Here is a 72,089-nt window from a genome sequence, read left to right as displayed (position 1 = left end):
CGTTCCTCTTTGATGCCTGCTCATGTTGGTGGCAGGATACAGGACCAGGCGGTCTACATAACTGCAACAGCGACTCAGCCTGCTAAATAGTACTCAAGCGACTCACAATTCCTGAGAAACTCTACAAATGTCCTAACATTAAATTTTTGAGGCATTGGAACCAGTTTTGTGGTAGGTGTGACCTATACAAAAGGGACGGTCTACACCTGTGCAGAGATGGAACTGATGTTCTCGGGGTAATTTTTGATAAAGCAGTTCGGGAGCATTTAAACTAGTATGGCAGGGGGCTAGAAACCTATGTAGTGAAATAGAGGAAAGTGAAAGGCAGACAGAAATAAATGGTAAAAGGGTGAGGAACAAAAAACGAAGGGCCAAACTAATTCATAAAAATTGTGAGCATAAAAAAAGCCTGAGGGTTTTATACCTTAATGCGAGAAGCATCAGGAACAAGGTAGATGAATTAGCTGTGGAAATAGAGGTTAATAATTATGATCTAATTGGGATTACGGAAACATGGTTGCAGGGTGAGCAGGGCTGGGAGCTTAACATACAGGGGTATTCAGTATTTAGGAAGGATCGACAAAAAAGAAAGGGAGGAGGGGTAGCATTGCTAGTAAAAGAGGGGATAAATGCAATTGAAAGGAAGGATATTAACTCAGTTAATACAGAATCTATATGGGTGGAGCTAAGAAATAGCGAGGGGCGAAAAACATTAATAGGAGTGGTATATAGGCCTCCAAATAGTAAAATAGAGGTTAGGGAGGGCATCACGAGGGAAATTAGAGAAGCGTGCAATAAGAGCACAGCTGTCATCATAGGTGACTTTAACTTACATATAGATTGGACTAGCCTAATCAGTAAAAATAATGAGGAGGAGGAATTCCTCGAGTGTTTGAGGGATGGTTATCTGGATCAATATGTCGAGGAACCAACTCGGGAACAGGCTATATTGGACTGGGTACTGTGCAATGAGAAGGGACTAATCAGTAATCTTGTTGTACGGGGACCCTTGGGTCAGAGCGATCATAACATGATCGATTTCTCACTCGAAATGGAGAGCGAAGAAATTGACTCAGAGACTAAGGTCCTGAATTTAAACAAGGGGAATTATGATGCCATGAGACGGGAACTGAGTAGGTCTGATTGGACAACGTTCCTGGGAGGACTGGAGGTAGATAAACAATGGCAAACATTTAAAGATAGAATGACAAAATTGCAAAAATTGTTTATACCAATCTGGCATAAAAGGAAATCTAAAAAGGTGACTCAACCGTGGATAACAGGGGAAATTAGAGACAGCATAAAATCCAAAGATAGGGCGTATAAAATAGCCAAAAAAAGCGCCAGAGCGGAAGATTGGGAACAGTTTAAGATAGAGCAAAGGAGGGCAAAGGGCATAATCAAGAGGGGCAAAATAGCTTACGAAAACAAGCTGGCGGAAAATATAAAAACTAACTCCAAAAGCTTTTATAAGTATATCAAAAGGAAAAGACTGGTGAAAACCAAAGTTGGTCCATTGCAGTCAGATACGGGGGAATATATAATGGGAAATAAGGAAATGGCAGATCAACTAAATGCATACTTTGGGTCAGTCTTTACGAAGGAAGACACAAAAAACCTCCCTGGGATATCGGGAAAAATAGGGACATTGGCAAAGGAGGAACTGACGCAAATCAATATCTCTAAGGATATGGTGTTAAGGAAGCTAAAGGGATTGAAGGTGGACAAATCCCCAGGGCCTGATAACATGCATCCTAGGGTACTGAAGGAGGTGGCCCTAGAGATAGCGGATGCACTAAGGATGATTTTTCAGAATTCATTAGACTCGGGAACAGTGCCGATGGATTGGAGGGTAGCTAACGTTACCCCACTATTCAAAAAGGGGGGTAGGGAAAAAGCAGGTAATTACAGACCTGTAAGCCTTACATCAGTTGTGGGCAAAATGCTGGAGTCCATCATTAAGGATGAAATAGCGGAGCACTTAGCAAATGGGGACAGGATAGGACAGAGTCAACATGGATTTACAAAGGGTAAATCGTGCTTGACTAATCTATTGGAATTTTTTGAGGGAGTAACTGGTAGAATAGATGGGGGAGAGCCAGTAGATGTGGTGTACCTGGACTTCCAAAAGGCCTTCGATAAGGTCCCACATAAAAGATTAGCATGGAAAATTGAGGCTCATGGGATAAAGGGGAAAGTTTTGGCGTGGATAGGGAACTGGCTGTCAGATAGAAAACAGAGAGTTGGAATAAACGGCTCATTTTCTGAATGGCAGGCAGTAACAAGTGGGGTACCACAGGGATCTGTCCTGGGCCCCCAGCTGTTCACAATTTACATTAATGACCTGGATCAGGGAGTCGGATGCAGCATTTCCAAATTTGCAGACGACACTAAACTAGGAGGGGGGGTGGGCTCAGAGGAAGAGACCAGGAAGCTCCAGAGCGATTTGGACAGACTGGGCGATTGGGCGGATAAATGGCAGATGCACTATAATGTGGACAAGTGCGAAGTTATCCACCTTGGGTGCAGGAACGGGAGGGCAAATTATTATTTAAATGGCAATAGATTGGGAGAGGGGGAAGTACAGAGAGACCTGGGTGTTCTTGTACACCAGTCACTGAAGGCGAGCATGCAGGTGCAACAGGCGGTCAAGAAGGCAAACGGTATGCTGGCCTTCATAGCAAAAGGGTTAGAATACAGGAACAGGGATACCTTGCTGCAGCTGTACAGGGCACTGGTGAGACCACACCTCGAGTACTGTGTACAGTTTTGGTCGCCTCATCTGAGGAAGGATGTTCTTGCCATGGAGGGGGTGCAGCGGCGATTCACCAGGCTGATACCAGGAATGGCGGGAATGACCTATGAGGAGAGACTATGTAGTTTAGGGATGTACACACTGGAGTTTAGAAGATTGAGAGGGGACCTCATAGAAGTGTATAAAATTCTGACAGGTCTAGACAGACTGGATGCAGAAGGAATGTTTCCCTTGGCGGGTGAGAACAGAACTAGAGGACATAATTTAAGGATAAGGGCTAAACCATTTAGGACAGAGATGAGGGGGAATTTCTTCACTCAGAGAGTGGTGAACCTGTGGAACTCATTGCCACAGAGGGCAGTGTATGCCAGCTCATTAAATATATTTAAGAGGGAATTAGATATATTTCTACGGGCAAAAGGGGTTAAGGGTTACGGAGAGAAGGCGGGGACGGGATACTGAATTAAAGGATCAGCCATGATCTCATTAAATGGCGGAGCAGGCACGAAGGGCCGAATGGCCTACTCCTGCTCCTATCTTCTATGTATTACTCTACACAACATGCTGGAGATCCAGTGATTCACAGGCATAGCATAGCTAAGCCAATTATTATCTTAAAATTTTAAACTATAATATTGTAGACACTGATATGAACAGGAGGTGCATGTCAGTATAAGTGAGTCCTTTTACACCTCACTAAATGATATCTCTAAATTATTTGAGCAATGACTTTTGGATGATGTTTTCTCAGAAAGAGCGCCTTAGTGGCCAACTTTCAACAGATAATAGAGTTTCACAACACGGTGACACACGATGCACATAAATGCACTGCTGGCTCAATAAATGATGCATGATGTTCATGCTTTCCTGAACAAACAGAGCTGTACCAGTTATTAAAAAGTATGTGATGTCTGTTTGCCAAATTGCCATTAAACAAATACCTGGGACATGTTTAGACAAGTGCTGTTGAGTCAGTTAGGTCATAACAGAGGCGACTTCCCATTCCCAGTAACTAAAACGACTGCAAATCCAAGTAAATCAGCAATTAAGAAAAGAACAGTACCATTGTCTTCAGCCCATCACATAGAACAGACCTGATTGGAATCAATGACGTTCTATTATATAGTGATAATAAAAGCATGTTGGTATAGCTGCACATTTTTAAATGCCCTGCTGAAATACAGAATGAGTTGTCAAGAATTTTATCTGACAAGCATAAATTATGACAACCTTGAACTGTAGCTTTACAATCTTATTTTACAAGCATTTCCTGATGATTTTAATCACTGTACCAAGTCATTTATATTTGCAGTGCACGATAGAAAAAAATCAGGCTCTAATATAAAAAAGTATAAATGTCATAATGATTTATAATATGTTGGGTAAAATGAGTAACATTTGTACACAAATGTTTAACATGTTGATATGAAATTCCTTTGTTCACTATTTTAACAAAGGTGTTAAAATTAACAAGTTAACCCCTGTTAAAATAGTAGACAAAGGAAATCCATAAGTGTATGTTAAGCATTTTTACATCAATATTTGTACAACACGATTTAACCCTCACTGGTGTTTTGTATTGCGGACTAAGAAATACAATAACCATGGTGTTTACTGCCCTGTGATAGTAGGTACCCTGCGATACAAATGTGCCACCAATATCTACCATGATAAGCTGATGCTATTTAAAAGAGGAACTGAGTAGTACAGTGGATTAATACATTATCCTCTTAATTATGGAATGAGAGTTCAAACCAAGCCTAGATTGATGGGCTGAAAGTCTTTCTTTGCCAGCCTATGTGAAATGTATTTGGGATTCCTCAGCCCAGTTTCTACTTTGCATAAGGCCACAACACACATGCCCACAAATTGGCACTGAAATTGGCACCTTCGCTCACAATGGCCAGAAGGATGATGGATATGGGGATTTTTTTTTAATTACGCAAAAGCAACAGATGGTTTCTTCTGAGGTTTAATTTAAGTCATATCTGGGAAAGTATTCCTCTAGTGAGTATGTGTAGCCATATTGTGAACAAACACAAGGTGGTTTTCTCTAGCTGGTACTTTTAGTGAAACTATAAATGTATTTTCTTTTGACAAGAGGAAGTCATTCTTAAATGTAGGGATGGAGTAAAATGAAAGAAAGAAAGACTGGCATTTATATAGCAGTTTTCATGACCTCTGGAGATTCCAAAGTGCTTTACAGCCAATGAAGTACTTTTGAAGTGTAGTCATTGTTGTAATGTAGGAAACACGGCAGCCAATTTGCACACAGCAAACTCCTATGAACAGCAATGTGATAATGACCAGATAATCTGTTTTTAGGTGTTGTTTGAGGAGTAAATATTGGCCAGGACACTGTGGAGAACTCCCCTGCTCTTCATTGAAATAGTGTCTTGTGATCTGAGAGATCAGGCAGGGCAACTCCAACAGTGCAGTGATCCCTCAGTACTGCACTGGAGCGTCATTTAGCATGGTTGTAGTGCCGCACAACATGATGGACGGTGTCCTCAGTGTGAAGACGGGACTTTGTCTCCACAGTGACTGTGCGGTGGTCACTGCTACCAATGCTATCATGGACAGATGTATCTGCGACAGGTAGATTGGTGAGGACGAGGTCAAATAGGTTTTTCCCTCGTGTTGGTTCTCTCACCACCTGTCGCAGGCCCAGACTGGCAGCTATATCCTTCAGGACTCGACCAGATCAGTCAGTAGTGGTGTTACCGAGCCACTCTTGGTGATGTACATTGAAGTCCCCCACCCAGAGTACATTCTGTGCTCTTGCTGCTTTCAGTGCTTCTTCCAAGTGGTGTTCAACATGGAGGAGTGCTGATTTATGAGCTGAGGGAGGGCGGTAGGTGGTAATCAGCAGGAGGTTTCCTTGCCCATGCTTGACTTGAAGCCATTAGACTTCATGGGGTCCGGAGTCAATGTTGAGGACTCCCAGGGCCACTCCGTCCTGACCACTGTGCCACCACCCCTAGTGCATGTGGAGGCTCCTATTCTGAAAGGAGGCTGGGTCAGCAGATCCAATGGTACAAATAAGATACATGAATATCTGAATAATTATAATGCTGAATGCATCTTTGGAAGCACCAAATCATGATATGCCATGCTTTTAATGATACTGCATGAAAGGTGGCATTCTAGGGTGATCAACAGCCAGTAATGCAATAAGATTAAAAATTCACGTTGTTGGTGCCCTTGGAACAATACTCCTGCATGAATCACCACCTTCAAGAGAGGGGACTGAAGACAGAGAATTGGGTTTGACTGCACCGATCAGGATGTCACTAGCCATTATCTACAGGCATTGTCACGCCTACCTGGCAATGATCTTGAGGAACTTCCTTCACCGGTTTCACATCAGCAAAGAGGCAGGTGCAGAGCTGTGCCATCTGCTGGTATAAAATCTACAAATAACATACAGCCAGTAGTGGTGGCTTCTAAGTTGCCTCCATCTTCTTCTCCTTCCAGACATGTTGCAATGTTGATCTATGAAGACAGTACCCTAGTTTGGCAAATGGGGCCATTTCAACCTTCTCATGCAGCATCAATGCCATTTAAGCAGTTGTCAAATGAGAACTGGTATTGGGTCACTCCATCACTTCCCTACAGACTTATGCCTGCACATTGGGTTACTTTTCCTTTCGTTATTTTCCATCACTTCTTAGCCCTCTCCTCTTCAACCTTGGGAATTGCTGCCAATGGACGACAATGCCTTTTGAGCCTTTTCCCATAATCTGCCACTTCCCTTTAATTTACAACTCACCTACACAAAACTTTCCACTCCCACCACTATTGTGCTCCTTGCACATATCCAACTCTCTGCCTGCGGCTGTGAATAATTATACAAATGCCATGGCCCAAGAGGATTGAGTCCTATTAGCACATTACCATTCTGGTGAGATTTGGCCCACGTTTCTTATATTGTGGAGTTTGCAACACTAAATCATGGCTGGATACCTTAATATGACTATCACTGACCCCAAATAATCTGCCTGTTAAATATCCTTGATTGCAGTTGCTTTTCTGCACTGCTGCTCAAAAACAGACAAGGTTTTATTTTTAATACAATCATCATGGTGAAAGAGGGTACTAATTTTTGAAGATACTTGTGTGGTGGTGAGATTTTTGAAAAAAATTAGTTATTGAAACATTTTTTTTAGCATACATCCCTGAAGCTCCATTTAGATTCTCCCTTTTAGAGAGTGTTGTCCTGAACTAAATGCCATCTCCCAACACTTATAATGACAGTAGCCCCAATTGACACACATGGGGAGTTAATTCTGTGAGTTGAGTTTTGAATTTTACAGTGGAATTGGGATATGACTTACATTAACTATTTACACTGTAGGATTCGCAAAATCCATGAAATACAGTATATTGGTAAAACCCCTGAAATGGCCACATTGTGAGAACACAAGATGGAGTTGGCAGTTCCCATGGCTCAGTTCAAAAGGACACACCAGCAGTATCTTACAGCAGCCTGAGTCATCACCGATTAGAAGATTCCAGAACTTACTGCTATTGATATGATAATATGGTTACAGTAGTAACAAAGTCAAAACAAAAGTATTTACACCTCAAGGTGTGTTAATTGCTAGCAAAACGCAACCCATCACAGAGCAAAGACAAAACCTATTATCTGTACCAAACTCAGAGGGACACAGGACTGATCCCATTAGTTTCATTTACAAGACATTAAAATAAAGTCCTACTCGGGTCCCCTCCCTCACCTCTTTTTCCGATACATTGATGACTGTATCGGTGCCGTTTCCTGCTCTCGCCCCGAACTTGACAATTTCATTCACTTTGCCTCCAATTTCCACCCTTCCCTCACCTTCACATGGTCCATCTCTGACTCTTCCCTTCCCTTCCTCGACTTCTCCGTCTCCATCTCTGGGGATAGGTTATCGACCAATATTTACTACAAGCCCACTGACTCCCACAGCTACCTGGACTACACTTCCTCCCACCCCGCTTCCTGTAAGGACTCTATTCCATTCTCCCAGTTTCTCCGCCTCCGCCGTATCTGCTCCGACGATGCCACCTTCCACACCAGTGCTTCAGACATGTCTTCCTTTTTCCGCAACCGAGGATTCCCCTCTACCGTGGTGGACACTGCCCTCGACCGTGTCAGTTCTATCTCCCGCACCTCTGCCCTCACCCCTGCCCCTCCCTCCCGGAACCACGATAGGGTTCCCCTTGTCCTCACCTTTCACCCCACCAGCCTCCACATTCAACGGATCATCCTCCGGCATTTCCGCTACCTCCAAAGTGATCCCACCACCAAACGTATCTTCCCCTCCCCTCCCCTTTCAGCATTCCGCAGGGACCGCTCTCTCCGAGACACCCTAGTCCACTCCTCTATCACCCCAAACAGCCCTTCCCCTTCGCCTGGCACCTTCCCGTGCAAGCGGAGGAGGTGTAACACCTGTCCCTATACCTCCCCCCTCCCCACTGTCCAGGGCCCCAAACACCCCTTCCAGGTGAAACAGCGATTTACTTGTACTTCTCGCAATCTAGTATACTGTATTCGCTGCTCACGATGCGGTCTCCTCTACATTGGGGAGACCAAACGCAGATTGGGTGACCGCTTTGCGGAACACCTCCGTTCAGTCCGTAAGGGTGACCCCGAGCTTCCGGTCGCCTGTCATTTCAATTCACCGCTCCATTCCCACTCGGACCTCACCGTCCTTGGCCTCTTGTACTGTTCCACGGAAGCTCAACGTAAACTCGAGGAACAGCACCTCATCTTCCGATTAGGCACTCTGCAGCCTTCCGGTCTCAATATCGAGTTCAACAATTTCAGATCATAACCTCGGCCCCTATTTCATTTTTACTTATATTTTTCCACTCCTTTCCTCCCCCCCCCCTTTCCTTTTGTTTCTCTCTCACACCTGGCAGCTATCTTTTGCCCTGCCATTACACTTTACACCTAATCCCAGCCTATTACCATCTCGTCTAGCTTCTAATCTCTTTTACTTCTTTTGGTTCTTTTATTCTTTTGTCCGATCGCAGCCCTGCCTTCGATCTAGTTCCTTTTCTCTCCAGTTTTGAAGAAGAGTCAAACCCGAAACGTCAACTCAAATTTCTCTCCACGGATGTTGCCTGACCTGCTGAGTTTTTCCAGCATTTTCTGTTGTTATTAAAATAAAGTACTTGCTTTTGTCAAAGCAGCCTGTCCATTACCTTGACAAAAGAAAACCCCTGATTTGGTGCCAAGATAAGTGCAAGGGAACAGTATAACTGTGGAGGGAAATTCGACAGCAGGGCTTCCTCTCTTTCATTCAGTGAGATTCAATCAGATCCATCACAGATTCACACAGACACGAGGTCAAGGACAGAGCGGGGAGGACCCACAAGATTGTGCAGGAGAGGAGATTCAGAAGTTCAGTCCAGATCCAAGACCATCAGGAGTTCGAAGGCTGAGTGGAGAGGAGACGGTTCGAGGAGTTCGGAGAACTTTCAAGATTGTGCAGGAGAGAGATTCAGCCAGACTCAGACAGATTCACCAGAAGCAGTGAAGTCCAAGTCCAGATACCATCAGGAGTTCGAAGACCGTGCGGAAGAGGAGACGGCTCGAGGAGTTCGGAGGACTTCCAAGTTTGTGCAGGAGAGCGGGTCCAGGAGCCGGTCCCATGAGGAAGATTGGAGATCCCAGACGTAACAAGGAGTACCAAGGTCCAGGAGGGTTTTAAAATTCTGGTGAGCATAAAGGCCCAACTCTACCTAACTGACATAGTTGAGGTATATTTTAGCAATGGGAGGGTTTGTAACATTAAGGGTTTTGTAATTCAGGAGTGTGATTTATCCCTCGATGTGTTCGTGCGCTTCCCTCACCCCCGCTTTTAGCTTATTGCTATTTTAGAACTGTTTATATGCTTTAAAGTTATTTTTCTCAGTGTATAATTTAGTCCTCTGTGAGAAACGTTATTTTTCGTCTGCATTTATTCTTGCCATTTTCTCTGTGTACATTCTCTTTCAAAAATAAAGATCATTTTGATTTAAAACTCAATCTGTCTCATCTGACCATTTGTCTTCCGAGTCACGAGTTGGGCCACACATCAAGGTTGTCTGGCAATAAGCTCAGTCTCTAGAACTGGTGAGGGGGGAGCGCTTCGGAACCGCTCACGAGCAGTGCGAAATCAAAACCGATCTAGCACACCATAAGCTCGTTAAAACGACCCCTTACACACTTCCCTTACATAATTCCCTGTGGATTATGCAGGTCTTTTGTCGGTGTGACATGGTTTATCGTACTTCTCTGATGTCCCTGGCGAATTAGGTTAAAATTGCGCCAAATGTGTTTAACCAATGAGTTACCGAGACATGCAGATTAAGCAGTTCCCAGGTTTCATCCCTTGTCTGTGCTGATTTAACTGATCTCAACCAGAACAACAGGATGGGTGCTACAATTGCCATCAAATTCAAACGGACTGCATAATTAAAACATGGTCTTGGCCATAATAGATTCTGTGTGTTTATTGGTAAGAGTACCAAATGCAATTGAGTTTTGAGCAATATTCTAAGCATAAGATTTTTATTGAAAAAAGATACTAGTTTTCCTTTGGGTTCTAAGAGCGAGCTCAGTGTATTCTTTAAATAGCTTATACAGAAGAAAGGAGCTTAGAGAAAGTCCAGCACATCAAACAAATGTATTTACCTGTACAAATGGTAAGTATTAATAGGAGTAAATATGTGAATCAGCAGCCAAAAATATTAGTCTTTGCACACTAATGTTAATTATCAGGGGAGTAAAGGAATGTTACAGCTTCATTCAATGTAATTCCACAGTGTTCTGTAAAACCCATTAAAAATTAAGCGCTTAAAATGTTATAGCAACAGTGAGCGAAGGTCAGTTACCTGGAGAGTTTGCTTTTGATGCAACATTTAAATTTGGGTGAAATAGTCACAAGGGATGCAATTTGATGGCAAAATGGTTTGTGGCAGGATGTCTAACGATAACCTAAGTTAAATGACCTTTAGTCATAAGTCAATTAACTCCTTTGATGCCAGCTCTCCTGAGGATTTAATGCATGTGAAACAAACAGTTTCATCATCAGTGTCCCTGTATAACTGAGCAATAGATAAAAAGATCTGGACTATATATAATCTATATTTTATATATATATATTAGAATTTGTAATTAAAATGGAGAGTAACAAATAGCTCGGAGTGATTACTGCCTTGAATTTCTCTAGCGCATCTGTTATTTCTTTATAATATGTACTGTTCTTTCTGTGGGAAGTTTTATTGTCTTGGGTCTGTTATAATGTCGACAGTGCCTGTTGGCACTGATGGTGATGGCTACATGACAATAATATACTGAGAGATTAATAACTGGTATAATTACTACAACTTTATTGAAACATGTTGTGAGAAGTATATATATATCTAAATTACTAATTACTTTGCAAAAATGTTGCGAGAAGTATCTATATATCTAAATTACTAAATACTTTGCAAAAACCTAGAAATTATGAGGGGGCTTAAAATAAAACAACTGCTATTTTTAATGGCTGTTACAGTACCTCATTTTATGGAATGTATTATTCTTAATGATAAGATCTTGCAAAAATATCAGCTACATGTTTCTGAGACTATATTACAGAAAGTGTTTAAAACACCCCAACTCAGTACACTTAACAAATCAAACTCCTACTCTATCTTCAACAAATGGGTGTTAAAATACGTGTTTATATGTGTGTGAACATAACAGTTGTAAAAGGGAGGAAAATGCATCCAGTAAAATACTTAAAAAGAGAACTGGCAATGTGATTTATTCACAATAAAAGAATTGGTGAAAGAAGAAATGCTTATGTATGAAAACATATCTGGTTAGTAGTTTACGGTGCTATGAAAATAACTCGATACTCCTGTGAATTGCTGCAGATCTGACTAAATTCTCTTTTGTGGTCACCAAACTACAACTTGATTTATCCAGAAATCAAGTATCAATTTACCCAGGACTTTTCCTCTCTGTTTAACTTTTTGCCCCATAATTTCAGCAGATGTCAGTCAAAATGTTTTTGAAAATCATATTTTCATCATATGTGTTAACAATGTGATAAAACAGTAAAAACACTATTGGTTGTATTCTGTCAAAAGTTGTAATTTTCTTGCTAATGTGTATAAATCAAATTTGGAAATACACAATACCATAAATCATGTTAAACATGTAATCGTTTCACTGTGTGCATTATCAATGTAACTAAAAATGAAGTCTAGCTCTTATGGTTGCTCTCTATAATTAAACAATGAGGTTTGTCAAACATTTGGGGGTACAAATTTGTCTTTGGTGGTTCCGCAGAACAGGCGGTACCGCTTTGGCTGCTTGTTAAACACTCCATCAGATATTCAGCTCCATTGAAGTAAACTGAGCTGAATATCCGGCAAGGCGTAGAACAGGCGGCCAATATAACACGACCATTTTGACAGTGCCCAAGACGGATTTCTATCCCTCGTTTTTTCATAATAACAATGTCCCTTTAAAATCTACTTGTTGTTCCTGATACAATCCATCAATGTTTCTCGAACACAGGAAAACTGCTTTTTCAAACAATATGTAAAATCTGTTTCTGATTTTGCACAAAAAGCATAGTATAAAACAAGGCCAGTTGCTCAGGTATGCCAGATCACATGCCACCTCATGGGAAATGAAATGAAAATTACTGAATGACAGATCTTAAATTGTGCTTTCTGAAGTAAAATAGTTTCTGGCAGGTATTCTTACTGACTGCTGCCAGTAGGACATCTGGAGAGGATTTCTACCCTCTGTTTTACATTTTTTTTTCTTTCCCATCCTTCCAGCAAATGTCATTCAAAAATTTCTGAAGATCATACTTCTATCATACCTGTTAAGAGTTTGATATACCAGATGCCTCATGGGATACATGCCAATGGCTCAGAAATGTTTCTTCTCTGACATGGCTAAACTTCCCCAGATGTCACAAAACAGCATGTTTTTTGTTTTCAGTTTTCAGTAGTAGAGATGTTACCATTCATCATGTTTATTTAAAATGATCGCAATCCATGCCGGCAGTTTAATCAAACAAACCCTCATTTTGTCTCTATATGTGATTCAGAGATATTAGCAAGAGAACGTTAGCTTTTTTTGGAGGAACAAGTTTAAAGCCGGAAGAAAATGTTTCAATCTGGCATGGGACTGAGAGTTATCCTGATCCACATATATGAAATCTCATTGGCAATGTAAATCGAATTCAGACTGTGAAATGCTGTTTCCTGGAACTGCATTTTATTGGTTACCGTACTGGATAGCCACTTACAAAAGCCTCATATTTCAATGAAGAGAGTAACACAATATAAAAAAAAACCTGAGAGATGCATATAATTCTATCCATATGGATAAAAATTAGATTGCATTCAGATTTACTAAACAGGGTTCTTATGACTGGTAAAATGTACTTAAAGGAATTCAATTCATGAGCAAATGTTGCTTCTGGCTGTGCAATGTTACCAGTGCCAGATATATTAGGGATAACCAAAGAACTAAAATATGACAGGCCATTTAAGAAGGCTTTTTGCGTTATTCAGTTTTTATGCCAGTTTCAACATACCAAAGGATGATTGGGTGGCATAGTTGGTATAATGTTGTCCTTTGCCATCTGATAGCTGGATTTCAGTTCCAACAAAGATCAAAAAGATGAAAATCTCCTCTCATGTGACAGTAAGGGTGTAAAAGGAAACAAAGTTGAGGGTTCTCAACCCCACAATCCTGTATCTTTTCCCACAGAACTAAGCTGTCTGAAAATCTTCAAACATTGGTACTAATGTAACAACATTATTTAGGGGCTGTGACATTAGACAGTTTAGGAATTTTGAATGTTCATTCTCAAGATGTGAGATTTGCTGGTAAGGCTGGCATGTATTGCCCATCCTTAGTTGCTGTGAAAAGGTGGTGGTGGGCTTTTTTCTTCAACCACTGCAGTCCATGTAGTGAAGATATCCCACAATACTGTTAGGTAGGGAGTTCCAGGGTTTTGACCCAGCAACGATGAAGGAATGGGGATATTTGTCTAAATCAGGATGGTGTGTGACTTCGAGGGGAGCTTGGAGGTGATGGTGTTCTCATGCCCTTCAAGGTGGTGAAGGCCGTGGATTTGGGAGGTACTACCAAGAAACCTTGGCAAGTTGCTGCAGTGCATCCTGTAGATAGCACACACTGCAGCCACAGCATGCCGTGGTGGAGGTGGTGGATGTCCAACTAGTAGATGAGATGCTTTGTCCTGGATGGTGTTAAGACTCTTGAATGTTGTTGCAGCTGCACCCATCCAAGCAAGTCACACTCCTAACTTGTGCCTTGTAGGTGGTGGCGAGGCTTTGGGAGTCATGAGGTAAGCCACTCACTGCAGAATACCCAACCACTAATCTACCAACCATGACATTTATGTGGCTGATCCAGTTGTGCTTCTGGTAAAAGGCAACACTCAGGATGGTGAGAGACTTGGTGATGGTAATGCCACTGAATGTTAAGGGAGGTGGTTAGGCTATCTCTTGTTAAAGATGGCCATTGCCTGACACTCGTGTAATGCAAATGTTACTTGCCACTTATGTACTGAAGCATGGATGTTGTCCGGATCTTGCTGCATGCGTGCATGGATTGCTTTATTATCTGAGGAACTGTGAATGGAACTGAACACTGTGCCATCAACTGCAAAAAGCCCCACTTCTGATCATATGATGGATGGAAGGTCATTGATGAAGCAGCTGATGATGGTTGGACCTAGGTCGCTGCCCTGAAGAACTCCTGGCAGCAATGTCCTGGGGCTGAGATGATTGGCCTCCAACAACCACAACCATCTTCCTTTGTGTTAGGTATGACACCAGCCGATGGAGTATTTCTCCCCCAATCCCTACTGACTCAATTTTACTAAAACGACTTGTTGCCACACTCAGTCGAAAGCTGCCTTATTGTCAAATGCAGTTACTCTCACTTCCCTTTTGGAATTCAGCTCGTGTGTCCATGTTTGGACCAAGGCTATAATGAGGTCTGGGGCGGAGTGATCCTGGCGGAACCCAATCTGAGCATCAGTGAGCAGGTTATAGGTTAGTAAATGCCTCTTGATGGCACTGTTGATGACTCCATTCATCACTTGTCGTTATGGAGGGTGCTTTTCCAAGGCTGTTTTCATAGGGCATTTTTGGGTTAACATTTCTGCAGGCAATAAATTGTTCCTAGAGGTTTTGAAAATTGGGTAGCTGTACATTTAATTTTACTTACACTGGGTCAAAATCCTGGAACACCCTCCCTAACAGCACTGTAGGAGTACCTTCACCACACGGGCTGCAGCGGTTCAAGAAGGCGGCTCACCACCACCTTCTCAAGGGCAACTAGGGATGGGCAATAAATACTGGCATTGCCAGCGACGCCCACATCCCATGAACGAATAAAAAAAAATGATTCTATATATGGTCTGTCAATGTTTTTTTTATTTGTTCATGGGATGCGGGCGTCACTGGCAATGGCAGCATTTATTGCCCATCCCTAATGCCCTTGAAAGGTGGTGGTGAGCTGCCTTCTTGAACCGCTGCAGTCCACGTGGTGAAGGTACTCCCACAGTGCTGTTAGGGAGGGAGTTCCAGGATTTTGATATTGTCAGGGCAGCATAAAGGCAGACGACCTATGAAATCATGCTACACTGAATCTGATGTCACAGGATACAAGATTATTTTTTTCCCCTTTGTTTAGTACAATTGACCAATACATTGAGAGCAAATACATGCACACAGCTCACATCCCACTTCTTGTAATATAAACTTTCAAAGGAAATTCTTCATTGCTATTCTGGACTAATTTCAAATAAACATTTGGATTATGCGACGATTGATAGTTTCAGAAAATATTTGTGGCATTTGCATTTTTCATCCTTTACTACTCAATGGGAAATAAAAACAATCTGTTGGTTGAACTGATGGCTTTGCCAACATTCCTCAAGCAGCGCGCAACCCACCTCACTTTCAGCATGACTGTTTGTATGATAAACATAATAGACATTAAACTCTTGATGGGTGAATCTATCTGAGAGCTAATATGAGACTGTAATATACACCACAGTGTCATCTTCATAATTACATTACAGGAAAGATGTGATTGCACTTGAGCGGGTACAGAGGAGATTTATGAGGATGTTGCCAGGACTGGAGAATTTTAGCTGTGAGGAATGATTGGATAGGCTGGGGTTGTTTTCTTTGGAACAGAGGAAGCTGAGGGGAGACTTGGATATGCACTTGAAGTGCTGTAACCTACAAGGCTATGGACCAAGAGCTGGAAAATGGGATTAGGCTGGATAGCTTTTTCGGCTGGCACAGACACGATGGGTTAAATGACTTCCTTCTGTGCTGTAAATTTCTATGATTCTATGATCTATTGTTCACATTTATGGAGGTGATATTACAACTAAGGGCAGATGGCACTGTGAAAAATAACATGGCACAATAATTTCACTGAAACCATTTCAAAATCTCTTGTATGTTCATTTAGTTACAGTCTAAAATTAACATTTGCATTTAACCTTTATCACTTTCATTCTAATTACTAACTTGAATGGTGCTAGAAATATGATACACACTGCAGAGCTATTACAACAGTGATGACGAAACCCCAGTGACTGACTGTTACTTGCAAACTATCAGGTCTGCCCACCTGTGGGACACAAGTCATATCTATGGTTTCTCATCACATGTTCTATGAATAGACTACCAGAACTGAAAAAAATCTAGCAACTGCAACAGTCTACTGTTTTAATTGCTCAATTGTTAATTCCGAAGATTTGGTGATTTTTTTTCTGTACAACCTACTGAAGGATTCCCCTACCCAAGACCCTGTATTCTAACACTGTTTTCAAAGTCACACAAAGTCTTCCACCTCTTCTGTACTGTTGCTCTTTTTCAGCGCTCCATCCTCTTGGTTGGATCCTTCCTTTTAACAACTTCTAACTGATTTATCAAAGTGATTTTTAATACATTTTGAGTGGATTCAAATCAATGCAATACATATCCTGATAAACCGTACTATGCCAGCTTTTTGATTCAGTTCTTCAGTAATGATAAAATAATGACTTAACTAGTAAAGCATCAGTCAATGTATGGGTCATTGCACTTTTACCATATTCCTTGTATTTAAAAACACAGCTTGCATTTAAGGGGCATTGTGCAATCCATCACTTTGTTAGGAGTGTACTTCAGGAAACTGTGGACATGTAATCTGTGATTTTCTATTTGCCGAGATGTCCTCCTTATGAGTGCTGTTCCTTGCTGGGAGCGTCGACTCGCAGATCACCCCTTAATGCAAACAATATACTTCATACATTCCCTGCAGCATGAACCAACTGTGGCCAAGTGGGCTACAGCAGCCAATACTTCCCACCATATCCTTTCTGGGCTCTGTTGCTTTGAACTGCATAAAATAATTCTGGGGATAACTCTCCCTCTGATTTTTCTCTTCCCTCCTTCCCTTCCTGTGGGAAAACACCTGGCTTCTGTTCGGTGCCTCTCTACGAAGAAGAGGTTAAAATATGTAATTCCATAATGTGAGGGATATAATATCCAGATCCCATCACTCCATGGAACTGTGCAATGTTTGTGTAGCACCACTGTCCTGCTTATCCTTTAAGCTTAAAAACAACAAAGATTTTGTGCAACCTTACCCTTTTACTTCCTTAATGTGTAAATAGTGTTTACTGTGGTTAGTAACTAGGCTACCACATGATTTTATGAAACAGTATTAGAGATAATAAAACTGAACGTTCAAGTTTGGCATCATACTCGTAACTAATGCTGCACAAAAGAAATCTGTTGGGGGAGTGGAAGGTTAATCCTTGGTGAAATAAAAACATTGATGTGGTGTGCTTTGCATCAGAGTTACATTATATTTGTGATACCCACAAATTCACTAAAACTGTGGCACTCCATTATATTTTATAAGCAAAACATAACATAAGTTGTATTTTTGAAGGATTTTTTGCAATAATCAAGATGGCAACCAAAATTGGAGATGAAAAACACTAGATATAATTAGTTAGCCCATAGTAAAATAATGCCTCATGTCAGTGAAATAGTTGACTTGCAAGCAAATAAAAAGTATACGGAACATTGCTTTGCCACCTACCGTACACTTGTTTGGCTTTTCTCCTGAGTGCACCCTCATGTGGATCAACAGTTTGTAGCGAGCATTAAATGGCTTGTATCTGCGTGGGCAACCAGCCCAGAAGCATGTAAAGTCCTCTCCTTTACGCTGGTCTATATGTGCCTTTTCAATGTGTCGCACAAGCTCCTCCTGTTCGTCATACACTGCACTGCAGTCTATCCATCGGCAGCAATGCTTTCCATTGACTCTTGATGGCTCACCGTCCTCATCCAGCTGTGTCCCTTGTGGTGATGGCTGCCCATGTGTATGGGAATGGGTCATGAGGTGCTGGTGGGCATGGTAAGGTGGTGGAGGACCCTGGGGCAGTGTAGGTATTTCCATGCCTGAGGAGAATTCATCCAGTTGCTCATTTTTAAATGCATCATACTGCTGATTACCGATCACTGAGATGCCCTGCTGAACAACCATGTTGTTCATCACCATGGGGTGCAGGGAAGACTGCTCCAGCTGCTGCATCCTCTGGTACACGCCATTGCTGGCTTCAAGGTCAGTGAGTGTAAAGAGATTACGCTCTTTACCTGCTGCATTGTAGGCCTGAGGGATGCAACTACCCCTCACTCCCAGGAAATGCCCACACACTTCAGGCTGAGGGGAAACATTAGCCGGAGACCCCCTGGACCCATTGATGTATGCGACTAATGATGTTGGAGATGTACGGATAATGAGGTCGATTCCAACTCCGTCTGAAAAGGGTGAGGTGGAAAGACCTCTTTTTCTTGAGCGAGCAGAATTAGATCGGGCAGAATTGCGAGAGCTGTTCTCATTCCCAAACAGGTAAGAAGGCAAAGAGTTTGAGGTGCTGTTATTTGACATGGCAGTTCCAGGTGGTATACTCAGCATTTCCCCTAGTTCACTGCCATTCTGGGAACCTTGGTTCGATGGGAGGGATGGAAGGATTGGGTAACCATGAGGCCACTCTTGCTTCACATTCAAGGTTGTCTGGCTTTCTATAAGGCTTAGTGCAGTTGAGCCCAGTGATCCACCTGAGGTAATGGATCTAAAAAGTAAAAATAAAAATAAAAAGACAATGAAAAAAATTCAAAGTTGTCACAACTTCTTTTCACAGGTGACAAAACATCAGCTGTCACTTGAAATATCTGTTTCAGTGGAAAATGATGCTTTGAAGTTGCCTTAATCTAACCTAATTATACAATTTCCTTTTCAGTGGGAAGGAGCATAATTGCTGCAGACTGGAAGTTCAAGTTTCATAAAGCAAAGCAAAGTTCAATGACCTTTGATGTAATCAAAAAGAGCTTATCCATTGTATTGTGTGTCATCCTTTAGATTTGCACAGGGATAAAACACAGCTGATAAAACTGCAAGATTTATCCATTCTGAAGACAGGCCAGTTCTTGACAATCTAAATTTTTAAACAATTACATTATAAGAGGAGAGATATACAAAGTGACTCAAAAAAACAAGTGATTTTGTTCTTTTACAATGTAAGACACCGAGGCCTAGAAATTCGGTGGGGTTAGCGCCCAATTAGAGGCGTTAGAGGGCCTTGCGCCGGAATTATAGCCGCGATCGAAATTGCGTTGGGCCCTACCATCGGCGTTAGCCGGTAGCGCTGCGCCGGCACCGATGACGTCATCGGTGTGCGCAGCGTCCCGGTTGCCGTGGTAACGCGGCCGGACGCCCAAATTCAGTTGCGGCCGCCTCGCCCGTGGCAGCCGCAACCAACAATTGTTCAACGGGATGTTGCAGCACGTAGCGCCGGCGCATTAAGGTGGAGCGGCGGCCGGCCGCTTTCCCGGCGGCCGCCTGCCCGCACCTCCCTCCCCGGACTCCTCCACCACACCCCCCGCGGCACTGATGTGTGTGGCCCGCGAGCCCGGCACTTCTCCGAGGTGCCGGGCTCATTTGTCAGGCGAATCGACCGGTCAGCGGTCGGCTGTAGGCAGCTCCTCCTTAACAGAAGGAGGAGGCCTGCAGTACCCCAGCCTGCCGCACCGCATCGGGTGCCGCAGCGGGGGATTAGCGCCGCAAACCTGCATTCAGCGCCCATAGCGAGGCGCTGAAACCCTCCATTACCGCCCGCAGCCGTCTGGGCGCGGGGCAGCTGAATTTTTGGCGGGCGCAGCGGCAATTATCGCGGGCGCAAAATTTCGGGCGCAAAAGCCCTGGCGGAGGCAAACCTAATTTCTAGGCCCGAGTCTCTAGCACGGCAGGGGACAAAGCCTCGGGTGGATTTGCAGGCAGGAGGCCATTTAAAAGAAACATACACTTTCAAGGTAAGTGTATTAAGCCTTTTAAAGATGCATCTTGCAGTTTCTTTTTTTAGTTTCCAGCTGGCATTTCGGCTTTTGTGAGCCATGGTGCCAGGTGAAATTATTTATTTATTTTGTTGCCTCAAATTTCCTCTAATGGCATCAGAGCGGTTGCCACCAGGAATCCTTCAAGCCGAGGATTGTCCGAAGGAAAAAGGGACCTGCGGACAGATGCCAAGCAGGTCAGGCTTCCCAAGAGGTGTTCTGTGACCTCCTGCCCACACTGGCGCCCCAACATTCAGTAACATGCAGGCAAAACCTGATGGGCCAAATCTTGCTGGAGCAGGGCCTCTTGCGATGTACACTGTTAGACTTTCCATCGATCTGAAACGTTAACGCTGTTTCTCTCTCCACAGATGCTGCCTGACCAGCTGAGTATTTCCAGCATTTTCTGTTTTTAACACAAAAGTGTTCATCTTAGATTTGCCAGTATTTTATAATAATTTACATTGGAATATTGGGGGGTAGTTTTAAATGCCGCTTCCGTGACAATTCTCTTCACAGTGACACACAAGGTAGCACCGGAGTCAGATTATTAATTTAACTCCATATTGCATTTGACTAGGAGAAGTGAAACCTCCTCAGCAGAGGCTTTCAAGCTTCAGGTCAAAGTTGCAGACTGCCGTATAACTTTGGTTTCCTGGAGTTTGGTTGCGCAGAAGGACATGTTCTGAATGCACTATATGATGATGCCACGATGCTACGGCTGCTTGAAGCATCAGCCAACAAAACGCAGTTGGTTATTTTTCCTTGCATGTCCTGGGCTTGCAACTGGCTTCAGAGTCTTAGAAAATTTGGAGACAGCAGAGTGGCAGTATAATTCTAGTCTACATAACCATTGTGTACCCCACTCTAACATTGTTTTCTGCACTATATAGCACCCGTAGACTACAAGAACTCCACTTTGCCTCTGACCACTGCCTGTGTCTGTAGAATGAGCCAATACAGATTTTTCTTCACATCTCCCCCAACTGCCTGTTCAGATACAAAAAAGAAATGTTTGAAAACAGCCATCTGATCCAGGAAAAGCATATACCATGGGCAATTGAATGTTTGCCAACTTAATGGCATTGCACAATATTTTGAAGATTAGCATTCAAATCAGTCTGGAGATATAGTAACATTTTATTGAAGTAAAACTAAGGAAAATATCCTGAAACCACCAGGAAAAATATTTCAGTTAGATAACCCCATAAAGTGCACGGGTCATGGTTGTTCAGATGGATAGTCCTTAAAAATCATGGGAAAAAGTAATTCAAATTAATAATCCCACGATGGTCAAGGGCTATTGAGAGGGGATAACAAATTCAGTGGAGGCAATAAAGCTTAATTCACAGGTGACTTTATATACTGGTAACTGCTAGCTAATATAAGAGAATACCACCTCTGGTAATTCATTTAATTACTGTTTGTGGGACGTGGCTGTGTGTATATTGGCTGCTGTATTTGTCTGCAAAATCATAGTGAGTACACTTCAAAAGTAATCATTTGGTTGTAAAGCACTTTGGGGAATTCCGATAAAGTGCTACATAAATGCAACTTCTTTCCTTCTTATTTAATTTAATTGGATTTTGCCGCAGTGAACATTGTGGGATTATTAGATCAAAGGCTTATAATGTTGCCAAAAAGTGCAGTAAGCCTGACGATTGGAATTCAGCAAAGGAGGACCAAGAAATTGATAGAAAGGGAAAATGGAATATGAGAGTAAACTAGCGAGAGACATAAAACAGACTGTAAAAGCTTCTATAGGTATGTAAAAAGGAAAAGATTAGCGAAAGTAAATGTGGGTCCCTTACAGGCTGAGACAGGAGAAATTATAATGGGGAATAAGGAAATGGTAGAGAAATTATACAAATAGTTTGTGTCTGTCTTCACGGAAGAAGACGCAAAAAACTTCCTGGAAATAGTGGAGAACCAAGGGTCTAGCGAGAATGTGGAACTGAAAGAAATTAGTATTAGTAAAAAATAGCACTGGAGAAATTAATGGGACTGAAAGCCAATAAATCCCCTGGACCTGATGGTCTACATCCTAGGGTTTTGAAAGAGTTGGATGCATTGGTTGTCATCTTCCAAAATTTCACTGATTCTAGAATGGTTCCCGCAGATTGGAAGGTAGCAAATGTAACCACACTATTTAAGAAAAAAGGAGCAAGAAAACGGAAAACTACAGACCAGTTAGCCTGACATCAGTAGTAGGGAACATGCTAGAATCTATTATTAAGGACATGGTAACAGGGCACTTAGAAAATAATAATAGGATTGGGCAGAGTCAACATGGGTTTATGAAAGGCAAATCATGTTTGACAAATCTGTTAGAGTTTTTTAAGGTTGTAACAAGCAGAATAGATAAGGGTGAACCAGTGGATGTGGTGTATTTGGATTTTCAGAAGGCATTTAATAAGGTGCCACACAAGAGGTTATTAAACAAAATTAGGGCTCATGGGATTGGGGTAATATACTAAAATGAATTGAGGATTGGTTAATGGACAGAAAACAGAGAGTTGTAATAAACGGGTCATTTTCGGGTTGGCAGGCTGTACCTAGTGGGGTACCGCAAGAATCAGTGCTTGGGCCTCAGCTATTCACAATCTATATCAATGACTTGGATGAGGGGACCAAATGTAAATATATCCAAGTTTGCTGATGATACAAAGCTGGGTGGGAATGTAAGTTGTGAGGAGGATGCAAACAGGCTTCAAGGGGCTATAGACAGGCTAAGTGAGTGGGCAAGAACATGGCAAATGGAATATAATGTGGAGAAATGTGAAGTTATCCACTTTGGTAGGAAAAATAGAAAAGCAGAATAATTTTTAAATGGTGAGAGATTGGGAAATGTTGGTGTTCAGAGGGACCTGGTGTCCTTGTACACGAATCATTGAAAGTTAACATGCAGGTACAACAAGCAATTAAGAAAGCAAATGGTATGTTGGCCTTTATTACAAGAGGGTTTGAGTATAAGAGTAAAGCTTTCTTACTGCAATTATATAGGGCCCTGGTGAGACCACACCTGGAGTATTGTGTGCAGTTTTGGTCTCCTTACCTAAGGAAGGATATACTTGCCATAGAGGGAGTGCAACAAAGGTTCACCAAACTGGTTCCTGGGATGGGGGGATTGTCCTATGAGGAGAGATCGAGTAGACTGGACCTATATTCTCTGGAGTTTAGAAGAATGAGAGGTGATCTAATTGAAACATACAAAATTCTTACAGGGCTTGACAGGGTAGATGCAGGGAGGATGTTTCCCCTGGCTGGGGAGTCTAGAACCAGGGGTCACAGTCTCAGAATAAGGGGTTGGCCATTTAGAACTGAGATGAGGAGAAATTTCTTCACTCAGAGGGTGGTGAATCTTTGGAATTCTCTACCTCAGAGGGCTGTGGAGGCTCAGTTGTTGAGTGTATTCAAGACAGAGATCGATAGATTTTTGAATATTAAGGGAATCAAGGGATATGGGGATAGTTCAGGAAAGTGAAGTTGAGGTAGAAGATCAGCCATGATCTTATTGAATGGCGGAGCATGTTTGAGGGGCCGAATGGCCTGCTCCTGCTCCTATTTCTTATGTTCTTATGTTCAACAATTAGCACAATTGCTTATTTACCCACTGTTGGAAAATGCAACATGTTGCTGAATTGCCTACAAAGACAGTAACATCAAGTTTGCGACTTTCTGCATGGCATTATCTATCAGCAGAAGCTCTTCATATATGGAAGTACAGAAGTGCTGACACAATACCATCACTATCGCATTGTGTATATGTGAGACAGCCAAGTAGCAGCAAATAGTGGCACATACAAGACATCATGGGAGCAACCATCTCATACAGTCATAGAGTCAAAACGGCACAGAAGGAGGCCATTCGGCCCATTGAGTCTGTGCCAGCTCTCTGTGGAGCAATCCAGACAGTCCCATTCCTCAGCTCTATCCCTGTAGCCCTGCAAGTTTATTTCTCTCAAGTGCCTGTCCAGTCTCCCCTTGAAAACATTGCGTGTCTCCGTTTCCACCACTTCTGTCGGCAGCGAGTTCCAGGTCCTCACCACACACTGCGTAAAAAAACTTAAGATCCCCCATCCCCGGAACGATTCTGTTAAATCTCGTCTGCACCCTCTTAAGGGCCTTCAGATCCTTCCTAAAGTGTGGTGACCAGAACTGGATGCAATACTCCAGTTGTGGCCTAACCAGTGCTTTATAAAGGTTCAGCATAACTTCACTACTTTTGTACTCAATACCTCTATTTATGAAGCCCAAGATCCCATATGCTTTGCTAACCACTCTCTCAATATGTCCTGCCGCCTTCAGGGACCTATGCACATTAACTCCCAAGTTGCTCTGTCCCTGCACACTCTTTAAAACAGTGCCATTAAGTGTATATTGCCTCTCCTTGTTCCTTCTGCCAAAATGCATCACCTCACACTTCTCTGTATTAAATTCCATCTGTCACTTGCCTGCCCATTCTGCTAGCCTTTCTATGTCCTGCTGCAGTCAATTGGTAACATCCTCACTGTTTGTCACACTCCCACGTTTGGTGTCATCGGCAAATTTAGAAATTCTACTCTGTATTCCAATATCCAGGTCATTTATATATATCAAAAAAGTATTGGCCCCAGCACTGACCCTTGCGGAACACCACTGTCTACCAACCTCCAGTCTGAAAAACAGCCATTTACCAAAACTCGCTGTTTTCTATCCTTAAGCTAATTCCTTATCCAAGCTGCCACTCACCCACCAATTCCACGAGCCTCAATTTTGTTAACCAACCTTTTATGTGATACTTTGTCAAACGCCTTCCGAAAATCCATGTAGACAACATCCATTGCATTCTCTTCTTCAATCCTCCCTTTTACTTCATCAAAAAGTTCAATTAGATTTGTCAAACACGATCTTCCTTTTACAAATCTGTGTTGGCTCTCCTTAAATAGCTTAAACCTCTCCAAGTGCCCATTAATTTTTTCCTTGATTATTGTTTCTAAAAATTTACCCACTACTGATGTTAAACTGACCGGCCTGTTGTTACTAGGATTGTCCTTAAACCCTTTCTTGATCAATGGTGTCAGATTTGCCACTTTCCAATCCTCAGGCACCTCCCCTGCCTCTAGGGAACATTGGAAAATTATGGCAAGCCCTTCTGCTATCTCCTCCTCCAATTCCTTTGGCATCCTGGGATGCAAGCCATCTGGACCAGGTGACTTGTCCACTCTAAGCATACCCAGCCTTTCTAGTACATCCTGTCTATCAATTTTCACCCCTTCCATTGCTTCTACCTTTTCCACTTCTACCGATATTTTGTCAACATTCACCTCCTTAGTAAACACCGATACAATTGGGGGTATTCTACAGGCCTCCAAATAGTGAGAGGGAGTTAGAGGAGCAAATCTGCAGGGAAATCACAGAGATATGCAAGAGCTATAGAGTGGCGATATTGGGGGACATTAATTACCCAAATATCGATTGGGATCATGCTAGGGTAAAAGGAAAGGAGGGGGAGGAATTTCTGAAAAGTGTTCAGGAAAATTACCTTGACCAATGTTCTTGGCACAACTAGGAAGGAGACATTGCTGGATCCGATACCGGGGAATGAGGTGGGCCAGGTCGACCAAGCCTCTAAGCCTCTAAGCATATATCACCTTCTTTATCCCTAATAGGACCCACCCTCTTACTACCCACTTACTGGTTACATGCTGGTAGAAGATTTTTGGGTTCCCTTTTATGTTAACCGCCATTCTACTCTCATATTCTCTCTTTGCCAATCTTATTTTCATTTTCACTTCCCCTCTCTACTTATTGTATTTGTTCTGGTTCTCCCTTGAAGAATTCACCTGACATGCATCATACAACCTTTTCTTTGTTTCATCATCTTCTCTATCTCCCTCATCATCCAAGGAGCCCTTGCTTTGGTTCCCTTACCCTTCCCTCTTGTTGGAATGTACCTAGCCTGTACTTGGAACATCACCTCCTTAAAGATCACCCATTGTTCCATTACAGTTTTTCCTGTCAGTCTTTGGTTCCATTTTGCCCTGGCTAGATCCTTTCGCATCCCATTGAAGTTAGCCCTATTCCAGTTTAGAAGTTCCACTCTAGGTTGTTCCTTGCTCCTCTCCATTGCTAATCTAAATCTTATGATACGATGATCATTTGTACCCAAGTGTTCTCCCATAGACATTTGGTCGACCTGGCCCACCTCATTCCCCAGCACCGGATCCAGCAATGTCTCCTTCCTAGTTGGGCCAAGAACATACTGGTCAAGGACATTTTCCTGAACACTTTTCAGAAATTCCTCCCTCTCCTTTCCTTTTACCCTAGCATTATCCCAATTGATATTTGGGTAATTAAAGTCCCCCAACATCCCCACTCTATAGCTCTTGCATATCTCTGCAATTTCCCTACAGATTTGCTCCTCTAACTCCCTCTCATTATCTGGAGGCCTATAGAATATCCCCAATAGCGTGGTCATACCCTTTTTGCTCCTCAACTCTAACCAAATGGATTCTGTCCTTGTCCCTTCAAGAACATCCTCCCTTTCCAACACTACAATGTCTTCCTTAATCAGCACTGCCACCCCACCTCCCTTTTTTCCTTCCCTATCTTTTCTGAACACCTTGTACCCTTGAATATTAAGTGCCCAGTCCTCACCGCTTTTAAGCCATGTTTCCATTATTGCCACAACATCATATTGCCACACGGCGAATTGTGCTTGTAGCTCACTAACCTTATTCACCACATTTTGTGCGTTTACGTACATGCATTCTAAACCCATTTTTGAATTTTTCGTAGTCCTTCTTAGTCTGCTCCTCTATAATATGGTACTACTTCTGCCTCTAATATTAATTTATTCTCTAGTACTATCCAACACACTCACTCTTTTATGCACCTTATTCCTTTCTACTCCTATATGCTGGGGCCCATCCTCTGCCAAGCGAGTTTAAATCCTCCCCAACAGCACAAGCAAATCTCCCCGTGAGAATATCGGTCCTGGGTCCATTGAGTGCAACCCGTCCAGCTTGTACAGGTCCCAAATTCCCCAGAAATGGTCCCAATGCCTCAGAAATCTAAAGGTCTCCCTCCAGCACCATCTCTCCAGCCACGCATTCATCTCTTCTATCCTCCTATTCCTGTACTCACTAGCACGTGGCACCGGAAGTAATCCAGAGGTTACCTTTGAGGTCCTGCTTTTTAATCTCTTTCCTAGCTCCCTATAGTCTGCCTGCAGGACCTCATCCCTCTTTCTGCCTATGTTGTTGTTACTGATATGGACAACGACCTCTGGCTGTTCACCCTCCCCTCTCACAGTGTCCTGCAGCTGCTCAGTGACATCCTTGACGCTAGTACCATGGACGCAACATAGCATCCTGGAGTCACACCTGCATCCACAGAAATGCCTATCTGTTCCTCTAACTAATGAATCCCCTATCACTATTGCTCTTCCACTCTTTTTCCTCCCCCCCTGTGCAGCTGAGCCACCTGTGGTGCTGTGTCCTTGGCTCTGGCTGCTCTCCCCAGAGTAACCATCACCCCCACCAGTTTCCAGAACTGTGAACCGGTTAGCGAACGAGATGCACTCTGGGGATTCCTGCCCTACCTGCCTGGTCCTCCTTCTCTGTCTGGTTGTCACCCATTCCCTCTCTGCTTGCACATTCTATGGCTGTGCAGGGTGACCACTTCTAGAAACATGCTTTCCAAGTATTTCTCAGCCTCGCGGATGCGCTGTAGTGACTCCAGCTGCCGCTCAAGCTCTGAAACCCGGAGCTCGAGTTGCTGCAGTTGGCAACACTTCCTGTACACGTCGTCATCCAGAAGCGTCCAGTACTTCCCGCATGGCACAGTGTGTTCAAATCATGGGACTGAGCTGCCCTGCCATACCTCTATTAGTGTAACTAGTTAAGTTATAAACTCAACAAAAAAGAAAACGGGCTACATTGTGCGCTACCGCCAAAGACCAATTACGCCCCCATTTTCTTTGTTTTTTCCTCCTGATATTTTCTGCCAATTTTCTACCCTCCATCTCCCCTCTGCTAAAGGTATCAACTTCTTATTGAGGTTTGGATTCATGGGTATCACGCATGATTTGGTACCTCACCCAAAGATCATTCTTTACGTCTCAAACTAGAAAATGACTGTCGGCAGCCTATTGGACTGCTGGCTGGCATCGTAGCCAACCTGATTTGTTCTTCATCCAACATCCACCTACATGCAGGGATTGCTGGCTTCCAATCATGAGTAGGGATTGAGGACAATTTCCCATTCCATAAGCAATGGCACTGAGGTCAACTAAAATGTTCCTACCTGACTGAGATTAGTTAATTCAGAATAGACCAGTGACTGAACCTGGGATCCTTCTGGTCTTTACCAACTGAGCCATCAAGATAGTGTTTTCTTTGTAAGCCATATAATTATGATGTTTCTAAAGTGGGTAAAGTACAATATCTGTAAATATAAGTCTAAATCCAAGTTATCTAAAATTGCATTGAATTGAATTCTAATTTTTGCCTGGAACTTAACATGAACATCCCTACAGAATGAGGGCACTTTAAATAAAATTTCCAATGGCTGAAAGGGTCGATAACGAAAGAGCACAGATTTAAGGTGATTGGCAAAAGAACCACAGGTGACATGTGAAAAAACTTTTTTATGCAACGAGTGGTTAGGATTTGGAATGCACTGCCTGATAGGGTGGTGGATACAGATTCAATAGTAGCCTTTAAAAGGGAATTTGATAAATACGTGGAGGAGAACAAATTGCAGGGATGTGGAGAAAGAGCGGGGGAATGGGACTAACTGGATTGCTCTTCGCAAGAGCCGGCTCAGATTTGATGGGCCAAATGGCCTCCTTCTATGCTGTGCTGTTCTATGATTCTGTGAAAGTAAGTTTCTGTATTTTTAAAAATTAGATACATAGTTTTTGTGTACCTGTTATTAGGGCAGACTTTGGTTTTAGAAGCTATACATTGTAATACTAGCTTGATTTCAAACTCAAAACTTTGAAAGATTGTTTTTAATCTTTTGAATGTGATAAAACATATTTTAAAATTCTACTTTTTAAAATTTGTTTGGGGAGCTCTGAAAGTACTCACTATAACATAGTGGAGTGGAGGGGGGAGGTCAGGAACTTGTTTGCGGGGGAGGTCAGGCACTTGGGCAGGGGGAGGTTAGGGTCAGGAACTTGTTAGGGAGGGAAAAGGTCAGAAACTCGAGGAGTGGGAGGAAGGTTAGGAACTTGTGGGCGGGGGAGAGGGGGTTAATCAGAAATCAGGTCTTGTCCTCCAAGGTGACCAATCAGAAATCTGGTGTTGGAAATAAATGTGACCTTCTATAATATGCACTCAGAATTTACGGTGGTAATGATGACGAAACTGTCAGCGTTCACCGTCATTACTGTGTAAAACTGATAGCTACTTCTGGCATTCACACATGTGCAGTAAAACGCGGACATCTAGAAATTGTTGCCAGTGATACCCTGCTCCTCCACAGGGTGCACTGTTGCAGTCTTCGCAGATGCAATCAACACAGATTCAGTGATTTGAAATGAACTTTAATTTTTTACGCACTATTCTCGCTGTAAAAACCAATGAACATGTTATGCCTTGTTCGATCAGGAGTAACTGACCTCTTAACAGCGTACCAAATCATAATTACTGCTGAACAACCTCTCTGACCCTGAAAAACTATTTTTTTACAAGTGTGGAGTCTCATTCCCTCAGAATAGCATTTAAAAATTGCATGATTTTTAAAATCATAAAAATTAATTTTTATTTTAGTTTTTAAAGTTTGTTTATGTTATTTCAGCTTCTCCCCAAATCTCATGTGTATGCCCCAATCTTTATTTTTCTTTCTATACAATGATTAAAATGTGAATTATAATCCCTGCTTTTTACTTCCTGCTTTGCTGTCTATGAGAATTCTTCAATCTGATTGGCTGATCAGCCTACTTGCTGCCTGCACTGTTGCTTGTCGCTACAGATGGGGCCAAATTCAAATTCACGTCAGAATAGAGGAATTCCATGCTCTGGGGTCTGCCAAGTCTTTGTGGGCAGCTTTTTTTTGAGGTCAGTGGTGAGCGTGTCCCTTCGCCGCTGACTATAAAATCTGGGCCATGATGTCAAAACAGTTAACGTGCATAATGTAGCAATACAATGACCATATCAGAGAGGGACATGAAAAAACAGAGAGAACAGAAAGTAAGTGGATCATTTATCACTATCATCTGGTTCTACCCCAGCTTGTTTTACTACAGGCCACAGGCAAAATTCAAAATCTCTTTCAGTGGATTGGTGGTGACAATGACACATCATTAAGTAAATTTTACTCCTGGTGTGGAAATTCATACTCTGGGTGTGCAGACTATTCTATTCTATTCATGAGTCCATGATCCACAATCATTAAAGGGATGCTGATGTCACAAATACCGCCACAGACTCCGTTCCCTAGCCACTGACTCCATCCTTCTCCCTAACATCTGTCTGAGGCTGAACCACACTGTTCGCAACCTTGTTGTCATATTTGACCCTGAAATAAGCTTTCGACCACATATCCACAGCATAACAAAGACCGCCTATTTCCACCTCTGTAACATCGCCCATCTCCGCCCTTGCCTCAGCTCATCCGCTGCGGAAACTCTCATCCATGCCTTTGTTACCTCTAGACTTGACTATTCCAATGTACTCCTGGCCGGCCTCCCACATTCTACCCTACGTAAACTTGAGGTCATCCAAAACTCGGCTGCCCGTGTCCTAAATCGCACCAAGTCCCGTTCACCCATCACCCCTGTGCTCGCTGACCTACATTGGCTCCCAGTTAAGCAGTGCCTCGATTTCAAAATTCTCATCCTTGTTTTCAAATCCCTCCATGGCCTTGCCCCTCCCTATCTCTGTAATCTCCTTCAGCCCCACAACCCCCCCCGAGAGATCTGTGCTCTTCTAATTCTGCCCTCTTGAGCATCCCTGATTATAATCGCTCAAACATTGGTGGCTGTGCCTTCTGTTGCTTAGGCCCTAAGCTCTGGAATTCCCTCCCTAAACCTCTCCGCCTCACTACCTCTCTTTCCTCCTTTAAGGTGCTCCTTAAAACCTACCTTTTTGACCAAGCTTTTGGTCACCTGCCCTAATTTATCCTTATGTGGCTTGGTGTCAAATTTTTTGTGTTATAATAATCGTCTGCAGCATCTTGGGGCGTTTTACTACGTTAAAGGCGCTATATAAATACAAGTTTTTGTCGTTGTCAGCATGCTCTGCAATTTTAATGGACAGAAAATCCTGCTGGGGTCACTAACCACCACATTTGAATTTCCAATATTTGCTCATGATGTATGAATTCATAAAATCAACCCTCGTATGTTTCCAAATGCTGATGCCCTAAAAATAGCTTTTTATTTGATGGCCAAGAACATCATTGCATTACAGCAAATAAATGGTAATGAGGTGATTTATACACAGTCCCAGCATGGTTTCCATCACAATGTGACAAAAATAAATATAACATTCTTACAGCATGACAAAGAAATCAAAGTTCTGAACCATGACTTCTAATCTTGAAATTAGGATGCAGTGTAGAACTAGCAGCTTGTTGGAAGTTTTTACATCAGTACATGTGTGCACGTACAAGTATATCTTCATGCGTGCACACACAGCAAGTTCAGCTGAATTTCAATGGGCAAAAAATGTGGCTAACATATCTAAACCACAGACATTCCAAGTATGTACCAGGTATCGCCAAAGAATAAAGTAATGCTTACAAATGACACAGGGGAATACGTTCACAGGTTGCCCTTGAGCATGTTTCTCTATAATCAAATCTCCTTACCGTAGACATTTTTGAAATTCCTGCATGGATTAGTTAAGTCAGTAAAAAATTATAATTAGCAGTGTAAGTGTCAGAGAGACATCAAAAACAATATCCTGGCTTTGTTTTTTTGCTGCCAAGTGACTTCAAGGTACATAAATTTTGATTTTTTTTCCCCTTGAGGTAACCATTTGCTTTCATTCTGTCAATGGATAACCCAATGATGGAAAAAAAATTAGCTAAACTTGGAGGTTCTGTCCTGAGGGTCACTTTATGGCCAACCAGTGAACTTGTATAAATTACAATAGAGTCCCAGTTTAAAAGAACAATGAGCACATTTTAAGACATAATTTTTTATTGCTATGGCTTCAAAATGCCAATTGCTAATATCATTAACAAATAAGATTAATTGATATCTGTGCCAATAACGTTAAGTAGCCTACACTGCAGATTTAGGGTCTAAATCTCCTTTCGGCTGAGGCACATTGGCGTCTTCAGGATGGGGTCATGGGCTGGAAGGCCCCAGAAGGGAGTTTTACAATTTGTTACCATTGGCTCTCTTACTAAAAGGAACTTTGTGTGGGTGCTCACCAGTGGCATGCACATATGATTATCTGGTGCCACACCTTCCTCACCACCTTTTCTAACCGACACCCAGGATCTTCCCATACTGTCACAGGTGTGTGATGAAAATATTTAAATAGGTTGACCAGCCCTGACTCTGGATATTCTGCTGGGATCAGCAGCAGGGCAGGATACCCGCTCTGCCACATTTATGCCAGCGCAGCGTCTTTTTGGGCTTGTAAAGTTAATATAAACATGATGTTAATAAATTATTCAATTAATCCGAAAGCCTCAAATCAAAATTGATATTCTTTTTTGAATATTAAGAAAATATCTTGTTATGTAATGCTTAACTTTCTGCTTGCTTTACACAAGGAGGACAAACTGATATTCTCCAACATCTAGGGCTGGCTTTAACATGAGCGGATATTAGGGCTGATTTCCAGGTGTCTCCAAGAGGAAATGGGAAGAGATCAGAGTAATGCAGTGGCATCTCCCTCTGTTCTCAAACACACATTTTAAGCAGCACCGAGAACAACTGGTCCTTAGTGTCTGTGCAGAGTCCCGCTCATATCGACGGTTCTGAGAAGGGGCAAGCAACAGGAAGATGGAACTATGAAAGATAAGTGAACATTTCTTTTTGCAGGTACCCAAAAACATCTTTGTGGCTGAAGGCTATCTGGCTGATGCTTTTGGACAGCAACTAGAAGACCCCACAGGGAACGGCCATTACTGTCGTGGCTGATGCAGCAATGGTTGGATTTCCAGCCCCGTTTCCAGGCACAAGGGGAAAACTCATGCCTGGAGTGCCAGGCAAATATCCTGAACCAACAAATTCAGGTAGGTTCAGGCCAGGCCAGGCCAGGTCCATGTGTTTGCCTGATTTACACCCAGCTGGATTGGGGAGGGGGAAGGGGCGAAAATTGGCCCCATTATTTCTGCAGTAAAGACTACATCACAAAAGCTATTTAAGAGAACTAATCAACCACTTGTTCCATTTAATCACTTGCAAATCATTAAAATTTGTCAAAACGAAGCTAAAGATAGCAGTGTGTACTATAACTAACAAAACAATGAAAATTCCATTATTCATGAAGACCTTGAAATTATACTGTTGGATACAAATATATTGTTCAGCTTATGTAAGATATTTATTTGCAACAAAATTATGAAATAACTTTTACATTTACAAGGGGTATGTTGGGCTGGATTTTCCTCCACTACCCCCTCCCAAATTTTGTGGGATAGTGGCGGGAAGGGCAAAACAATGGCCCGATCTTGCATTTCCATACCCCATGCCAGGACCATTGCCAACCACCACATCCCCACCCACCATATATAAATGCGGTTGGAGTGTTGGAGAATTCCTGCATGAGTTCCCTCAGGGCCCAGTCACCTGGCCCATTTCCCTCCCGTATGCCCCTCTTACTGCCTGGTGGAAGGTGTTGGTGGGCCCGGGGTAGAAGAGGCCTCCTCGCTCTCAAATTTGGTTGTAAAGCTTTGATTATTGCAGGCCTCTTCCTTCTCCAGATTTACCTCCGCTTTTAAGGCCCCTCATCACCTGGTGCGGCAGCGGCATACTCACTTCATTTCCCTCTTCGGCTCTGGTGGGCTTGCTCTAGGAAGTGGGAATCCCATTAGGAGCTAGCCCGGAATTGCCAATCGCCCTCGACCAATGAAAGTGGGTCAGGATTGCAATGGAATCAGAGGGGCAGGCAGAAGTTCCACCCCACTGCTACTCCACTCCAATGAGGAAATTCCACTCCATTATTTTAATTACAATTTGTTATAAATTAAATATCTAAAACTTTCATCCAACAGGAATATTCTTTGACTCAGCAGGGAAGTGGTTATGTGTCTATTTTGCTATCATTTAGGTAACTTAGTGGAACAAACGTGTAAAATTGTTATGGTATTTTTCGTATTTGACACTTAAGTATACTTTTAAACAAACTGCCTTTTACAAATGCTGCATGCCAATACTGAATACAGAGCAATTGTAGGAACGTGGGTTCCTAACTAAAAGACTGAGTTCTACTCAGGCGATCAAACAAAACGAACTTTAATGAAACAAACAGGTTTTAACAAGAAACTGTGGAATAACATTGAATGTAGGTCTGCTCTCCTGCAGTCCCGTGGCTGACGTCATGACATCATCACGTTTTCCCGCCAGTGGGGGATCACGTGATGAACAGCGTGACGTCATCACGTTTTAGCCACGCTGTTAAAGTAACCACACTCTGTACAGTTAAACAGCATAAATACAGATACAGACTCAGACTGTAGCTAATATGTTGTTAAAGGAATTATAAACAAACGATCTGAGTCCTTTGGTGGCTCCGCCACATGCGCCCCCCCAGAATTGTCTTTAACAGCAAAAGTGAGACGTCGAGGAGGCCTGACAAGTCTGTCCGAGCGACTTCGGTAACCCTGCAGAGGAAGCTGATGGACGGTGGTCGAGCTGGCGGGCGGTTGTGGTTGAGCTGGCGTGGTGAGTGTGGTCGAGCTGGCGTGGTGAGTGTGGTCGAGCTGGCGGGCAGCTGTGGTTGATCTGGCACGGCGGCTGCGGGCGGTCGGCCACGTTTCGGCGGTTGAGCGATGACGACTGGGCGGTCCAGGTCCAGGTGAGCTGGCTTCAACCGGTCCACCGAAATGTGATCCGGCTTTCCTCCGATGTCGACCGAAAAGGATTTGTCTCCTGATTCGATGACGCGGAAAGGACCAGTGTAAGGGGGCTTGAGCGGATCCCGGTGAGCGTCGTGGCGGATAAATACGTACTCGGCGTTCTTCAGCTCCGCTGGCACGTGGGAGCTCTGTAGGCCGTGATTTGATGTAGGCACCGGAGCGAAGCATCTGGCCGCTTCCTGGTGGCTGACGAGTTGCTGGGAGGCGGACCATGGCTCTGTGGGAGAAGGGAGGAAATCCCCTGGGACTCGGAACGGCTGACCATAAACGAGTTCGGCCGAGGACGATTGCAGGTCTTCTTTGGGCGCCGTACGAAGACCCAAAAGGACCCATGGGAGTCTGTCCACCCATCCCGCACCTTGAAGACTGGCCCGTAGGGCGGCTTTAAGCGACCTGTGGAATCGCTCGCAAAGGCCGTTCGCCTGTGGATGATAGGCGGTGCTGCGATGAAGTTTGGTGCCGAGCCCCTGAGCTACAGCGTTCCAGAGCTCTGAGGAAAATTGTGGCCCACGATCGGAAGAGATATCCGCCAGTACCCCGAAACGAGCAACCCAACAGGAGATGAAAGCTCTAGCGACGTCTGCCGAAGTGGTGGAAACCAAAGGAATTGCCTCTGGCCACCTAGTGGTGCGGTCCACCATGGTGAGGAGATGCGTATAACCATGAGAAGGCAGAAGTGGCCCCACAAGGTCCACATGCACGTGGTCGAAACGACGCTCCGGAACAGCGAACGTAGCCACTGGAGCTTTTACATGATGCTGGACCTTGGCCTTCTGGCAGACCACGCAGGTGTTAGCCCAGTCACGGACATCGAGGTGCATACCCTTCCAGACGAACTTCGCTGACATTAGCCGTTGTGAAGCCTTCATACCAGGGTGCGACAACCCGTGTATGGCATCAAACACCTTCCGGCGCCATGCGATTGGCACGATAGGTCGGGGAACGCCCATGGAGACATCGCAAAGGAGCGTGGTGCCTGCGGCCTGGAAACTGACATCGGTCGCTTGGAAACTAGAGGGGGCGGTTCTGTATGATTGGACCTCTGGGTCCGAGGCCTGATCCGCAGCCATGAGGGCGTAGTCAATCCCCAGGTGAACCGCATGGACCGGCGCGCGGGAGAGGCAATCCGCCACCAGGTTGTCTTTACCAGACACATGTTGAATGTCCGTGGTAAATTCAGAAATAAACGTCAGGTGACGTTGTTGACGAGCGGACCATGGTTCAGCGGTCTTGGCCATGGCGAACGTTAGAGGCTTGTGGTCGACAAAAGCTGTGAAGGGACGTCCTTCTAATAAGGACTGGAAATGGCGAATGGCTAGGAAAAGGGCCAGTAACTCTCGATCGGAGATGCTGTATTTTCTTTCATTTTTCCGTAGTTGACGGCTGAAAAACGCCAGCGGTTGCCACGTGCCGTTCACCCACTGCTCCTGCACTGCGCCGATGGCGTAGTCTGACGTGTCTGTGGTAAGGGCGATGGTGGCACGTGGAAGTGGGTGCGCCAGCATGGTTGCGTTGGCCAAAGCGCCTGGTCCGTCTCGGCCGTCCAGCTGATTAGATCCTTACCGGACTTACCCTTGAGGGCCCCGTACAAAGGCTGCATTAGTTGAGCCACCTTAGGGACGAATCGGTGATAGAAATTGACCATCCCCAGGAACTCTTGCAGGGCCTTGATGGTTGGCGGGCGTGGGAAAGAGGTAACAGCTTCCACCTTCGTCAGTAAGGGGACGGCACCGTCTGATGTTATGCGGTGTCCCAAGAAATCGACCCGCTGCAGGCCGAACTGACACTTGGCCGGGTTGATGATCAAACCGTGCTGGCTGAGGCATGTAAAGAGGGTACGCAAATGGCAGATGTGCTCCTCCTTGCTAGCGCTGGCGATGAGAATGTCATCAAGGTAGACGAAGATGAAGTTTAGGTCTCAGAGCACGGAGTCCATTAAGCGCTGGAAAGCCTGTGCCGCGTTCTTCAAGCCAAACGGCATCCGCAGGAACTCAAAAAGGCCGAAAGGGGTGATGACTGCGGTTTTCGGGACATCTTGCGGGTGCACGGGAACCTGGTGATACCCCTGGACGAGGTCGACTTTAGAAAAGGTAGAATTTCCCGCCAAATGGGCCGAGAAATCCTGAATATGCGGGATCGGGTACCGATCAGGAGTAGTGGCATCGTTCAGGCGTCGGTAGTCACCGCATGGCCGCCAGCCGCCGCCCGGTTTTGGAACAATGTGGAGAGGTGAAGACCAGGGACTATTCGACCGGCGAATAATCCCCAGCCGCTCCATCATGTCGAACTCCGCTTTCGCAGCCGCAAGCTTGCCGGTTCGAGCCTTCTAGCCCGTGCATAAACCGGGGAGCCAGTAGTGGTGATATGATGTTCAACACCATGCTTCGTGGCCGAGGAGGAGAAAGTGGGCCTTGTCAGCTCCGGGAACTCTCCGAGGGGCCGAGTGAAGTCATCCGGAGAAGGGAACGCGCAGGCGATAGAGCGCGCCACGGTGGTACCATGGTGGCACGGAATCGAGTGGAAGGTGGCTGCGTTGATCAACCGGCCGTGCCGGACATCGACGAGGAGGCCGTTGGCACACAGAAAATCCGCCCCTAGGATGGCCTGCGAGACTGTGGCCGTGACGAATTCCCAATGGAAGCGCTGACCACTGAAACAGACTTGGACCCGCCGCTTTCGGAAAGTTCGAATGGCTGCGCCATTAGCCGCCACGAGGGAAAAACCATGGTTCCCAGCTTGCATATCGAGATTCGACACAGGTAGGATGCTACACTGCGCCCCGGTGTCACAAAGGAAACGTCGACCCGATAGGGAATCGGTGATGTAAAGAAGTTTCCCCGTAGATCCGATGGCCATCGCAGCCACGGAGCGCCCGTTAGACCCGGTCCTCCTTCGCCAGGAACGCCGTAGGAGCTTTGTTTTTTTGGGGGGCGAAAAACTGCAGGGAGAGCGGCAGCGTCGTGCTTTCGCGCCAAAACGGGTGTGGTAGGAGCACCAGCCCACTGCAAAAGGAGTTGGAGCCGCGTCTGTGGGGGATGGGCGCCTCGTGGCCGTGCAGCACTGCTGGGTTACTGTGAAAATCTTATCTGCTTCGGCAGCAAGCTCGGCACAGTCTGTAATCTCGGATCTGGCTAGGGCAGCCTGCACCTGCTCTAGCAGTTGGCAGAGGAATAGCTCCCGGAAGAGGAAGCATTCCGGTTCGGCACCTAAGAGCGTGAGCATTTGGCTCATGAGCTCGGACGGTTTGGAATCCCCGAGGCCGGGCATAGCGAGGAGCCGGCGAGCGCGTTCTGACTTTGAGAGCCCGAAGACCTGTAGCAACCGCGCCTTTAACGTATCATACTTGCTGTCAGTAGGAGGACTACCGAGGAGGCTGACGATCCGCGAGGCAGTGGCGCTATCGAGGGCGGAGACCATGTAGTAATAACGGGTCTGATCCGCGACGATGTTCCGGATGGCGAACTGGGCTTCAGCCTGGATAAACCACGCGGCTGGTTGTTGCTCCAGAACTGTGGCAGTTTCAGAGTCACGGTGTTCGTGTCCATGCTGAAGATCTTCCGCGAAAACCGTTCACGAAAGTCGGGGTCACCAATGTAGGAACGTGGGTTCCTAACTAAAAGACTGAGTTCTACTCAGGCGATCAAACAAAATGAACTTTAATGAAACAAACAGGTTTTAACAAGAAACTGCGGAACAACATCGAATGTAGGTCTGCTCTCTTCGGAGGCTCCACGAGGACTGCCCCTGCAGTCCCGTGGCTGATGTCATGACGTCATCACGTTTTTCCCGCCAGTGGGGGATCACGTGATGAATGGTGTGACGTCATCACGTTTTAGCCGCGCTGTTAAAGTAACCACACTCTGTACAGTTAAACAGCATAAATACAGATACAGACTCAGACTGTAGCTAACATGTTGTTAAAGGAATTATATACAAACGATCTGAGTCCTTTGGTGGCTCCGCCACACAATAATATATATACTGCATGTGAAGTATTCTAAGAAGGGAATTCACATTTTGTTCCTGTGTCTTTGTTGCTATTGGCTGAAGACCCCACTAATTTCTTAAGGGCCACCAATAATTGTCATCATTTTCACTGCAGTACAATGAGTACTTGGGCAAGGGAGGAGAGAAAAGAAATGTAATGGTCCATGGACTCATGCACAAGGTGCAGCAGTCTTCTGGGAGGGGAAGTAAGGCCAAAGAGTACATTTTGTACTCTCTGAAAAAGATAACAGTTATGAATGGCCCCCTTATTCTCTGTGATTTTCAAAGGATGAATCAACTGAGAATTCTAACCATAAATGAACTCAAGTAACTGAAAAATACTGTACTTCACAGTAATGGATCTGCTGAATCTTTGAATAACTCATTAAAGTAGATTGGCAGGAACTGTAAAAACCACCTAGTCTGCATTGTCTAAGGTGCTGTGTGAACCTAATGGCTCAAATTTATGGTTTAATAAAGGGGCCAATTTGATCCAAAAAATGTATAATAAACCTTATTAGGATTTTATATTGAGATCTATTTTGCAGTTTCTGCTTCTGTTTTGGGTGTGACAGAAGTAGTCTCACACCAGTTGGGCTTCACACTGACAGCACTATAACTGCAATCAATACCAAGTGAGCCTTTTAAAATCAAGTGACATTCATCTCTCTTCGGTGACTTTAAAAATTTCGCCAACATTTGGTTGCAGTTAGGAGAACACTGCAGTTGTCTCTAAGTAGGCAAGAGAACTCTTCTGACTTGTGAATGCTGTGGAGCCAGGAGTATAACTCAAACGGCTCTTAAATCAAGGGCATCACTTTCAAATGATACCTGCAATATAACTGGGAACAAGTAATATATGATGGCTTTGAATGCAGATTTAAACAGTAGGGTAAATTTTACGTAAGTCAGCAGAATAACAGCAAATGATAAGTGTAAAGTACTGTTCATAGGAAGGGAAAATAAGTGACACATGTACTCCATGAATGGTGTTAAAATAACTAAGGGTGAAATTGAGAGGGACGCAGGAGTCTTAATGGAGCTAATATTCAACATGTATTGTGGACCACCCTCGGTTCTACCTTTTTCCAGGCTCAGAGCCTGGGGCACACGTTTTCCGTCAGCAGCTTGTCAGCTGTATGTTAATGAAATGCTGCCCTCAAAATGGACCGGGCCTCCTGCTCTATTAGGCACTATTGGGCAGCTGGTCAGCCAAAAATCGAATGGAAGGAAATTCAATCCCAGTAGTCTCCCTTGTTACATGTCACCTCCAACCATTTCATCTTCCTCTCCTCCTCTACCCACGTCTACCAAGGCCTCAGACTGCCTCTCCTGCTGCATAATTGCACCTCTCTGCAGGGTGAAATTTTGCAATATAAACTGATGCAGATAATTTTCAACATCTTGTCAGGGCTATATAGCAGCATTCCCCTGATTATTCCAAACAAAAGAATGTCTACTTCAGCATATTCCCCCAGAATTTGGCTGGAGGAATGAGTTTATTGTATCAGTATCTTTTCAGGGTTTTTCAACAGGGCATTTGCTAAGTATGTCCTTGGTCCTCTAACAACCAGTCATCCAGTATGTCTGCTCCCTCAAATAATGGTGACGTGATGAACTGGTGTAAAATGAAGATTCTGTGGCTGTGGCCAGGTTATAGCTCATTTACTTGCATCATTCTGTTCCAACAACATTTACTAGAATAAAAACCTCTACTAGTCATAATATGCCATGGATTGTTGCTAGGTGCCCCAGTGACCTCATGTGCACCGTTAATAAGGTTCTGACTTTTGGACAGCTATACCATATCATGCTGTTGCCTCCTTTCCTTGAGGAAATTGATTAGGTATTTCCTTGGCAAACAAAAGTCTGTCACTTGTTTTATGCACTGCTGGAGTGAAGACCAACTGATGTGGCAAATGTTACTGGTATTGGCTTGGAAGGATTTAGTCATATAAAAAAATAATACTGTGGTAACCTTCACAGCTTCAGATAGGGCTGTCAATGTGGTCAAATTTGTCAGCAGGTCAGGCTTGAGGAGAGGGTATAACTTAGTGACAGCTCCCTACTGAGGTTTAAGCAGTGAGGACACGTCTCTTTAGACATTCCCAAGTAGGTGTGCCTAGGTCTGAAGACTCGGCTCATGGGATGAGGATGAATGGGCACAAGGCACCTCAAGACTCTGCACTTGTATTTGCATCAATTCTTCCTTTTCTGAATCCAGCATTGACATTGGAACACCCAGTCGCATTTGATGCGCCTCAATAACTTCAAGGCTCAAAGTTAACTGGATAAAACAAGGCTTTTATTAGCAAAGAAAGATGGCTGTGTCTTCACCTAGCTTCACCTAGCATTCTGCTGCAAGACAAGCCTGGGCTTGTTTTAAGTAGGGCCAGGTATGGGCGGAGCCGACACACCCAATGGGGAGAAAGGGGGCGGTGCACTATATACAATACAAGGTAAAACACAGGAGCAGGCAATACAATATATGTAGTTAAATACAGAGTCTGATGAATGACATATTTCATCACATTCACCCCTTCTACAGATTTAGTCTGTCCGGGGGTGTGATAGTCCTCTGTGACCGACGTAACGGTTGCGGTGCCGTGGGTGCCGGCTGGGTGTCCCGGATGACCTCCTGGGTCTCTGCCGGGGGCGCCACCGGGGTTGTTGAAGGAGTAGGTGGTGGGGGTACCATTGGCTGGTGTTCTTCCGGGGGTGATGAAAGAATAGTGGGTGGAGTGGGTGGAGTGGGTGGGTAATAGTTGTTGTGGTTGTTGTCGTTGTTGTAGTCGTTGTCGTTGTTGCTGTTGTTACCGGCTGGGGCGAGGTCTTTTATGGACACAGTGTCCTCCCGTCCGTCGGAGTGCCGGACATACGCATATTGTGGGTTGGCGTGGAGCAGGTGCACTGGCTCCACGAGAGGGTCCATCTTGTGGCCCCTCACATGCTTCCGCAAACGTACCAGACCTGGGGTGGAGAGCCATGACGGTATGGATACGCCTGAGGTGGATTTCCGGGGAAACACAAACATTAGCTCATGAGGCGTGGCATTAGTGGCGGTACACAATAGTGACCGTATTGAGTGGAGCACATCTGGGAGGACTTCCTGCCAGCGGGAGATAGGGAGGCCCTTGGTCCTTAGAGTTAGGGTGACTGCCCTCCATACTGTCCCGTTCTCTCGCTCCACCTGACCGTTACCCCGGGGGTTGTAGCTGGTAGTACGGCTCGTGGCAATCCCCTTGGACAGCATGTACTGGCGTAGCTCTTCACTCATGAAGGACGCCCCCCTATCCGTGTGGATATAGCTTGGCATACCGAACAGGTAGAACAGGCTGTTGAGGCATTTAATGACCGTGGCGCTGGTCATGTCTGGGCAGGGGAAGGCGAATGGGAAACGGGAGTATTCGTCCACAATGTTCAGGAAGTAAACATTGCGGTCGACGGATGGGAGGGGGCCCTTGAAATCTAAGCTAAGCCGCTCAAAGGGCTGTGTAGCTTTGATTAGGTGGGCTCTATCAGGGCGGTAGAACCGAGGCTTGCACTCAGCGCAAGTGCGGCAGTTCCTGGTCAGAGACCGAACTTCCTCAATCGAGTAGGGTAAGTTGCGGGACTTTATGAAGTGGAACAACCGTGTGACCCCTGGGTGGCAGAGGTCGTTGTGGAGGGTCTGTAGCCGATCCCCGGTGGCGCTGGCACACATCCCTCGTGAGAGGGCGTCGGGGGATTCGTTAAGGGCCCCCGGCCGGTATATGATGTCGTACTCGAAGGTGGAGAGCTCGATCCGCCACCTAAGAATCTTATCATTTTTAATCTTCCCCCTCTGTTTATTATTGAACATAAACGCTACCGACCGCTGGTCGGTAAGTAGGGTGAAGCGTTTGCTGGCTAGGTAGTGCCGCCAGTGGTGCACTGCCTCCACGATGGCTTGGGCCTCCTTTTCCACGGAGGAGTGTCTGATCTTGGGCCCCTGGAGGGTCCTCGAGAAGAAAGCTACAGGCCGCCCCGCCTGGTTGAGGGTGGCCGCCAAGGCAAAGTCAGACGCATCACTTTCCACTTGAAAGGGAGTGTTCTCGTCCACTGCCTGTAGCGTGGCCCGCTCAATATCCTGCTTAATGCTTTTGAAGGCAGCATGGGCCTCAGCAGAGAGCGGGAAAGAGGATGCTTTCAAGAGGGGGCGGGCTTTATCGGAGTAGTTAGGGACCCATTGGGCATAATACGAGAATAACCCCAGGCACCTTTTCAGGGCTTTGGGAGTGTTGGGCAGGGGCAGCTCCCGTAGGGGGCGCAATCGGTCGGGGTCTGGTCCGATTTCCCCATTCTCCACCACGCTGCCTAGTATGCAGAGGCGCGTGGTGTTGAAAACGCACTTGTCCTCGTTGTAAGTGAGGTTGAGTTTTTGTGCGGTTTTCAGAAACCTCGCGAGGTTTGAGTCGTGGTCCTGTTGGTTGTGGCCGCAGATGGCGACGTTGTCGAGATAGGGGAAGGTTGCCTGCAAGTGGTGGTCATCGACCATGCGGTCCATCTCCCTCTGAAAGACCGAGACCCCATTCGTCACCCCAAAGGGGACTCTGAGGAACTGGTAGAGGCGTCCGTTTGCCTCGAAGGCGGTGTACGAACGGTCCTCTGGTCTGATAGGGAGCTGGTGGTACGCTGACTTGAGGTCGATAGTGGAGAACACCCGATATTGGGCAATTTGGTTCACCATCTCAGATATGCGGGGTAGCGGGTAGGCGTCTAGTTGGGTATAGATGTTGATTGTTTGACTATAGTCAATCACCATCCGCTTCTTCTCGCTACCCCTCACCACCACCACTTGGGCGCGCCACGGGCTGTTGCTGCGTTCAATAATGCGCTCCCTCAGGAGCCTGTCTACCTCGGTCGCGATAAACCGCCTGTCCTCCCAGCTGTACCTCCTGCTTTTGGTCGCTATTGGCCGGCAGTTAGGGGTAAGGTTCGCGAATAGCGAAGGCGGCTTTACCTTCAGGGTAGCCAGACCGCACACTGTGAGGGGCGGCTGGGTCCCACCGAAATTGAGCATGATGCTTTGGTGGTGGCACTGAAAATCCAGGCCCAAGATCACGCTCACACATAAATCCCTCATAATTAACAGTTTAAAATGATTATATACAGTGCCTTTAACGGACAATCGTACCGCGCAGTAACCCGCAATAGTCGATATCTGGGTTTTGTCGGCCATAGAGATCGTGCCCTGAGTAGGGACTATAGTTAGAGAGAGTCGTTGTACCAGACCAGGGTGAATGAAGCTCTCCGTGCTCCCGCTGTCAATTAAACATTTAACCTTGCACCCATTTACCTCGATGTCCACCATCGATTTGGATAGTGGGTGCGGTCTGGACTGGTCCACTGTGATCGACGCCAATGTAGGGCCCTGATCGGGACAAGATGGTGGGCCACACGAGGCCGGGTAAGATGGCATCCACGATGTCTGCTCGCGAGATGGCGGACCCCACGAGGTCGGACAAGATGGAGTCCAAGGTGGCCGCTCCCACGGCGCGCACGCGGCGGTGGCGGGTTTGCCTGCGGGGTTCCCTCTGCACATCTTCCCAAAGTGCCCCTTCTTACCGCACTTACAGCAGGTGGTGCCTTTCGCCGGGCACAGGTTCCTGGTGTGCTTCGGCTGCCCGCAGAAGTAGCATTTGGGGCCCCGATGCGTCGCGGCGGTCGTAGGGCTTCTGGGGGGAGAGCAGGGCCGCGACGGTGTTGGGCTACCGGGCGGTGAAGCAGAGGCGGCGTGTGCCGCGCGGCCTGAAGAGTAGGAGTCAGAGTTCTTCTGAGCCACATCCAGCGATCGCGCTGTGTCCACAGCCTGTGTCAGATCTAGGCCCGTTTTCTCTAGCAGTCTCTGCCGGATGTAATTAGAGCTAAGGCCTGCGATAAAGGCATCCCGAATAAGCTCGTCTGTGTATACCGTGGCTTTCACGTCTTTGCATTTGCAGTCTTTGCCAAGCACTTTTAGGGTGACTAGAAAGTCCTCTAGCGACTCTCCGGGTCGCTGTGTGCAGGTAGCAAGCAGATGCCTGGCGTACACCTCATTGGTAGGCCACTGATAGTGGGCCTTTAGAGTGTTGCAGGCATCCAGGTAGGTGGCGGCGTCTTAGATGAGTAGAAAAACCCGGTGGCTTACCCGATTCTGCAGGATCCCGAGTTTCACATCTCCGGTGGCTTTAGAGGCTGTGACGGCTTCGGAGTTGGCCATAAAAAATTCCAAGCACTGGAACCAGTGTCCAAACCGTGCCGATGCATCCGAAGCATGCGGGTCCAAATCCAAGCGTTCCGGTTTCAAAAGTTGATCCATCGTTGAAAGTTTGCTAATAAAATTGATGCGCCTCAATAACTTCAAGGCTCAAAGTTAACTGGATAAAACAAGGCTTTTATTAGCAAAGAAAGATGCCTGTGGCTTCACCTAGCATTCTGCTGTTCTGCTGCAAGACAAGCCTGGGCTTGTCTTAAGTAGGGCCAGGTATGGGCGGAGCCGACACACCCAATGGGGAGAAAGGGGGCGGTGCACTATATACAATACAAGGTAAAACACAGGAGCAGGCAATACAATATATGCAGTTAAATACAGAGTCTGATGAATGACATATTTCATCACAGCATTCCTATGCTGAACACTGGTTGCTGCGAATGAAGCAACTGCTACCAGCAACGGTGCTGTGGGAAAAGGGTTATGTAAAAAGAGCCTTGCTGCAAACACCAGCAAATAATGCACGGAAGATTATGCAGATACAGCTATGTGAAAACTAAAAAAACACTTTAAATGCATTACTAAACTGCCACTCACACCTTTTAAGCATCAAAATCCTAAATCAAAACCCAAAATAGTAAATCCCAGCAACACCCATTTTAGATGAGTGAGCAGTACTGAAAGAGTGAATTGATGAAAAAGATAATTGATTTTGGTATGGGGCCAATTTACATAGGATTGCCCCAAATTAGGAAGGGCTAAATGATGCTCCCCATGTTTGGGCATGTGAAACATTTGCAGCTGATTAAATTTGTGCCTTACGAACCAGATATTCAGGCGTTTTGAAGAAGGGTTTCGACCCGAAACGTCAACTCAAATTTCTCTCCACGGATGTTGCCTGACCTGCTGAGTTTTTCCAGCATTTTCTGTTGTTATTTCAGGCGTACTAGCCTGATTTAGTAAGATACACCCTAGAATGCGGGTATATAAAATGCAGCAATTTCATATCTTCTTGTTTTGGTCAGTCAATGGTATCAATCCACCTTTCTGAATCCATGCTTCTTATTTGAAACTTTATAAATACTAGAGATCTTATAATGGTTCAGGATTAGAATCTAAAGATCAACTAAGTCAACAAATTAAGAAAAGCAAGAACATTACAAGACCTTGTATCTGAAGCAGGAATGTTTAGATTTGGGTGCATCTGACGATATATGGTCCGATTGAGGTGGTTGCCGTGGACATATGCCTGGTTTGACAGAAGCCCTGTTCGCTGGACCATCATGGGACTGCTTGTAACCACTAGATTGTTGCTGGTTCCTTTCCCAATTGCTTTGCATTGTGGTCCAAACCCAGGGATCCCTGAAGTATACACAAAAATAAATGTTAGGCTTGCACAGCACTTTCAACAAAAATGTCAAAATATTATAGAGTCATTCGCAACACCATTGTGCATGGGTAAACCAAAAACATCTAGTATATCCTAAATAATGACATGTTTTCAGTAGCTTAATCATGGGTCAGTCCTGCGATAACTTGCTCTAAAAAGTTTGCTTCAGAGCCGTCAACATAGCTGCTGGAAAATTCAGGCACGTGTTGTATCTGCTATCCTGCAAACTACACTGATGGGAGTTTTTCTCTCAAACTTTAAATTAACTTTTAATGAAGCTTGCAATTTTTAGCTGTGGCAGACATAATTAGTAATTATGCTTATTATGCTCAGTAATTATACGTCACTGCTCTACTGACCGTGACACTGTGTACCTGTGTTTACAAACCTGTAAAAGCTGTGTGTAAATGAATTACCATCAGGTCGATGCTGCCCATTGCTTTTTGAAACTATGTTCTTTGTTATACGAATATCTGTTTATCCAAATAACAATAATAATTCACTGTATCTGTATGATTGTACAATTGTGCGAGAGCAGTGCTCTAAATTGCTTTCTGATTTGTCTGGTTTAACCAATTGTTATTAGTGGTCACATGGATCAATTAGATCCGCCCGTTACCATTTATAAACTAAAACTAAAAAAAAATGTTAGCCATTTAGAACAAAATAATCTTAAATATTTAAAATTAATGTTCTAACTGAAATTTTAACTAAGTTCAAGAACTGGCCTCAGACAGGACTAAGGCTCGGCCTCCTCCTGAGGTCCCCACCATCACAGAAGCCAGTCTTCAGCCAATTCGATTCACTCCACGTGATATCAAGAAACGGCTGAGCGCACTGGTTACAGCAAAGGCTATGGGCCGTGACAACATCCCGGCGATCGTGCTGAAGACTTGTGCTCCAGAACTAGCCACGCCTCTAGTCAAGCTGTTCCAGTACAGCTACAACACTGGCATCTATCCGGTAATGTGGAAAACTGCCCAGGTATGTCCTGTCCACAAAAAAGCAGGGCAAATCCAACCCGGCCAATTACCACCCCATCGGTCTACTCTCAATCATCAGCAAAGTGATGGAAGGTGTCATCGACAGTGCTGTCAAGCGGCACTTACTCACCCAATAGCCTGTTCACTGATGCCCAGTTTTGGGCTCCACCAAGACCACTCTCCCGACCTCATTACAGCCTTGGTCCAAACATGGACAAAGGAGCTGAATTCCAGACGTGAGGTGACAGTGACTGCCCTAGACATCAAGGCAGCAGGCGCATGGGAACACCACCACCTCCAAGTTCCCCTTCAAGTCACACATCATCCTGACTTAGAAGTATATCGCCGATCCTTCATCATCGCTGGGTCAAAATCCTGGAACTCCCTATCTAACAGCACCGTGGGAGTACCTTCACCACACAGACTGCAGTGGTTCAAGAAGGCAACTTACCGCCACCTTCTCAAGGGCAACTAGGGATGGGCATTGAATGCTGGCGTTGCCAGCGACGCCCTGATCCAATAAACAAATTTAAAATTTTTTTGACCAAGTGTGGCATCAAGGAGCCCTAATAAAACTGAAGCCAATGGGAATCGGAGGGAAAACTCTCCACTGGCTGGAGTCATACCTAGCACAAAGGAAGATGTTTGTGGTGATTGAAGGTCAATCATCACAGCTCCAGGGCATCGCTGCAGGAGTTCCTCAGGGCACTGTCCTAGGCCCAACCACCTTCATCAATGACCTTCCCTCCAGCATAAGGTCAGAAATGGGGATGTTCACTGATGACTGCACAGTGCTCAGTGCCATTCACAACACCTCAGATAATTAAGCAGTCCATGCTCGCATGCAACAAGACCTGGACGACGTTCAGGCTTGGGCTGATAAGTGGCAGGTAACATTCGCGCCACAGAAATGCCAGGCAATGACTATCTCCAACAAGCGAGAATCTAAACCCTGCCCTTTGACATTCAATGGCATTACCATTGCCGAATCCCCCACCATCAACATCCTGGGGGTCACCATTGACCAGAAACTTAACTGGACCAGCCACATAAATACTATGGCTACAAGAGCAGGTCAGAGGCTAGGTATTCTGCAGCATGTGTCTCACCTCCTGACTCCCCAAAGCCTTTCTACCATCTACTAAACACAGGTAAGGAGTGTGATGGAATACTCTCCACTTGCCTGGATGAGTGCAGCTCCAACAACACTCAAGAAGCTCGACACCATCCAGGACAAAGCAGCCCACGTGATTGGCACCCCCTAAACCACCTTAAACATTTATTCCCTCCACCACCAGCATACCGTGGCTGCAGTGTGTACCATCTACAAGATGCACTGCAGCAACTCGCCAAGGCTTCTTGGGCAGCACCTCCCACACCCGCAACCTCTTCCACCTAGAAGGACAAGGGCTTCAGACACAGGGCGCATGGGAACACCACCACCTCCAGGTTCCCCTCCATGTCGCACACCATCCTGACTTAGAAGTATATTGCCGCTCCTTCATCGTCGCTGGGTCAAAATCCTGGAACTCCCTCCCTAACAGCACTGTGGGAGTACCTTCACCACACGGACTGCAGCGGTTCAAGAAGGCTGCTCACCACCACCTTCTCAAGGACAATTAGGGATGGGCAATAAATGCTGGCCTTGCCAGCGCCACCCACATCCCATAAAAATGAATTTTCAAAAAAGTAACAAAGGGTAGCAGGTGATGCCTATTAAATTCAATTTTTTTGTCATGGGAGATCAACTATTTTGCATTAAAAAAAAGTGTTAGATGCAAGAATGTTTCTGTTTCTTCACACCATATGTATTATACTATATTATTTGAACATCCTGTTTTGATGCCACCACTTTGGTTACAGTTCCAAGGTGTCTCACTTCATTTCAGAGTGAGGTTCAGACCCGATTCATTTACTTAGCATTGTTAATTTTACTCCCTTTCTCCCTGCTGTGTGTTAAACCAGCAAATGTGCCTGTATTGTAGCCACCAGAAGGTTTTTTTGGGGCATCCCTGTATTTGGGCACCCAAGGTCGAATGTAGAGGAAATTGAGGTGGGTTGGCTGTGAATGTCTCCTTCCAGCTTATTTCCCAAACAATAATAACAACTTCTATTTATTCAGCACCTTTACTGTAGTAAAACGTTCCAAGGTGCTTCACAGGAGCATTAAACAAAGTTTGACACCGAGCCACCTAAGGAGACATTAGGGCAAATCAAAGAGGCAGGTTTTAAGGAGCGTCTTAAAGGAGGAAAGAGAGGAAGAGATGCAGAGAGGTTTAGGGAGGGAATTCCAGAGCTTAGGGCCTTGGCAGCTAAAGGCACGGCCACCGGGGATGCTCAAGAGGCCAGAATTGGAAGGGCGCAGATATCTCGGAGGGTTGTGGAGCTGTAGGAGATCACAGAGATAGGTAAATGCGAGGTCATGGAGGGATTTGAAAACAAGCATGAGAATTTTTTAATTGAGGCGTTGCTGAACAATGCTGGAACTATACCGTTTGCAGGTGCAAACCTAGGTCCATCCATTCAGGAAAGGTACAGGAATCCTGGAGTAATGAAATGGGAGTGAAGACCTGACATGACAGGTCTCAGGGTAGGAAATAATAACCATAACATAATTAGGCTCAATATAAAAATTGAAAAGGGGAGGGAGCTGACAAAAGTAAAGGTACTTTACTGGAAAGAGGCAAATTTCAATGAGATATAAAGGGAACAAACCCATTTTAACTGGGAAGAAAAAAATGGCACACAAGCGGGTGCACAAACAACTGAAAATATTTAAACAGTAGATAATTATGGTACAGACAAAACATATTCCTACAAGAACTAAAAGATGGTGCAGCAAAAGCTGGCATTCCTTGGGTAAGTACAGAAATTAAAATTAAAATGTGACTTGCAATAGAGGCATATGATAAATTTAGGCTAAAGATGCAAAAGAAAATCAAGCTGAATTTAGAGAATAAAGAAAAAAACAAAAAAGATTAGCAGGCTCAGGGAGGGAACAAATAAGGACCGACAAGTAACATAAAAGGAACTAATATTTTATAAACACATAAAAAGTAAATAGTTAAATAAAGAGCAGGGCTGATTATAGAAGATAAATAAAATATACTTATGGAGGATGAAGGAATGGAAGAGATACTAAAGAAGTGCTTTGCCTCCAATTTCACAGAAGAGTGGGAACAAAGGGTACCAGTGAAGGAGGTGGAACAATTAGACAGGATAACTGAGGAAGTGGTCACGAAAAAGGATTACATACGGCCTGACCGGTAGACCTTAAAGGTATTGCTGGAGGTCGCCACAAAAAGGTTATTAAAAAAAAAATACTTACCTGATCTGCAGCTGGTAGGTGTAGGACTCCACATTAAAACCATGCAGATAGCTGCTGATTACTGCTCACCCCCGCACCCCACCCCCCACCGCCCCACTCCCCCCCTGCAATTGGTACCCAATCCTAGACTCATCTTAGGTCCTCAGCCGGTGTCCCAGCCAGCCGATTTTGCTGCCCCCCCCACCCCCACCACTCCACTGTCTGGCACCCGCAGCTCACCGGTAATAAACAAATGAGGCTGATGGCTAACTGCTGTGGGCCTGCTGTTGGCCTCTTCAGGTGTGTGCAGTGCAAGCTGCACCTGGATTGCACCCCAGTTTGGGGGCGTTCCACTTTCTAGGCCGTTAAGTGTTATAAATAGTGGAACGAAATACAAAAGCAAAAGAGTTAGACCTATAAAAATCACTGGTTAGGCCACAGTTAGAATTTTGTAGGCAGTATTGAGTGCCTTACTTTAGGAAAAATGTCAAGGACAGTCAACTGGAGAGAAGTCATTACATGTTAATTACATCAGTGATTCTCTCCTGGCTTTGAAACCCTCATTGCATGTGAAGTTTGCAGCTGCATAATCACCACTAAGGCTTGATCCAGAGACCAAACTATTTGATATCCAAGTTGGGTGTCAAAAGTGAACACAAAATACATCAAACCAAAAGGTTGCAATTTACACTCTTCAACCTGAAAAGGGAAATTGATTAATAACAAATTGCCTGACTAAGGGAAATAATTTCTTTGATCTCGTCGGTTGTATTTTGCCTTGGAGACCCAGAGGAATGATAGAATACATAGGGATTTTTCTTGTTACATTCATTCCTAGTTATATTCTGGCAATATTTATTTTTCACATCATGGCAGTGAGATGTGACTCCTTAGAGCAAAAAAAGGCCCACATGTTTATCATTAAAGACTCAATTTTTAAAAAAATCAAGAAAGTGACTTCAGACACTGTTAATTTGGATATAATTTAAAGTAATATGTAGGTCAAGCATTTTTCTTCCTGCTCTACTGTTTCATTTTTGCTTTTGTATAATTGTAAATCTTGTAAATAAATTTGTTTACTAGCTTTAGCCCGAACTACACAGTTTGACAACACAGAGCAATTTGCCTTTCCTAGAGGACAGGAATGCATGGTGGGAAGCCTCTGGTGCGAAATAGCTCAGTAAAATGCTAATTGTTAATATTGCGGCATGTTACTCCCATTACCAGAATGCATAAGGGTGCAAATTTCTGATCATAGATGGCATAGGTTTGCCTATGGAAATTGCATTTTGCATCCAACATGAATAAAGAGATCTTGTAGGGAGGCCAATTATAAGAACATATTACAGAGGCAAGTGCGAAAAGGAAAATAGTAGATGGGCAACTTTAACCAGCTCAATGTGAATTGGAAATATTTAAGTGGGTTTGGGTCAGGTACCATGTAAAAATGTAAAAAATCTGAAACCCGCCCCCAAACTGCCCACTTCTGGGTTCTTTTGGAGGTGCGTTGGGGCGGGCAACCAACCCGCTCTCAGGAGGTGGGTTGTTTATTTAAATATTGTAATGAGTTTGTGTGCCTCAGAATTAACCACCATTTTAAATTTAACCCTGTCCGGCTGGGAAATCCATTGGCTAAAGGGAGATGAGGACTGCTGGATCCAGGAAGTAAGTGCCTTTCTACTTACCTGCCAGATCCAGTTTACCTGCTTCACCCACCCCCCACCAACCCTTCCGATCTCCCCCCACGACCCTTCTGATCTCCCCACCGCGACTCTTTCAATCTTCCCCACCAACCCCACCCCCCGCCCCCCTGCCCTCCAATCTGCTTCACCACCAACTCTTCTGATGTCCCTCAAAGGCCTCCGATCCTTCCCTCCTCTCCGCTCCCTGCCTGCAACCTGGGGCCGAAGGCCGACCCACCCAACAGACAAGCCAGCCTCTCAATCCGGCTGGTTGTGCCCGGGAAATGGAGATGAGAAATGTTAATAAGGTTCTACCGTTAAATGCGGCAGGATCTGCTGGAAACCCGTTCTTTCGGGTTTCCCCACCTCAAAACAGCACAATAGCAAAATACTGCGGATGCAAACCTCAAAAGAGCAGCCCCCCCCCCCGCTACCCCCACCCATCCCCGCTTCCTCCCATCTGAGTCGATTAATATAGTGCTGGCAATGCTTCAGCATCAATGGGAACACTTTCGCTTGTCTCTCCTCTTAACGAAAGCTTCTCATCTCTGGTACCATCTCAGCGAATCTCTTCTGTACCTTCTCACAATATATTGGCCTGTCTAAAATTTCATATGATAAAGATATATTCAAGATTTTATAGTTTGAAATAAGAGGGAGATCTGCTCTCGTCACAAAATAATGAAGTATTCTCTTTATTTTGGCCTAGTGACCAGTTGGAAACTGCAAAAATTGTCCTGGCCCTCTTTTTTTTAATTGAACACAGCCAACCAGGGATGTTTTTTAGCATGGCTTTTCGTGCAGTGCTGGCTCTAGGAACTTAACGTATGAGGTGGCCCTTACACATCTTTCCTGCCTGAATGACTCTTACCATTAAAAAAAAAAGTTTTAATTCTTTTTAGTTATGATACCTTCAAGATCTCACCATGAGTGGAATATTTTGATCAAAGTGCCTACTTTGATCTTGCATCTTCTGTCCCTGGACCATGGAAGTGCACATACATTACCAAATAGAAGTCAGAGAAATCAAGGCCTAGAAATTCACTAGCCTTAGCGCCGCTTTTGAGGCGCTAGAGGGACTAGCGCCAGAGTTATGGCCAGTTCAAAAATTCCCTGGGGCCCTAAAGCGGCGTTGCACCGGTAGCGCTGCGCCGGCACCGATGACGTCATCAGTGTGCGCAGCGTCCCGGTTGCCATGCCGACGGGCCCCAGCGCCGAAATTCAGTTGCGGCCGCCTCGCCCGTGGCAGCCGCAACTAAGACTCTGGCAACAGAGTCCAACATGTGTTTGCGCCGGCGCATTAAAGGCCCCGCGGCGGCCGGCCGCTTTCCCGCCAGCCGCCTGCCTGCAGCTCCCTCCCCGGACTTCTCCCCCCCCCCCCGCCGGAACAGATGCAAGCCCGGCACTTGTCCGAGGTGCCGGGCTCATTTTTGAAGAGATTTGCGCGGGCCGCGGCCGAGTGCAGGCAGCTCCTCCTTAACGGAAGGAGGAGGCCTGCACTTCCCGAGCCTGCCACACCGCAGCGGGTGCCGCAGCGCCGGAATAGCGCCGCAATGCGGCGCGTTGCGCCAGTTTTCAGGTGCTAAAACCCTTCAGTAGCGCCGGCAGCCGTTTGGGCGCGGCGCTACTGAATTTTTGGCACGCGCAAAGGGACTTAGCGCCGGCGCTAACTTCCGGCGCTAAAGCCCTGGCACAGCGCAAACTCAATTTCTAGGCCCAAGGGTTTAAATCAAACATGGCCACAGTAAATAATAATTCTAAAAGGTCTAAGAGTGTTTTAATGCGAGGAGCATTCGTAATAAGGTGGATGAATTAGCTGCGCAAATAGAGGTAAACAGATATAATATAATTGGGATTATGGAGACATGGCTCCAGGGTGACCAAGGCTGGGAATTCAACATCCAGGGGTATTCAATATTCAGGAAAGACAGGCAAAAAGAAAAAGGAGGTGGGGTAGCATTGCTAGTTAAAGAGGAGATTAACACAATAGTAAGGAAGGATATTAGCTCTGATGATGTGGAATCTGTATGGGTAGAGCTGAGAAATACCAAGGGGCAGAAAAGGTTAGTGGGAGTTGTATTGTAAGAGGGGTGGCGGGTGTGGCGCATGCGCCCAGTCAGTTATGCCCCTGACTGTTTGGTGAGCAGTTCGAATCGCTCCCACGCCCCTTGGGTTCTAGACACCGGACTTAGGTACAGGCGGCGATACAGAAAAGACTCAAGTAGACAGGTGGTTTGGATGTAAGAAAACCAAGATTTTATTAAAAATAGAAATTAACACAGTCTTACGAGAAGTTACTAGTATAAAATTACAGGCAAATACAAATAACTATACTTATACAGGGAATGGGGAACACACGGCACATCGAGGGAAAACAAACTATATTAACAATCCCCTTATCCTTATCCCACTCCCTTATACTTAACTAGATTAAGCTATGAGGGGCCAGAATTCATGCTCACCAATCCAAAATAAAGCCAACTGTTAACGAGTGCGAGTTTTGAAGTCTGGTCTTTGGTCCTTCTAGGTACCCCATTGCTACGTGGTCTTCAGTGGTGCAGTGCTGGATCTGCTGCTGCAACACACCTTCTCCCCTCCACTGCCATCGTCGTCTCGTCGCGATGGGTTCACAGAATCACAGAAACCCCACAGTGCAGATAGAGGCCATTTCAGCCCATCGAGCCTGCACCGACACATATCCCACCCAATTCCCCGCAACCCTTACACCAACACATATCCCACCCTATCCCCGTAACCCCATGGGTTCTCCTCTTCTTCTCCCTCGGGCGGTCGTCGGCGGCAACGTTGTGCCTACAGGGCAGTTGGCAGTTTTAACTGCCTAGATTTTCCTACCCAAGCTTAAGAACGCCAGTCTATTCGTCGTGGCATGGCCACCTGCATTTTCGCAGTGTTCAACAAGATGTTTGCCTTCCCAAGCGCCAGCTTATAACTAAGCGCTTGGTCTTTATCGATACGTTTTTCGCTGCCCTGCTCTGCCCTTATCGAGTTGTTATCATCTTCTTCGTCTCTACTCATCTCATCTCGCCGGACTACTATACAAGTCCTGGGCTACCTGCTCGACTTCGTCGCGCCCCTTTCTGCGGCCTGGGCGTCCTGGATGGCTATGGACTTGGGTCTCGTTCCCCTCCCCTGCTGTTGATATGGTGTAACTGGTTACTGAAAATCTGCTACGAGGAGAGAACCCACCACGAGGCCAGGGCACGAGTACGAGCAGCAGCCCAAGAGGCCGGAGCCATGAGAGCAGCAAGCGAGCAAGAGAGCAGAGCAAGAGAGAGATTGCTACCCGGGGCCTGCAGTTATGCTCCTTACGAAAACCCTTATCTGCGCGCCAAATCAGGTTAGTTCATTGTTCCAATTCTGGCGGGCTAGTTTAAATAATTGTAACTGTTTTTAGATGGCCGTTTATCGCACCTAATGGCCTGATGTCTGAGCTGTATTGTTATTAATGCATTTTAATCGGCCTGTCCAGCCTCGATGGCTTCCTTAAGCTGTTTCCGATTATAGATGCAAACAACTTGATGGCCTCAAGTATAGGCCTAACTGGTTTTGATCTGTCTACGATCTGGCTTAATGCATATTCAATGTTCTGCCTGCTTTCCAAAATACAAAGTCCTTCTTCACAGAAACTGCATTTTAGGTTTCGATTTCCCCAAAAGCTGCTTGTGCCACAGAGTCCAAGCTTTTAAAATCTTGCAGGCTTTTGGTCACGAGGTGCGGACTCCATCTTTTGGGTAACCTTTATAAAATGTCCATGCAGGGTCCCTTTTACTAATAACTTTGGGGAAATGTGGAAATTTTGCTAATCCTACAGTATACAGACCCCCAAACAGTAATGCTGAGGTTGGGGATGGCATTAAACGGGAAATTAGAGACGTGTGCAATAAGGACTTTAATCTACATATAGATTGGGCTAACCAAATTAGTAACAATATTGTGGAGGAGGAATTCCTGGAGTGTATACTGGAACAATATGTCGAGGAACCAACTAGAGATCAGGCCATCTTAGACTGGGCATTATGTAATGAGAAAGGATAAATTAGCAATCTTGTTGTGCGAGGCCCCTTGGGGCAGGGTGATCATAATATGATAGAATTCTTCATTAAGATGGAGAGTGAAGTATTTGACTCAGAGACTAGGGTCCTGAATTTAAATAAAGGAAACTACGATGGTATGAGGCGCGAGATGCTAGGATGGATTGGAGAACGTTACTTAAAGGGTTGACAGTGGATAGGCAATGGCAAACATTTAAAGATCGCATGGATGAACTACAGAATTTGTTCATCACTGTTTGGCATAAAAATAAAACAAAGAAGTTGACTCAACCGTGGCTAACAAGGGAAATTAGGGATAGCATAAGATCCAAGGAGAGGGCATATAAATTGGTCAGAAAAAGCAGCAAGCCTGAGGATTGGGAGCAGTTTAGGATTCAGCAAAAGAGGACAAAGGGATTAATTAAGAGGGGGAAAATAGAGTATGAGAGTAAGCTTGAAGGGAACATAAAAAGTGACTGTAAAAGCTTCTATAGATATGTGAAGAGAAAAAGATTGGTGAAGTCAAGCGTAGGTCCCTTGCAGTCAGAATCAGGGGAATTTATAAACAAGGAAATGGCAGACCAACTAAATACATACTTTGGTTCTGTCTTCACAAAGGAGGACACAAGTAACCTCCCAGAGATGTCGGGGAACATAGGGACTAATGAGAGGGAGGAACTGAATGAAATCAGTATTTGTAGGGAATGGTGTTAGGGAAATTGACGGGATTGAAGGCCGATAAATCCTCAGGGCCTGATAATCTACATCCGAGGGTACTTAAGGAAGAGGCCCTAGAAATAGTAGATGCGTTGCTGGTCATCTTCCAAAATTCTATAGACTCTGGAACAGTTCCCATGGATTGAAGGGTAGCTAATGTAACCCCACTATTCAAAAAAGGTGGTAGAGAGAAAATGGGGAATTATAGACCGGTAAGCCTGACATCGGTAGTGGGGAAAATGCTAGAGCCCATTATAAAAGATGTAATCGCAGAGCACTTGGAAAACAGTGACAGGATCGGACAAAGTCAACATGGATTTACAAAAGGTAAATTATGCTTGACTAATCTACTGGAATTTTTTGAGGATGTAACTGGTAGAATAGATAAGGGAGAACCAGTGGATGTGGTGTATTTGGACTTTCAGAAGGCTTTCGATAAGGTCCCGCATAAGAGATTAGCGTGTAAAGTTAAAGCACATGGGATTGGGGGTAAGGTACTGACTTGGATAGAGAACTGGTTGGCAGACAGGAAGCAAAGAGTTGGAATAAATGGGTCTTTTTCCGAGTGGCAGGCAGTGACTAGTGGGGTACCGCAGGGATCGGTGCTAGGACCCCAACTATTCACAATATATATTAATGATCTGGACGAGGGAACTAGATGTAATATCTCCAAGTTTGCAGATGACACAAAGCTGGGTGGGCGTGTGTGCTGTGCGGAGAATGCCAAGAAACTCCAGTATGATTTGGACAGGTTGGGTGATTGGGCAGATGCATGGCAGATGCAGTATAATGTGGATAAATGTGAGGTTATCCACTTTGGTGGCAAAAATAGGAAGGTAGATTATTATCTGAACGGCAATAGATTGGGAGAAGGAGAAGTGCAATGAGATCTGGGTGTCCTTGTGCACCAATCACTGAAATTAAGCACGCAGGTGCAGCAGGCGGTTAAGAAGGCAAATGGTATGTTGGCCTTCATAGCGAGAGGATTCGAGTACAGGAGCAAGGATGTCTTGCTGCAGTTGCACAGGGCCTTGGTGAGACCACACCTTGAGTATTGTGTGCAGTTTTGGTCGCCTTATCTGAGGAAGGATGTTCTTGCTATGGAGGGAGTGCAGCGAAGATTCACCAGACTGATACCTGGGATGGCAGGAATGACGGATGAGGAGAGATTGGGTCAATTGGGCTTATATTTGCTGGAGTTTAGAAGAATGAGAGGGGATCTCATTGAAACTTATAAAATTCTAACAGGACTAGACAGACTAGATGCAGGAAGGATGTTCCCGATGGCGGGGGTGTCCAGAACCAGGGGTCACAGTCTAAGGATAAGGGGTAAGCCATTTAGGACTGAGATGAGAAGGATTTTCTTCACCCAGAGGGTGGTGAACCTGTGGAATTCTCTACCACAATAGGCAGTTGAGGCCAATTCATTAAATATATTCAAGAAGGAGTTAGATATGTTTCTTAAGGCTAAAGGGATCAAGGTGTATGGGGAGAAAGGTGTACTGAATTTGGATGATCAGCCATGATCTCATTAAATGTTGGAGCAGGCTCGAGGGGCCGAATGGCCTACTGCTGCTCCTATCTTCTATGTTTCTATGTTTCTAAAACTTTATTTAAAAAAAAAGATACAGATTTTATTCCACCACTCAAATAAACAACAAACTCTCATTTCGCTTTTCATACAGAAAGGGATATTTGCTAATTTTTTTCATGTCATGTCAAGTGAATGGAATCTGTTGAAGGCTCAACTTGTGATTCATAACTTTGATTCACAAAAAGACAGGGCAACATAAAGATTATCATTCACAACAGTAGCAAATGTTGACCTGACTTAATCAAGTTAATATGCTTCTGTCTGTAATGGCATCCTCTCGAATAGATTTTTTTAAGTGAGATGCATTAGCATGCGATTGAAGGCACTTGTACAATACAATTGTAAGCAGGGAACTGCAGAGATAAAGACAAAGTCTTGCAATGAGCATGAGATTGGGAGAGAGTTTACAAATATAGAAAATTGACAGGCAGGAAAATACCAGCAGGTTCATCAAGCCTCCCCCACACCATGATGGTCGGTGCATCATGAAAAAACACTTCTTCTCTCCCTCCCCCACAACTCCCACCTACCCCTGCAGCCATGTAATCTCCTGTAAATGGAATCCATGGTGACAGACCTCGCAAAGGACTGGCAGTAGTCCAACTTGGTTTTATATTGTATCTCGCTAGTTACAAGATGAGTGTAAATCCTTTACAATTGCTTGACAACTATAATAAGATTAATTTATAAAAAGGCAAAGCAAACTTTTGTTTCTAGAATAGAGTAATAAACCAGTTTGGTTTATGTGTAATTACTGAGGGCTGGGCCCTTGATAATGGATTGTGGCACTAATCTACTGAGTTTTCTCAATAATATAATCCATTGTTGATTAAAATATTCCCCATAGCTATAGCTGTACCTGGAACAGTCATATGAAGCAGTGTGGTCTTCTGGTCAGGTGTGGAAGAATTGAGAAAGTCCCTTTGGTCAGCGTGAATCAGTCAAGCAATATGTATTATTTCTCCAATGGTAATTTTTACATCGCAAAACAGTACAGGACTAATGAGACATTCTTCTTTCTTTTAATCAATCCTGATACACTAGCAGAAATGGAATAATTACTTTATATCTGACCATCTGACTACATTTTAAATTTATCTTGGTTCAGGGTTAGTGGTGAGTTGGCAGACAGATAGCTTGGATTTTAACTGCCAGCTGGTTTCCAGTGAGGCAACGCACTGGCGAGTTCATTTCCCGCCCGTCCTTGGCAGAATGAAACACAGTCAATTTTAATGGTTGGGCCTTATTTAAATTCTGCCGACCGACTTCCCACCGGAAACAGGTGGAAGCAGCAGAGGAATTGGGCAGGGCAGAGGCTGCGTGCCAACACCAAGTAAGTGATGAGATCGGCTTTGTGGGCCGTCTGCAGCATGGGAGTCCTAAGCTTTCCTCATGGGACCCAGAGGAGCACGCCTGCTTCTCCTGGCCCCATAAGGAAAGTGAAACAAAAGTACATGTTTGGGCCTGTGAGATTGGCTTTCCTGCTCAGGCTACCAGTTAAAATTGCAGTCGGGTGCCGATGATGTCATTGGGACTCGACATGCTTATGTAAAGAAGGACCTTGTTGCCTGGGCGGGTGTGCTTGCCACCTGCTTAACGGAGCAGGTTAAATTCAGAACGATGAGCTGCTGGCAGCTTACCGGCAGGTGAGCAACCTGGGTGATTTTAATTGCCCACTTGACTGGTTTCCATCAGGCAGGCAGGGATAAAATCACTCCCATCATATTTTTAGTAGCAAATCATAAAATGATTGGGAAATAAAAATTTGGTACAGTACCGACAAAATTGTATTTGTGTGGCCCTGTGGAGAGGTAGGTGTAAAGTATATACCTTTAAGGGGGGAACTACTTTTTACAGCTCATGTATACTGTAGTACTGGCAGTGACCACACCTGTATATAGCACTGAGTAGTAATCTGTACAGGCAGTTCCACTGTGAGCCACATTGAGTAAACACCTGTTGTACCGTTCCTCCTGCAGTCTGTGTCTTATTATACACAGACACAACATTGGCGACAAGGCAAGTTCGAACCTACCTGCAACTCTGCATCACCTCCCGGGGATTCGTTCCTGGAGATCAGTGGATTGGAGGTCAAGGCCAGAGACTCGGGCGTCGACCACGGGCAACCGCCCAGTCATCCAGCAGAGACTCGAGAATTGCGGGGGAGGCTGTCGAGAGCCAGGCTTGGCTTTCCAGTCGAGGTGGTCCAGCGAAACAGGCTGGCAACAGGTAGTGCGCAGACCCTTCCTGGACAGCGGCGGGCTAGAGCCCGACCGAGCGACACAGCAAAGGGCCGAGCAGCGTCGACGGGGGAGAGAGAGAGAGGGCAGAGCGCACAGGGCGCAGCCAGTGTTCAGGGGCCGAGCAGCGTCGAAGAGAGGGAGAGTGAGACGCGCAGAAACCCGCGAGGTGCTGCCATTGCCACGAGGACCGCCGAGAGCGGCGTTGGCAGCAGCGCAGGAGAAGCGCGCGAAACCTACAGGGCACCGCCATTGCCATGAGAGCCGCCGGGAGCGGCGTTGGCAGCAGCGGGGGAGGAAGGAAAGTGCGGGAGACGTCATTTTAAGCCATTGGGAGACGCCATTTTAAACCACACCCAAAATGCCGAAGAGTGGCAGTATCACCGCATTTGACAATGAAGTCGAAGATTGGACTACATATGTCAAACGAATAGAGGTGTACTGCAAGGCAAATGAGGTGTCAGATGACAAGAAAGCGTCGGTATTGTTAAATTTAATGGGTGCAAAGACGTATGGTTTATTACGAAATCTAGTAACCCCAACGAAGCCAATGGAAAAGAGTTTTGAAGACATAGTAACGATACTACAGGAACATTTAAACCCCACACCGCTGCTGCTAGCAGAAAGATTCAAGTTTCACAAACGGAACCAGCATAAGGATGAAAGCAATGCTGATTATTTAACAGAACTGTGCAAACTATCGAAACACTGCCAGTTTGGAGCGGGACTGGCAGATACCTTAAGGGACAAGTTTGTGTGTGGGCTTCAAAGTGAAGGAACCCAGAAACGGCTTTTATCTGAAAAGGACCTTACGCTGGAAAAGGCTTTCAGCATTGCGGTATCATATGAAGCAGCAGCACGGGGCGCTGCAGAGATACAACAGAGACCGCAAGAATATGGCACAAACGAAATGTCATATGGAACAGAGAAGTGCTATCGCTGCGGCAGAACAACACACGACCAGAATGATTGCTGGTTCAAAGACAAAGTGTGCAGACAGTGTGGAAAAGTAGGACACATAGCACGAGTCTGCAGGTCGGGAAAGAAAACCAGCAATAAGAAACCTACCAAAGAAAAGTACAAGAAGGTACATAAGATGACGGAGAATAGTTCAGACGAACAAAAGAGTGATAACGACTCCGAAAGCAGGGAACTGAGTTGTCTGAAACTACATAATGTGATCACAACGGAGGATCACCGAACCATTTGGGTCACTCTCAAGTTAGCAGGGGTCCAGGTAAAGATGGAATTGGACACAGGATCAGCCCTAACAGTTATAAACTGACGGGACTACGAGCGGCTATTCTCACACATACCCTTGAGAGACACAAAAATTATTTTGAAGACGTACACGGGGCAAAAAGTCTACCCCAAAGGAAAAATAAGGGTGACCGTTATATATAACGGTAAGGAAACACCAAAACTAGACCTGTATGTATTGCAAGATGGAGGACCACCATTACTGGGACGTGAATGGATCCGGAAAATACAACTGGATTGGCATTCCATACAGGCACTGACTGTGGCTGACAAAAAGGATGACGACGTCACACCTGGGCGACTGTCAAAGATCCTAACTGACGCAAAAGAAGTGTTCCAGCAAGGACTCGGAACACTAAAAGGCATGACAGCGACGATTAAAATTGAAGAAAACGCCAGCCCAAAATTTTTTAAGGCCAGACCGGTACCTTATGCGATCCGCCCAGCCGTCGAAGCAGAGCTGGAGAGTCTGGAACGTTCAGGTGTACTGTCCAAGGTAGACTGGAGCGAGTGGGCTACACCCATCGTCCCTGTGATGAAGAAGTCGTTGAGCAGCACGCCTGGGAAACCAAGGAAGGTTCGCATCTGTGGGGACTTTAAGGTAACAGTGAACCCGGTCCTTCACACCGTACAATGTCCACTTCCGCGGATTGAAGATATTTTCGCCTCGCTATCTGGAGGGAAATGCTTCACTAAGATTGATCAGGCCCAGGCGTATCTGCAAATGGAGGTAAAAGAAGCATCAAAAAAATACCTCACAATCAACACCCATAAAGGTCTCTACCAATACAACCGGCTGGTATTCGGGGTAGCATCAGCTCCGACTATTTGGCAGAGGGCAATGGAACAAGTCCTGCAAGGGATCCCAGGGACCCAGTGTTATTTGGACGACATCCTGGTCACGGGCGAAAATGACAGTGATCACTTTGCCAACCTGGAGCAGGTGCTCACTAGATTGCAGGACTATGGGCTCCGAGCTAACCGCCCCAAATGCGAGTTTTTTAGAAAACAGATCTCGTATTGTGGCCACGTTATCGATAAAGAGGGGTTACATAAGTCCCCAGAGAAGATTGAGGCAGTAGTCAAGGCTCCAGCACCGGAAAATGTGTCACAACTGAGGTCGTTCCTCGGGCTGGTAAACTACTACCATAAGTTCTTGCCAAATTTGTCTACAATACTACACCCACTGAACACCCTACTGCAAACTGGGGAGCCATGGAAGTGGAGTGACGAATGTAGACGAGCTTTCCAGAAGAGCAAAACACTAATCACATCGAAAGAGGTATTGGCCCATTTCAACCCGGCATTACCTGTTCGGTTGACATGTGATGCGTCACCCTACGGCATTGGAGCGGTGCTGTCGTACAAATTCTCGGACGGCTCAGAGAGGCCAATAGCCTTTGCGTCACGATCACTAACCTCAGCCGAGTGTAACTACGCCCAGATTGACAGGGAGGCCCTCAGCCTAGTGTGGGGAGTGAAAAAGTTCAATCACTATCTGCACGGGCAGAAATTCACCTTGCTGACTGATCACCAGCCTCTTGTCTCCATTTTTAATCCAAAGAAGGGTGTTCCGGTGATGACTGCGCAACGACTACAAAGATGGTCACTTTTTCTAGGGCGCACCACTATGAGATTGAATATAAGGGCACGAAACAGCATGGAAATGCTGATGGGCTATCACGCCTGCCACTGCCTACTGCGGAGGAAGCACCAGCAGTGGATCCTGTCAAAATATTCCATTCGACTATAGTTGAATACCTACCGGTAACTAACGCTTGTATAGAAAAGGAAACCCGAAATGACCCGACACTGTCTCGGGTATATGATTTGACGATGAAGGGATGGCCAGCACATGGCGACTCACTGTTGCCAGCATTCTCGACAAGGAGAGAACAGCTGTCAGTGTGCCGGGGAACCTTGATGTGTGGATCCCGAGTGGTAATTCCACCCAAGTTAAGGGATAGAGGCCTAGAAATTGGGTATAGCCCCGCTTGAGGCGTTAGAACTGTCAATGCGCTAAGTTTATAGCCAGACGAGAGCTATCCGCGCCTGGGGCGATATTGGGTTGCATCGCCCCCAAAGGGGATTCAGGCGCTAAATCAGCCGTTGCACGGTGCTCTTAAGGCGCAAAAGGTCAGGCGCTACTCAATTTCGACGCGGACGGGCGCAGCGCAGGTGAACTCAATTACGGCAAAGCACGAGACCTGCAGGCGCCGGCCGGCTCTTAAAGGGGTGGGTCAGTCAGACTGAGCTTCAACACCCAACGCCCTGTAGGCCTCAGATTCGGCGCTCGCCCTTGTCTGGCGGTACAAAGTTCATCATTATGGAGAAGGTTAGGCAGAAAGCAGAGCGCTTCAGCACTGAGGCTCTGGACCAATTGGTGGCTGCAGTTGAACACCGTCGACAGGTGCTGTACCCGGATAATGGCAAGAGGCCAAATCAGAAGGCTTACCGACGATCTTGGAGGGAGGTTGCTGTGAGGGTCAACTCCAGCAGCATGGCGACCAGGACCCCTGTTCAGTGCAGGAAGAAATTCAACGACCTCACACGGATCGTTAGGGTGAGTGATGGTTTACCAACCTTGTGCTTCCCTCCATCTGCAGCTGACTTCGGGCACCCTGCTGCAATGATGCGCCACTGGCCATCTGTCAGTATGCACCCATGGCCCTTTCTGGGCAGATACATGGACAGATGTCTCAAGGCCTCATGTAAGGGCTCTTGCACCATGGGGGGCATGCGATGATGTCTCAAGGCCTCATGTAAGGGCTCTTGCACAATGGGGGGCATGCGATGATGTCTCAAGGCCTCATGTAACAGAACCTCCCCTTCTTTCCCCTGCAGTCGAAGATGGCGCAGATTAGAAAAGAACAGCGTTGAACCGGTGGCGGACCTGCACAAGTGGTCACTCTCACGGATCTGGAGGAGAGAGTGCACCAGATACTTGGAGGACGTCTGCCTGGTCCAGTGACCACTGCATCTGCCGACCCCATTACCGACAGCGAGGGTAAGACTCTCACCTTTTCCACCTGTTGCCTTCCACTTGGTCCCCCCGCCAGCATGCATCCTCAGTGTGCAGCCATGTCAGAGCCATGTCGCAATCTGGCATGCCTTTCAGCAAACCTGTCCTTTTGCTAAAGCCACTCTTCCACCTCCCACTTTCAGATGAAGCAGCACCAACTCGGGCTCAACGCGCTGAAGCTGCCAGTGCCAGTGCCACCGGAGGCGAGGACCAGGAGGAATCCGGACCAGCCGTTGCAGAATCCGGGGAGCTGAGACATCTGCAGACTGGGGATAGTAGTCCCCTGGAGGGGAGGGGGGGTGGCTCAGAGGATGAACCAGTTGCCGGACCAAGCGGCATGGAGCAATGCAGGGGGAATAGGCAAGTTCGGCCACCGTCTCCCCGCAGGGCAAGGCAGGTCGTCATGACTGCTGCACAGAGTGCAGATGAGGTCCGGCGCCTGGCAGAGATGAGCAAACAGGCCCGGGTCAGACACACAGAGCTGATGGCTGCAGTGGAGAAGATGCCTGAGTCAATAGATTCATTGGCTAGGAGTATGTTGGACTTCGGGGCAACAATGGAGAGGACTCTGCAGGGCTTTGGCGCAACAATGGAGAGGTCTCTCCAGGTGTTTGGGGAAACAATGGACAGGTCTATCCAGGGCTTCGGGGCCACAATGGACAGGACTATCCAGGGCTTCGGCCCAACAATGGAGAGGACTGTCCACGGCTTTGAGTCGGCAATGGAAAGGACTGTTCAGGGCTTCGGACAATCCCTGGAAAGGTCTGTGCAGGGCTTGTCCGAGGCAGTGGAGCGGTCGGCTCCTGCCTTGTCCGAAGCCATGGGAAGAACTGTCCAGGCCTTCTCCGAAGCACTGGCACCTGGCACACAGGTCCTCACTGTTGCCACGCATTCACTTGCTGGGCTCCTCCACAGCCAGATTGACGCAACGCGATGTCTCACTGCAGCCACCCTCTCTGCATCAGATAGGATCACCCCGGGCCCTTCCACTCCCGTACAAGGCCAGGGATCCGTGAAGCCTGCGATTGTGGCGGATGAGCCGAGCCGCTCCCCTCAGATAGCCAGTGTGTCGTCCGACCATGGTGCAGGTGTCCTCTCTCGGCAGGAGACCATTGCACATGCCAGCGCTGGGATGCCTGCATTGCAGCTGCCACCACCTGCAGGCCACACTGCTCCCAGCCATGCTCAAAGCAAGCATCCTGCGTCTGCACCCTCCAAGCCCAGAGGTCGGCCAGGCCGTACCTCAAGGGCTTCTGCGCTTCCAGACAGTCGGCAAGCGTCCCCCAGCCTTGAGGCCGCCACTGGGATGCAATTACGTAGGAGCAGCAGGGAGGGAAGGGGCCGGGCACGAACGAGAAGTCGTTCTCCCTCAAGGGGCCAGTTGTAGAGGGAGGTGCTGAGACGTTTGTTTGTCCAAATTCATGGACACCCTCACCTGCTGTTTTTGGTGCAGATTTTTGTTGAGTTTTGCTGCTTTGCCGAACAGGTCACTTTTATTTTGGCAGTGATGGTTTCTGCTCACTTTACGTTGTTTATCTGTAATGAAAGACTTTTGTGTCAATAAACAGAAGTTTAAATGTTGCTTGGTGCATGTGACTAATTTCAGTGATGCTGGCATGCAGAGGCCCTCAAACATCCAAAGTGCCCATGAGGTAAGACTCTCATCATTCCGCCACAGGGGTGTCGAGACGAGTCCAGAGGAGCCTCTGACGAATGGACCTTCCACTTTCAGCAGCCCTTCTATTGTCCTCCTCCTCCTCCTCCTCCTCCTCCACCTGCTCTTCCTCCTCCTCCTCCTCCTCCTCCTCCTCCTCCACCTGCTCTTCCTCCTCCTCCTCCTCCTCCTCCTCCTCCACCTGCTCTTCCTCCTCCTCCTCCTCCTCATACTCCTCCTCCTCCGCCTGCTTGTGCAGGGTCCGAGGGAAGGTAATGAATGGACGCGTTCACCTATAAAGGGCATCTGTCACTTGCCGGATGCAACAGCGGACTGCAGCCTGAGCGACAGTCGCATTGTCCCCAATGGCTGACTGAAAGGAGCCGTTGGCATAAAAATGGAGGCCTTCAGTCAGTGTAACCATCACGGACAGAGAGGTTCTGCAGCGTTCACGCGGCTGCAGATCCTGACCAAGCAGGTGGCACAGATCAGTAACAATGTCCCTCCAGATTCGGAGCCTTCGCAAACACTGCTCCTCCGACATGTCAAGGCTTGTCACCTGCTGCCTAAAGACCCTCGCAGCCTCCCGTCGGATTGGCCGACCTCCATTGCCCCTCCTCCTTCTGGCCAATCCCGGCCCTCTCTCCCGCCATCTCTCTGCCCCTTCACAGTGTTGGGCGATGAGGCTGTCGCCCTCCAAGCAAGCTCCCATTCCGATGCCAGTTGGTCATAAGGCTTTTAGGTGTAGTGCTGCAAGTGCTTCGGACAGGGTTGAAGGTCCCAAGTACTGTGAAGCTCAAATCCCAGAACTCCGCTCCACATTAGCTCGCCAACTCTCTCCAGCAGCGATCGCAATGAGCAGGCCAAGTGGCAGAAGATTCTGCACTAGAGCTGTCCCCTTTAAATAGCGCTGCCCTACTCCGAGAAGGGCCTGTTAGCCCTCCTTCGAACTGTCACTAATAGCGCTGGGCGCTAAGGCTCCGGGCGCCACCCAATATGCGCTCAGGCGCTCCTAAAAGGCGTTGCACACTGAAATGACGTCATGAGCCATTTGCGCTCGCGGGCGTGCGCAAACACTTAGCGCAGGCGCTAAATGTATAGTCAATTTCTGAGTCGGCGCTATCCGCATAGCGCTCGCCCCAACATAGGGCTTCGCCCCAATTCTAGGTCTCTTTAGGCGCTCAGCGCCGGCGCTACCAACCCAATTTCTAGGCCAGAGTGCTCAATGAGCTTCATGAGGATCATCTGGGAGGGGTAAAAATGAAAAGCCTAGCCAGGGCTTATGTGTGGTGGCCGGGAATCGATAAACAAATCGAGGACCTGACCAAGAGCTGCTCAGGATGCCAGAGAGTCCAAAATGCACCACCACAGGCCCCTCTACACCCATGGGAGTGGCCCTCATCTCCATGGCAACGGGTGCATATTGATTTTGCTGGTCCATTCATGGACTCAATGTTTTTAATAGCCGTGGATGCGCACTCAAAATGGCCTGAGGTCATCAAAATGTCCTCCACCACCACGGAGAAAACTATTGCAGTCCTACGGACCATTTTTGCCAGGAATGGCTTGCCAGAACAGATTTGCTCTGACAACGGACCACAGTTTGTGTCTGAAGAGTTCCGGAGGTTCTTGAAAAAGAATGGGGTAAGGCATTACACATCCGCCCCGTATCATCCAGCCACAAATGGATTGGCTGAGAGGTTCGTACAAACCTTTAAGAAGGCAATAAAGGCTATGTACAAGGACAACATTCCGCTGCAGCACAAGATGGACAATTTCCTGCTCGCCTACCGGAATGCGACACATGCAGTCACCAACCAGGCCCCAGCCATGATGTTCTTTAACCGAAGGTTAAGAACTCGCCTGGATTTGCTCAGACCAAACGTACGAAGAGATGTTGAGAGTAAGCAAGTCCAGCACATCCATGAGAAGCCAACAAGGAGCTTCAATGTAGGGCAACCAGTCTTGGCCCGCGACTACCGAACAGAAAAATGGCAGCCAGGAACGATATGCACACAGCAGGGCCCACTAATGTACACAGTGGACGTTGGGGAGAGCATCGTGAGACGCCATGCTGACCAGATCCTAGAGTCACAGGAACAAGTCAACCCCATGCCTCGCCCATACGTACCTGGTGATGAACCCGATGTACAGGTCGCATCTACCCCAGAAACAGTGGCATCGGAAGCCGATGAACCAACCGACGACGGGGCCAGAATCGCCTCCGCACCAAGAGCAAGACATTCGGGAAAGGCGCTATCCAGAAAGGATCAGTAAGCCTCCCCAAAGACTGAATATATAAATAGACTATTTTCAGCTCATGTTGCATGTTAAAAGTGTTAATTGTAATTAGTTTGATATTTAATTGTTAAATGAGTGTTATGGTACTGTTAATCTAAAAGGGGAGGAATTGTAATGTACATACCTTTAAGGGGGGAACTACTTTTTACAGCTCATGTATACTGTAGTGCTGGCAGTGACCACACCTGTATATAGCACTGAGTAGTAATCTGTACAGGCAGTTCCACTGTGAGCCACGTTGAGTAAACACCTGTTGTACCGTTTCTCCTGCAGTCTGTGTCTTATTATACACGGACACAACAGTAGGTAACTGCTGCATTTTTTATAATACCACTATTTTTATATTGCCACTGAGTGCAACTGACGTCATGTCTTTAATGATATATGTCATGTGTTATACGAAGGGTATAACTTTTTAGATATGGTTGATAACTGCAATCAGTTAAAAGTTATAAAACAGCAAAAATAAGACTTTTTTTGAGAACGTAGTAATGATTGAAAATGAGACCATAAGAAATGAGCAGGATTAGGCCATACAGCCCCTCGAGTCTACTCCGCCATTCAATAAGATCATGGCCTCAACTCCACTTTCCTGCCTGATCCCCATTTCCCTTGATTCCCCATGAGTCCAAAAATCTATCTATCTCAGCCTTGAATATACTCAACGACTGAGCATCCACAGCCCTCTGGGGCAGAGAATTCCAAGATTCACAACCCTCTGAGTGAAGAAATTCCTCCTCATCTCAGTCTTAAATGGCCGAGCTCTTATCCTGAGACTATACCCCCTAGTTCTAGACACTCCAGCCAGGGGAAACAACCTCTCAGTATCTACCCTATCAAGCCCCCTAAGAATCTTACATGTTTCAATGAGATCACCTCTTGTTCCTCTAAACTCCAGGGAGTATAGGCCCATTCTACTCAATCTCTCATCATAGGACAGCCCTCTCATCCCAGGAATCAATCTAGTGAACCTTCGTTGTACTGCCTCCAAGGCAAGTATATCCTTCCTTAGATTAGGAAATCCAAACTGTGCACAGTACTCCAGGTGTGGTCTCACCAAAGCCCTGTACAATTGTAGCAAGACTTCCTTACTCTTGTACTCCAACCCCCTTGCAATAAAGACCAACATGCCACTTGCCTTCCTAATTGCTTGCTGTACCTGCATGCTAACACTCTGTGTTTCCTGTACAAGGACACCTAAATCTCTCTGAACACCAACATTAAAAGTTTCTCAAATTTTTTGTCTTAAAATACTGGTGTGCAGTGCCATAGGATGTTTTATTACGTTAAAGACGCTATATAAATACAAGTTGTTGTTGTTGTCGTCGTCTATATCCTTTTGCAGACTCTTTGGCCTAGAAAACAGGTGGGGGCAGTGCCCAGTACTATTTGCCTGTGCTTCTTCTAAGTGGTGCAGGCAGCACACAAAATTCGTGGTGCCTGCTCATTAACATGATTGCAGCTCTGAAATCACCGCTAATAGCGCTCAATGGGGGGGCCAATAGTGGGTGCAGTCTACTGGCCAATAATGTTTGGCCTGGGCTCCCTCCACTACTTAAAGGGGAGGTACTTTGTTGCAGAAGCACCTCATTGTCAGATGAGAAGAAGGAATGGAGCAACAGGGAAGAGAGAGAGCAAGACAGTTCTCGGATGCTGCACTGGAGGCCTTCGTCCTGGGAGTAGAATGACGACGGGCTGACCTTTACCTGCAGGGGGCAAGACGCCAAAGGTCATTAGCAGAAGGATTTGGGAGGAGATCGCACAATCCGTCATGGCGAAGAGTGTTGTCCCCAGGACATGGGTCTAGTGGCCTGGTTTAATGACCTCACATGGCTGGTCAAGGTGAAGGAAGGCTTTAGCAAATGCCATATTCCACCATCTGCACCACCAGCCTCACACACTGCTCAATGCACCACACCCCCAGCACTAGCTATATCTCACAATCATGGCTTCACTTCACCCTCACACACTTACCACTGCTGCAACACTCACACCCACATCTCACACCTTGCCAGCTATTGAACCATGGCAGGCACATCACCCAAACATATTGTATTACACTCACTGACGCACTTCTCTTGCAGGCAAAGGTGACACACAACCGCCACGGGCAACAACATACGGGAGGCGGCCAAGCGAACATTTACACCCTGATGGACCTTGAGGAATTAGTGTGACAACAGAGTCTGTGGCAAGCGGGGAAGTTGAAACCATTGCTGATGATGACGGTATGCTCATACCTAATCCTTCTTTTCACATCCCACTTCCACCTCATCCCACAATCTCTTCTCACTGCATCTGACATGCGGACACCAGCTCAGAAAATGGCACTGCACAGACGTTGGAGGGTAGTAAAGACATGGGATCGGCATGTGGTGAATCACCGGACATAAGTGGGCTGCAGCCAGGCCAGGGGGACAGGGTAGCTCAGGTGCCAGCTCCCCGGAGGGTGAGTTCACGCATGAGTTCTGTTCCAC

The 72,089-nt window shown here is 45.9% G+C and overlaps 1 protein-coding gene across 1 annotated transcript; it reads right to left on the bottom strand.

The window, feature by feature from the left end:
- Nucleotides 1–17,562: 17,562 nt before the first annotated feature.
- Nucleotides 17,563–71,385, bottom strand: LOC147124239 (zinc finger protein GLIS3-like). The gene is made up of 3 exons (XM_085982202.1): nucleotides 71,319–71,385; nucleotides 46,577–46,772; nucleotides 17,563–18,924 (listed from the first exon to the last, which is right to left on the bottom strand). Exons 1-3 carry the CDS (start codon nucleotides 71,383–71,385, stop codon nucleotides 17,799–17,801), a joined length of 1,389 nt encoding a protein of 462 aa, XP_085838328.1. The 3' UTR covers nucleotides 17,563–17,798.
- Nucleotides 71,386–72,089: the final 704 nt, after the last annotated feature.

This window comes from Somniosus microcephalus, chromosome 1, assembly GCF_052327205.1.
Source record: "Somniosus microcephalus isolate GS21.2 chromosome 1, FLI_Smic_1.0, whole genome shotgun sequence".
Classification (NCBI taxonomy): domain Eukaryota; kingdom Metazoa; phylum Chordata; class Chondrichthyes; order Squaliformes; family Somniosidae; genus Somniosus; species Somniosus microcephalus.
The sequence above is the reverse complement of the archived record's forward strand: the minus strand, read 5'-3'. Positions and strand labels throughout refer to the sequence as shown.

Coding starts and splice junctions, on each gene's coding strand:
- LOC147124239 (XM_085982202.1), bottom strand. CDS start 71,385: ATGACGGATTGTGCGATCTCCTCCCAAATCCTTCTGCTAATGACCTTT. Junction 46,773..71,318: donor TGGCGTCTTGCCCCCTGCAG/GTAAAGGTCAGC, acceptor TGTATACTTCAG/GGATCCCTGGGTTTGGACCA. Junction 18,925..46,576: donor ATTCCTGCTTCAGATACAAG/GTCTTGTAATGT, acceptor TTTACTTTTTAG/ATCCATTACCTCAGGTGGAT.